Source organism: Oncorhynchus kisutch, linkage group LG7, assembly GCF_002021735.2.
Source record: "Oncorhynchus kisutch isolate 150728-3 linkage group LG7, Okis_V2, whole genome shotgun sequence".
Taxonomy (NCBI): domain Eukaryota; kingdom Metazoa; phylum Chordata; class Actinopteri; order Salmoniformes; family Salmonidae; genus Oncorhynchus; species Oncorhynchus kisutch.
Genome location: NC_034180.2, coordinates 27097769 through 27152247, shown reverse-complemented (window position 1 = coordinate 27152247; position 54479 = coordinate 27097769). Strand labels below are relative to the sequence as shown.

General features: G+C 41.5%; 1 protein-coding gene across 2 annotated transcripts; it reads left to right on the top strand.

Moving 5' to 3' along the window:
- The first annotated feature begins 8913 nt into the window (after positions 1–8913).
- On the top strand, positions 8914–41068 carry LOC109893694 (potassium channel subfamily K member 10-like). Of its 2 annotated transcripts, none has more exons than XM_031828775.1 (7): positions 8914–9108; positions 15829–16241; positions 36076–36193; positions 36781–36941; positions 37888–38080; positions 38526–38668; positions 39084–41068. In XM_031828775.1, coding segments are annotated over exons 1-7 (1623 nt in total). In that variant the 5' UTR covers positions 8914–9107; the 3' UTR covers positions 39678–41068. The 2 variants fall into 2 exon arrangements, with proteins under 2 accessions (XP_031684635.1, XP_031684634.1); XM_031828774.1 differs by lacking the exon at positions 8914–9108 and adding an exon at positions 9252–9726 and having other exon boundaries at positions 39084–41060.
- Positions 41069–54479: the final 13411 nt, after the last annotated feature.

Sequence of the window (54479 nt, the reverse complement as noted above, 5' to 3'; positions counted from 1 at the left end):
GTTGATTGTGATCCTCCTCAAGGGGGACAACGTCAGCTGTACATAGTCTATTGGTAAATAGCCCACCCTTTTTCACCTACCTCATCCCCATACAGTTTTTATTTATTTACTTTTCTGCTCTTTTGCACACCAATATCTCTACCTGTACATGACCATCTGATCATTCATCACTCCAGTGTTAATCTGCAAAATTGTAATTATTAGCCTACCTCATGCCTTTTGCACACATTGTATATAGACTCCCCCTTTGTTTTCTACTGTGTTATTGACTTGTTAATTGTTTACTCCATGTGTAACTCTTTGTTGTCTGCTCACACTGCTATGCTTTATCTTGGCCAGGTCGCAGTTGCAAATTAGAACTTGTTCTCAACTAGCCTACCTGGTTAAATAAAGGTGAAATAAAATAAAATAAAAAGGGGCAGAGGGGTATTTTCACCAAGTGAAAGACAACAACCTGTCATAATCCTGCTCATCAAGGCCCTCTGTACCTTCATCAGCATCAGGTGAACTAATAGACAGACACAGAGTCAGTTCTCTCAGGAGGAGGGCTACCATGTAATGGTGTGGATACTGACAATGGAACGACATTCTCCAGCCCACCACTGTCCTTGTTACTAAACAATGCCTAGGGAAAAAGGCAATTGTCCTCTTTGGTTTCTGATGGTGGTCCTCTTTGGTTTCTGATGGTGATCCTCTGTCTAGAGATTCCATACCATACAGATGACTATGAAGAAGGTCAATCTCTGTCTCTTCACCAGTCTCAGGCTCTGCACCACAGATAGGTGTGTTCGCTGGACTTTACAAGTCATTGCGCAAAGTTTCCAGAAGATGGCGCATTTTGTCCTTAAAAATAACAAAGCCAAATTTATTGAAAAAAATGTCACTGTGTGACACTGAGTAATTCTCTGACAGATCTCTAACTTGACGTACAGAATGTATCAGCTTGTTTGATTTCCTTTTTGCCATTTTGTATGTAGCATGAGTGTAAAAAAACAACACAATAAGGCTGCCAGTGCAGATGCCCATGTAGAGATGAGACACTCACCTCATCTAGTCAACGTTTGTTCTTGTCCACATGACGTTCAAACAACTGCTCTAAGACCCGTTGGAAGAAGAAGAAATTAGTATCAATACCTACACGTGGTAACAACACATTCATATTCACAAGGACACAGAGACCAGTTAATCAACATCATTAGTGCCCCTTTTTAAAGACCTATTACAGGTTTCATGAAGTGGGATTATTACGAGTAACATCACTTGTGATTTATAGCCCAGCATTAATACCATATGAGGTGCTGTCGACAAGGTCTCTCATGTCCTGAGAAAAGCAGTTAATATAAAAGTGGCATACACTATACAGTGCATTCGGAAAGTATTCAGACCCCTTCCCCTTTCCCACATTTTGTTACAGCCTTATTCTAAAATTGATTAAAGAAAAAAATTCCTCATCAATCTACACACAATATCCCATAATTACAAAGCGGAAACAGGTTTTTAGAAATGTTTAAAAAACAGAACTACCTTATTTACATAAGTATTCAGACCCTTTGCTATGAGACTCAGAATTTAGAATGGGTGCATCCTGTTTCCAGATGTTTCTACAACTTCATTTGAGTCCACCTGTGGTAGATTCTATTGATTGGACATGATTTGGAAAGGCACACAACTGTCTATAGTCAGGTCCCACAGTTGGCATGGGCATGTCATTGCACAGTGACAGGATGCCACCTTTCCAACAAGTCAGTTTGTAACATTTCTGCTCTGCTAGACTTGCCCCGGTCAACTGTAAGTGCTGTTATTGTGAAGTGGAAACATATAGGAGCAACAATGTCTCAGCCCCGAAGTGGTAGCCCACACTGTGAAGTGGTAGGCCACACAAGCTCACAGAACGGGCCGCAGAGTGCTGAATTGAGCAGTGCGTAAAAATGCAACAGTTCAAAACTGCTTCTGGAAGTAACGTCAGCACAAAAACTGTTCGTCGGGAGCTTCATGAAATGGGTTTTCATGGCCGAGCAGCCGCACACAAGCCTAAGATCACCATGTGCAATGCCAAGCGTCGGCTAGAGTGGTGTAAAGCTCGCCGCTGTTGGACTCTGGAGCAGCGGATGCCAGGAGAACGCTACCTGCCCCAATGCATAGTGCCAACTGTAAAATTTGGTGGAGGAGGAATAATGGTTTGGGGCTCTTTTACATGGTTTGGACTAAGCCCCATAGTTCCAGTGAAGGGAAATCTTAACGCTACAGCATATAATGACAGACTATTCTATGCTTCCAACTTTGTGGCAACAGTTTGGGGAAGGCCCTTTCCTGTTTCAGCATGACAATGCCCCCATGCACAAAGTAAAGTCCATAGAGAAAGGGTTTGTAGAGATCGGTGTGGAAGAACTTAACTGGCCTGCACAGAGACCTGAACTAAACCCCATCGAACACATTTGGGAAGAATTGGAAAGCTGACTGCATGCCAGGCCTAATCGCCCCACAACATCAGTGCCCAACCTCACTAAGGCTCTTGTGGCTGAATGGAAGCAAGTCACCGCAGCAATGTTCCAACATCTAGGGGAAAGCCCAGAAGAGAGGAGGCTGTTATAGCAGCAAAGGGGGGACCAACTCCATATTAATGCCCATGATTTTGGAATGTGATTTGACGAGCAGCTTGTCCACATACTTTTGGTGTAGTGTACCTTTCAGAGTACAGGCACCTGGACAATATTTCGTTTGTTACATTAGCAATACATTCAAGGTACATTAATTATTTCTCCCTGTAGAGAAAATAATGGTAAGCTGGAATGGTTACTTTACAGGGGAGACTGTAGGTGAGACTGCTAGGAGCTGCTAGGGCTCTGAAGTGATCTTGAATTTATTATATCTAGCAGCCTATTTCACACTTTACCATCTTCTCCTATATTTATAAAAGCTTTTAAAGCAGTAATTAAAAGTTTAGAAAAATCATTCTTACTCTGCAAAAAAGCCCTCTTCATGATAGGAGATTTCATTATTTCTGGTGAAACCCTAGAAGACAACAATCAAGACAAAATACATACTTTTTCACAGAAAGCACAGCATTAAAAACACAACAAATACAGTCTGAAACCAGTATAAACAGTACCTGTAATAGAAAATGTAATGATCGCTGCTTCTGCTCCTGTTTCTCTTTCTTCGTTGTCCAAATGCTGACAGATTCATTGTATGGGACTCATCGTCTGTGTCCGAGTGCTCACGCTCTGTACCATGTCCATATAATAACAGAGTGAACCATTAATTCTGCTTTAATTAGTCTCCATGTGTTTAATTAAGCTTTCTAAACATTTACAAGTATAATTTGCTCCAAACTTGTTCGTTGTTAATGAGTTTTGGTGTTTTTTTCCCCTTATTTAGACCAGAGTTGTTTACTCTGCGTCTGAAATATTTGTGACTTCAATAATATTGACCTTGCAGTACAGCTAGTGTAATTCACCTCTCTCAATTTGAAATATTATATTTTATTGGATTCTGTTTCTTGATACTCTCAGACAAACCAGGCTGTCAATATGATGGATGCTGCCTTAGTCATCTCCCTCTTTACTATTACCTTATGGCAAGACCTTGGCACTGCGTCCAGATCAATCACATTTGTCTCTATTCTAGCCAATCCTACTTCTTGTCTATCATATTCTTAGCATACCATACACCACTTCAACCTTCTAATTCTAATGGATGCTGATCTTGCATTGTCTTTCATTTGTGGTAGTTGCTCTTGACTTATTTATTTTTTGATTTCCTCTATTCATACTACTTCATACTCTATTTAACAGCAACAAAACTCTATGAATTCTACCACACTTTTTTCCGAACTATATTGTATAATACTGCAATATGTTCCTCCAGGATTGAAGGGTTTAATCCAACCTCTGTGAATGTGAGCGGGCTGACTGAGGACTTCTCTCAGAGCTGGCATCTTTCCTCAACTGTTACCGCCGTAACGAGTCATTGTCTGTGAATGTACACAACGATGATTAACTAAATCAGGTCATATCGCCTATGTGCGATTTTTTTCTTCTTGAATTTTGTGATCGATTTCAGGCCACTCTGGTAGGCCTACATTATGATCAAATAGCCACAGTAGCCTACTTGGCCACGGATAAAACTGTAACTTATAGCGGGTACAGCCTCAGCATTCACAGTAAACATGTGCTGGAAGTTGCACAGAATTTTCACAACTTTCAAGTTTGCGCTCAGCAGACCTGAAATTTTTCAGTGCCAAACAAAATTAGAGGGAACATTGGCCAGTACATCTCTGGAGCCGAGCTCCATGCCATCCAGGACCTCTATACCAGGCGGTGTCAGAGGAAGGCCCTAAAAATTGTTAAAGACTCCAGACACGCAAGTCATAGACTGTTCTCTCTGCTACCGCACGGCAAGCAGTACCGACGCACCAAGTCTGGAACCAACAGGACACTAAACAGCTTCTACACCCAACCCATAAGACAGCCAAATAGTTAGTTAAATAGTTAACCAAATATAATTAATTGTGGTTGAATTAATTGTTTGTGTGCTCTGATTGGTTGCAGCAGTTATGACTCTGGAGAATGCACCTCCAACGGTTTCCTACAAGATGGTGGTGCTTTACTACGTTTCCTGCCACAGGACAGAGAGGGAAAGACATGGCAGCGCTGCAATTGTCTCCAGACAGCTAGCAAGGTAATTCGTGAGAAGTGAAAATTGCACGTAAGTGGTAATCACTGAATTATTGTAGAAGCCCTGTTGTACTGAGTATTTTGAGACTAAACCTTTAACCTTTAAACAACCTGCCTGCTGTGGCAGTCCAAGCCCACCAGCATACATCCCTGATTTTAAAGGGTAGGTAGTATAAACGTAACCACTTGTAACATATGGATTTGCATTAGTATACGCATCAAAAGTCCCAATACAAAGTTACACCTCACTTTTTGATTTTGGGGGTTATTACATAAAACAGATCTGAATTCTGAAGAATGCCGAAGTCATGTCTGAAAATGTTTTTCCAGGTGTGATGTAATATGGAGGACCCTGCAAGCCAGCTTATTCACTACAATATAAACAGGTTGAGTTAGCTACCAAAGCAAGGGGGAGGCAAGCGCTTCACCGGGCTGAGGGAGAGTCAGGGAAATCCAATAGCTACAGTGCATTGGGAAAGTATTCAGACCCCTTGACTTTTTCCACATTTTGTTACGTTACAGCCTTATTTTAAAATTGATTAAATATTTTAAAAATCCTCATCAAACTACACACAATATGCCATAATGACAAGGCAAAAACAGGTTTAGGAATTTTAGAAAATGTATTAAAAATAAAAAACAGATACCTTATTTCAAAAAAGTATTCAAACCCTTTGCTATGAGGCTCGTAATTGAGCTCAGGTGCATCCTGTTTCCATTGATCATCATGCTCAGGTATTTCAACATGAGGCCAATGGTGACATTAAACCAGTTACAGAGTTTAATGGCTGTGTAGTTACTCCACAATACAAACCCAATTGACAGAGGGAAAAGAAGGAAGCCTGTACATAATAAAAAAAATATTCCAAAACATGCATCCTGTTTGCAACAAGGCACTAAAGTAATACTGCAAAAAAGTTGGCAAAGCAATTCACTTTTTGTTCTGAATACCAAAGTGTTATGTTTGGGGTAAGTCCAACACAACACATTACTGAGTACCATTCTCCATATTTTCAAGCATAGTGGTGCCTGCATCATGTTATGGGTATTCTATAATCGTTACGGACTGGGGACTTTTTCAGGATAAAAAATAAACAGAATGGAGCTAATGTAACAGCTGTCCAGTGAAGACAAGTACGCTGGTCTCGGCACCAGTGTAACAGATGTAATCGTACTTCGTAACTTATTGCGTTGTGTTTTTAAAAAAAGGACTGTCAATCAAGCGATCCCAGTTGATTGGTGTTTTTTCTGACAATAGACACAAGGAAGCACATTAGATGTGCAGGACAACAGTATGTGGATGGCTGTAGATTCGTGATAAATCTGGAAATAACTGTGAATTAGCAGGGAGCTAATGTGTCCATTACAATTAGAGCATGTTAGCTAACTCATCTCTTCCAGCAATAATTGTACAAAGCACATCCCAGAATGCCTCCAATATCTAACAGGTACTGTACACATATATAGACACATCAGGACATGTACATAGTGAACTCGTACACATTGTAAATATGAAAATAGAATACAGTATTTCAGAATGTGACCAACGGCTTGCATGTCAAAATCAGACTGGGAAAAATGTACGCTTGCGATTTCCCCCTATCTGCAAGCATGACCAATGACATAACACCTTATTGACATCTGACTTGAACCAACCAATTAGAATACATAAACATAAAATACATATTTATGCAGTGTCAAGTGGAAAGATAACCAACCCTGTTACACTAAGCACAGTCAAAATCCAAGAGGAAAACCTGGTTCAGTCTGCTCTTCACCAGACACTGGGAGAGTAATTCACCTTTCAGCAGGCTTACCAAGCAGGCTTACCAAGAAGACAGTGAATGTTCTTGAGTGGCTGAGTTACAGTTGACTTAAGTCTACTTGAAAATCGATGGCAAGACCTGAAAATGGTTGTCTAGCAATGATCAACAACCAATTTGACAGAGCTTGAAGAATTTAGAAAACATTTATGGGCAAATGTTGCACAATCCATGTGTGGAAAGCTCTTAGAGACTTACCTAGAAAGACTCACAGCTGTAATCGCTGCCAGAGGTGCTTCCACAAAGTATTGACTCAGGGGTGTGAATACTTATGTAAATGAGATATTTCTGTATTTAATTTTCAATAAATAAGAAAACATTTCTAAAAGGATGTTTTTATTTTGAATTCAGGCTGTAACACAACAAAATGTGGAATAAGTCAAGGGGTATGAATACTTTCTGAATGCACTGTAAGTACATGTTGGTTTCAGAAAGCAATTATCCCATACCATTAACAGTATAGGCCTATACCAGTAGTCAATAGATGGGGTCATGCCAGACATGACATCACACACTTACAGTAAATGGTCTCGCTCAACAGCAACGGCCAATCAAAGATAAGGTGATAAATACCCCTTCTCCAAACACAAAGAAAAAAAGAAAATCTGATGAACACTATTTTGAGTACTCTTTGGTCAAAGGAACATGCTGTCAACAGCATATTGCTATTGCTGCCATGTTCCTTGTTTTGTTTAAGGGACCTTTTGACCCAGTACCGCCCATTATGAGCAAAGTATTATGATTTATTGTACAGCTGTGTGGTGAAGTACACAAGTGGGACAGATAACTCTCCCTCAAGGCTGGAGTGTTGGCAGTGTTGGGCAGCCCACTTACATCATAAACCAATGTTCTCTACTTTTACCAATTTGCTTGATATTTCCTCTCAGATTCCTGAGTAGTGATCATTTATGAGCCTCAAGCTTGAAATATCTCTCTTGAAGTGTTTAAAGGCAACAACTCTTAATTTGTGCAACTCAATATTAGGAAGGTGATCTTAATGTTTTGTACTCTGTGTAGCTACTTGTGTAAAACATACATATTTAAATGTTAAGTACATGAACCATAGGGACAAGGGTCATGTCAGCCATACATTTGTATTAATGACAACTTTGTGTACAACAATCTATCCTCAATGTGTACATGTCATTGACAAACGGTAGGCTATATGCAGGCAGAAACCCTCTTGTTAACCTCTTAAATGCAGATGCGTTAATTCTGAATAATGTCCTCTGACATGCCCTAGTAGTTGTTCACCTCTAATTTTGCAATGGGGTGTTGTACTGTGTATTTGAATATTGTTTTCTTACACATATTGTATTTCTACTACTGTACATTGCTTTTTAGTTAGGCTCAGGCCTACACTGTTTATACACACCACATTGTATGTAATATACTGGATTCTTGACATAGCTCACTGTAATATATCTACTGCTGTACATGTCACTCTTCCTTTATCTTGTGTAAATTCATCCTGTCTGTATACGTGTAGATTGCATTTGGGTTACTGTTAGTGCTATTTGGGTTGTTGTTGTTATTGTTGTTAATTCGTTATGACATTTCTTGATTTATTTTTATGTTTAAAAAAATATATATTTGTGCACTTGTTTGACGTTTTAATGCTTTGTTTGTAACATGTTTGTAACATACGCTTTTCGCTGCACACGGTACAACATCTGCTAAACTGTGTGAGCGACCAACAAACTTTGATTTGATTTATTCACAAATCTATGCCCACAATAGGATGACTACGATAGTATATCACCAACCAATGGCTTGCTTTCCTTGCAGACAGTTTTACACTTGGTATGCCAATTCTATTTCAGTTTAAAGTCAGACAGCTGTCTATCATAATAACTGGTTGAAGGTTCTTGGGGAAGCATTGTCTATAGCAACTACAGCCGCTCAGTGTTTCTGGGGGTGCACTTTTCTCATTGTGGAATACCATTGTAATAGTTTCTCTGGATAATTATACATTTGTTAAACAACAGTGAGATGTTCAATGAACTGTATCAAAATGAAATTAAATGATGATTTATCCATTTTTTATTTTGTTTTAAGTGTCCACTAGTTGTTGAATGATATGCAATTATACTACTCAAATGCATAATTCAACACATAATATGCAAATCATAGGACATTTTGATGTTATTAACATCACGGCAAGGTGCTTCGTTCAGCAAGGCCGATCCACTGCAAAAATAACAATAATTTGATTTAATTTCAGTTTTTTAAAAACAAAATGTAGCCTACTGACTGAAAGCGCGTGTTGTATCTTAAATGCATTTCAAGCATCCCTATAAAACAAGTGCTGTTTATCTAGAACCTCAAAATAACAGCGCAAGATTTAATGGCATATTTTTAAGGGGCACAGTGACAGTATTGCAGAGATTACTGGTCTCGATGTAGGCTATTGATTTTGATACATTATGTATGATTTCTCCAACATCGGATGATGTAATGTTTTTTTTTGTTGTCTATGCTTGAATACATCATTTATGGCTTTTACTCCCGCGCCATGTGCCTACACGCCGGTACCCAGTCGTGATTGGAGTGGAGTGGGAATTAACTGAAAAAGGAGGATAGACGCTATCCCTCCCTGTCACAAAATAGTAAGTAAACCATTTAGACATTTATTAATTAGCATGTATATAATGAGCCTACAGTATTAGTGGTAATATCATTAGTACTTTTAGAAAATCGTCCATTGATGGAGAGATGGACTACTATCCAAGAAACGTCGTTCTTCCTTTGTTGGGGTTACATCCACATCCTTGTGTGAAGTTCGTTGTTCTAAATGCGTTCGTTGTCCACTTCTGTTCGGAGCCTTCTTCAAGTGGTCTGGCTTGCGAAATGTCTTGTAGCCCATAGGGTGGTCCTGAGTGGTGCGACAGACAGTACACATACATATACCTCATTACTATCAACCGCTGGGGTGCACCCACCCATGTCAAGCTGAGAAGGATAGGCAACATCTATGGCTTCAGACCCTGTCAGTGCTCCAGACACATTTTCGCCTTACTTTTCGGGTATATTTTATCATGCCATTCGAAGCAACAATAATACATATTTGTGACAAGGGCGCTGGCACATTTGTTTTATTTTTCTACATTTTCTCAAGCGCTATTGAGCAGATCTATGGTCTTTGTGTTTATTGAGAAGAACAATAGCTATGAAATTTCCACTGGAAAACCCTAGAAAACAAGTAAATTTGGACCCGGAACAACAAGGTTAGTAAATGTACATTTTACTCTAAAAGTGGAGTTTGTGTAATGATAGCTTTGTGCAATGTTCTATGTTGACTGAAGAACCTGGGTATACAGTTGTCTCAGCATCTTTACTGTGTGACTTGGACAAAATTAGTTACAATGTGAATATGTGCTATAGGTTTTCTTTAAAATAATTTATTTTGTGTTTATTTAATCTCAAATAGGAGCTTTAATGCCATTTACAATCATGCAATGTGCTTTTTATGACGCCAGGGGGTTGGGAGTGGATCTCTTTCTTCTCCATCCCTTATGTGCTCAGCTGTGTGGTAGGCTACAGTGTGCTCTTCGTTAGGGATAGATAGAGGCGGGGATAGGACAGCTGCTGGGGAGATGTCGTTCAGGCCAATTGGGAATTACTGGGCAGAGACAGAGCCTTTCTACTTACATTCCGCATGCTATTATCTGATTCAGTATTTGAATGTGGTCCTCCACTCTTAATCTCCATACTGAACCCACACAGACAGACTCCTTTCATGTGATGTTTCCCCATCTACAGCTGCTAGGCTGGATAAATCAATATTCTGGCCTCCCACTGTGCCACTTGCCTGGCTTCCCAGACTCCTTGTTCCAGCCAAACGCTACGCCACGCCCACGGATGTTAGCTTCTTCTCCACAATGAGTCTGGATCATAGATTAATGATAGACATCGCATCATTGTATCTGTCCAAGTATGGCGTATATGAGAGCATGGGCAGCGCCATTGAGGCCATCTCCATTTTGAAGTAGTACATTTTCTTCTTCTACTACTTCAATGACTTTGCAACGAAACTAGAAGGGTGCACACTGCCACCTGTATATTGTGTTGTTTGAACAGGTATAAAGCCATGGTTGGTGATTTACTGCCACCTGCAGTTCTGGAATGTTTGCTCACGAGTATAATTAATTGGCCGATCCAAAGACAGTACAGTATGAAGATAGGCATAAACTTCTTCTCCAATAGAACTGCCCAATCATGCTTGTAGGCGATGCCATGGCAACGCTGGCTAGCTAAGCTCATGCGCAGAAACACAAATTGGGTCTAACAGTCGTCTCGTGCTGAACTGCACATGTACAGGCTATCAAATCAAAGGGAATTCTTCAATATAAAGTTGGTTTTGACAAAAATGAAAACTTGTCCATTTTTCACTTTTCCAAAGGTTGGAGTAATAACACATTCAACTACCATTATCCCAGAAAACCTAGACCCACTCCAATTTGGATACCGCCTCTACAGATCCACAGATGATTTCATCTCTAATGCATTCCACACTGCCCTTTCCCACCTGGACAAAAGGAACACCTATGTGAGAATGCTATTCATTGACTACAGCTGAGCGATCAACACCATAGTGCCCTCAAAGCTCATCACTAAACTAAGGACCCTGGGACTAAACACCTCCCTCTGCAACTGGATCCTGGATATCCTGATGGGCCGCCCCCAGGTGGTAAGGGTAGGTAACACATCTGCCACGCTGATTCTCAACACAGGGGCCCCTCAGAGGTACGTGCGCAGTCCCCTCCTATACTCCCTGTTCACCCATGACTGCATGGCCACGCACAACTCCAACACCATCATTACGTTTGCCGACGACACAAAGGTGGTAGGCCTGATCACTGACAATGATGAGACAGCCTACAGGGAGTAGGGAGGTCAGAGACCTGGTAGTGTGGTGCCAGGATAACAACCTCTCCCTCAAAGTGATCAAGACAAAGGAGATGATTGTGGACTACAGAAAAAGGAGGACCGAGCACACCTCCATTCTCATCGATGGGGCTGTAGTGGAACAGGTTGAGTTCCTTAGTGTCCACATCACTAACAAACTATCATGGTTCAAACACACCAAGACAGTCGTGAAGAGGGCACGACAACCCCTATTCCCCCTCAGGAGACGGAAAAGATTTGGCATGGGTCCTCAGATCCTCAAAAAGTTATACAGCTGCACCATCAAGAGCATCCTAAGTGGTTGCATCACTGCCTGGTATGGCAACTGCTCGGCCTCAGACCGCAAGGCACTACAGAGGGTAGTGCATACGGCCCAGTACATCACTGGGGCCAAGCTTCCTGCCATCCAGGACCTCTATACCAGGCGGTGTCAGAGGAAGGCCACAAAAATTGCCAAGGACTCCAGCCACCCTAGTCATAGACTGTTCTCTCTGCTACCACACGGCAAGCGGTACCGTAGCGCCAAGTCTAGGTCAAAAAGGCTTCATAACAGCTTCTATCCCCAAGCCATAAGACTCTTGAAAAGTTAATCAAATGGCTACCCGGACTATTTGGATTGTCCCCACCCCACCCCCCAATTTTACACTGCTGATACTCTCTGTTTATTATCCATGCATAGTCACTTTACCTCTACCTTATTTGTTATATATACATATATTTTTTTTAACTGCATTGTTGGTTATTAAGGGCGTGTAAGTAATCATTTCACTGTAACATTTCACTGTTGTATTCAGTGCATGTGATGAATACAATTTTATTTTAAAGGGATACTTCAGGATTTTGGCAATGAGGCCTTTTATCTCCTCCCCCAAAATCAGATGAACTCATTGATACCATTTTTATGTCTCCGTATCCACTATTTAGGAAGTTAGAGGTAGGTGTCGTGATCCAATGCTAACTAATGATTGGAAGTCTGTGGGTATCTGCTAGCATGCAATCAGATACCCATAGACTCCCAGTTATTACGCTAATGCAAATTAGCAATTGCGCTGGTGCAACTTCCTTCAAACAGCATGCAGAGACATAAAAATGGTATCCACGAGTTCATCTGACTCTGGGTAGGTAGATAAAAGGTATCATTGCCAAAATCCCGAAGTATCCCTTTAAGACATTGACTCGAACATATGTTGAGCAACTGGATGCATCCGGTTTTCAGGGGAAATGGAAGGAGAACCTGTGACACGACTTCCACTTTTGGGCATTAATAAAGCTACACTCTGTCATAATTCCTCCTCCACATTTACTGGATCGGTTCGTCAAGATCAGAAGTAATTAAATGCCGCTCAGGCGTTTCTTTTACACTTGCTATATTAGGTTACGGAACGAATGTGTACACATTCGTGGATATCTGATTGGTCCAGAAACCGATGGGTTGGGCCAGAGCAAGAACACGTGGGTAAAGCACTGGTTTGAAAATTCGTCATTGGCTTTGATTTTCTGATGGTTTAGAGATAATCCAATTGCTGATGACTTTGTTTTGTATAATGCCTCTCGTCACGACAAACGACTTCAATGATGGCAGTCTCAGACTAAAGTATGTAACGCATAGAGAATGATAGAGGCCTCTAGTGGCCAAAGGCCGATTTAGCATGGGCAACGCCATTGAGGGCTTCCACCATTTTAATGTAGTTAACTGGGTGCAACTTCCAACTTTATTGGCTGATCCCTCTTAATGACCCCGTTGGAGTCATGTCCAACTGGCTCATCAGGAGGGATCAGCCAATCGTGAAGAAAAAAATTGACTACTTCAAAATGGAGTTTGTCTCAATGGAGATGCCCCCTGTACTCACAGACGTCATAATGGGAACTATATAGGGATGCTCTACTATTCTTTGAGCTAACGACAGAGCGGGGGAATAATTGAGTTTGAGTAGTCAGGCTACTGTGCCCCAACAGTATACAAAAAGTTTAGGTGTCAGATTTAACACTTGCACTTTGTGTGGCTTGGCATAAGATATGTCTGTTGTAAACATGGACAGGAGGTATGAAATGATCATATCATGATCTCCAATCATCATCATAATGGCCTGTGGATGGCATCATCATATCCAGGATTTACCAGCCAATACCAGCCAATCAATCAAGAAAAAAATCATCTTTATCATCCATGCAGTTTAATTTTGCTTTTCTTTAAAGATCCTCCAGTGCATCACATCACACTTATTTTTGTCCTGTCAGTTTTGTATTCCTCTGGTAACGTCTGGATGAGAGACAGAGAGAGCGGTGGAAGATGGGGAGGATAAAAGCATTAGCCTACTCTCCTGCATAATCAAATCTTGTGAAACTATGGAACTCAACAGGAGGTGGGTTCAGTGCTTTGAATACTATTATATATTTTGTGAAAGCTGAACTTGGAGCATAATATTCATTTCAAAGCCACAGTAGGTTTCAAATCTAGATCGCCATTACAACCATGAGTTATGCTAATAATGATGGAACCATTTGTGATTGGAATTGAATGGCTATTTTTAGACGGATGCAGATTTAGTGGTAGAGAAATAGCCCAACCTCTTTCATAAAGTACTCGTCCAAGTATGATAAACTGTAGTGCCCATTTATTCCATTCCACTCATTTATCCCAAACGATGCAAACCAATTCATGGTTTTGTCAGAGGAGTCAAGACACTTGAATGGGTGGGCTGTAGAGTTGGATGTTCTATAATATCTATCAGCAGGCCCCTTTCTGTAGCTTGCAGGTCTGAAAATATTACACAAAATGTCTTCCTAAAAATAATCCCACCCACCCTAAAAAGTTAATTGTGAATTCCTTAATTGTGAAGTTACTCTTTTTGGGCCAGTTTCCCAAACTCCTAGTCTTGGACTAAAAAGCAAGCTCAATGGGGAATCTTCATCGAAAGTAGTTTTAAGTCCAGGACCATGCTTCATCTGTGTCTGGCAAACTGCCCTTATTGTCCTAAAAATAGCTTGAAAATGTTTTCCTAGGCACCGGTAATGTGGTAACTCAATGTGGCCAAGTTGGTGTTGATGTTGGTGAATCTCCGGCTGTGTGTTCCCATCCTGATGACAGTTTGTTTTGATCAATTTAAACTGTGATCCATGCCAAAGGATGGACTAACATGATTTCGATCCCTGTAAGTGAGTGAAACTTCCTTGATGTCCTTGAGTCTTCATGACAGGTTGTGTTGGTGTTCATACTAAAGGATGCTAGACAGTTGTTCCAGGAACATAGTATGTGGTAGTGTAGTAAATGTATAATACAATAAAATACACAAAAAGTAGTTTAAATAGAAAAATACAATTCTTCACAAATTCCGCATATTCTCCCAGATATGTATTAAATGAATACATTACATATAGTATGCAAAGTATGACATATCCTGCAAACAAGGCTTCTTGTTGCAATTACACAAACACATCTTTAGTACAATAAGATATTTGCTTCTAGAATACTGACAGGGGCATTTTAGATTGTGTCACTTTAAAAATAAATAAAAAATGGGCTAGCACATTACATAGCCATATGGCCAGTCAATCTCTCAAATTAAACAAAGAAGCACCTCCCTATGAACAATGAGCTCTTTTTTTAAAACAGAGTGTTAGGTATTGCATCATGGTGAAACCCTGCCAGGCCCCTCCCACCCTCCCTGGGGCTCAGTCAGAACAATCTCCCATAGGAGGAGATCTAAATATGGATGCCTCCTTGACAAAGTCCCCCACCTTGGGTGACCCCACCCCCCTCCCCATTCACATGCATTTATTGCACACCCCATTCGCAAAGCAATGACCCAGTGGCAGTTATCCCCCTCTCTTACTGGCCACGCTTGTCTATTAGAGAGATTGAATCCTGCTTTTAGAGAGGAAAGCGTATACATTTTTTAAGCACACTCTTGTCAATGTTCTTAGTGTCTCTGTGTGTCAACAACAACTTGTCCTTCCCTTGATATCAAAACATCCACCGCATAATGCCATTTAGATACGGCTGTGGAAATTAGAATCGAGGGTTGAATACAAAACAATTGTCACTGTGGTAACATTATTACATATTGCAATGGCCTGCTGGGATCTCAGAGAGAGAGAGAGATGAAACGCTATTCTACCCTAGGGTGGAATGGGGCATCAGTCCAGGGCTGCAGGCTGAGTACTACACTAATGGCTTCTATCATTAGTCTGCTCCGATAGATGAATACAGTTATCCCATCTGCCTCTCCGTTTATGTCTAGAACTGCAGAGGACAATGCACCATACTTGAACTTTGACTGTTTTGGGGTATTATTCAGGGCAGGTAAGGTCAATGTCAACATTGTCAAAATGCCCTGTAATAACAAACTAAAATGCTATATTCCTAGAGCTTAATTAAAACAATAGTTTGCTAACACTATAACTCTCTCTCCTCCTGTTAGTGGCAGTCCAAACCAACTTGGTCCCTCCCAAGAAGGTCCAGTCAGGGATGGTCCAATCCAGCCCTGTCCAGGCCAGTGTGGCAGCCATGCAGAACCCGATGGGCTGTGATCCCAAGGGGGCCAACGGCCACTGCCCCTTACCCCGGCTCTCCGTCTCCTCCCGTTCCGCCAGCGTGGTGGCCAGCATGGACACCACCGGTGACCTCTTGGCCCTCCACTCTGTGATGAAGTGGAAGACTGTGGTGGCGGTGTTTGTGGTGGTGGTGGCCTACTTGGTGGGTGGCGGCTTGGCCTTCCGGGCCCTGGAGCAGCCTTTCGAGAGCAACCAGAAGGACAGCATCACCCTGGAGAAAGCTTTGTTCCTGCAGAGGCACCGCTGTGTAATGCCTGCTGAACTGGAGGCACTCATCAAGGTGAGTGTTGGTGGTGGTGATGGTTCACTACATGTGGACACCTTCTTGTCAAACATCTCATTCCAAAGTCATGGGCATAAATATGGTTTTGGTCCCCCCTTTGCTGCTAGGAAGGCTTTCCACTAGATGTTGGTACATTGCTGCGGGGACTTAAATACATTCAGCTACAAGAGCATTATTGAGGTTGGACACTGATGTTGCACGATTAGACCTAGCTTGCAGTTTGCGTTCCGATTAAACCAAAGGTGTTTGATGGGTTTCAGGTCAGGGCTCTGTGCAGGCCAGTCAAGGTCTTCCCCACCGATCTCGACAAACCATTTCTGTATGGACCTCGCTTTGTGCACGGGGGCATTGCCATGCTGAAACAGGAAAGGGCCTTCCCCAAACTGTTGCCACAAAGTTAGAAGCACAGAAGCGTCTAGATTGTCATTGTATGCTGTAGGGTTAAGATTCCGCTTCACTGGAACTAAGGGGCCTAACCCGAACCATGAAAAACAGCCCCAGACCATTATTCCTTCTCCACCCAACTTTACACTTGGCATTATGCATTCGGGCAGGTAGCGTTCCCCTGGCATCTGCCAAACCCAGATTTGTCCGTCAGACTGCTAGATGGTGAAGTGTGATTCATCCCTCCAGAGAACGCATTTCCACTGCTCCAGAGTCCAATGATGGCGAGCTTTACACCACTCCAGCCAACGCTTGGCATTGTGCATGATCTTAGGCTTGCGTGCGGCTACTCGTCCATGGAAACCCATTTCATGAAGCTACCGACGAACAGTTATTGTGCGGATGTTGCTTCCAGAGGCAGTTTGGAACTCTGTAGTGGGGTGTTGCAACCAAGGACAGACCATTTTTACGCCCCACGCTCTTCAGCACTCGGCAGTCCCATTCTTTGAGCTTTTGTGGCCTAACACTTCGCGGTTGAGCCGTTGTTGCTCCTAGACGTTTCCACTATAATAGCACTTTCATTTGACCGGGGCAGCTCTAGCAGGGCAGAAATTTGACAAGGAATTGTTGGAAAGGTGGCATCCTATGACGGTGCCACTTTGAATGTCCCTGAGCTCCTCAGTATGGGCCATTCTTCTGACAATGTCTGTCTATGGAGATTGCATGGCCGTGTGTGAGGTTGAAATAGCCAAATCCACATACTTTTGGCCATGTAGTGTATGTGCGTGCGTGTGTGCCTGACCTTCATAAGGGATCATTGGGACATTGAATAGTGATGGTTATAGTGAATTAATAGTTTATGTGATCTGGCAGATAATGGGATCTGTTTATGATAGATGATCATGGGATCCTCATAGAATTCTTAGGGTCAACATGTGCTTACAATAAGTATTGGTCTGTTCATATGAACACTAATCTTTTCAAATTATATTCTATGTTCTGGAGCAATTATGTTATAGTGAATGGACTTCGGTATTGTCATATCTACAAAGTTCTGGGTGGGCAGCTTTAGTGCAAAGGTACATATATGTATGATGAGTTACGTAGATGCCCAGCTAGAGAAATGTAAAATAGGGTTGTTTGTATCCATATTACATTTGCAATCCTGCTTTAGTAGCTCATTATAATTCCTCCAGCTGTCCATGAGTCATGAGATATGAGTTAGGAACTAGCTAGCTAGTCAGGATTGTTATCGGTAGCTAGCTTAGCCAGCTAACTTTCTTAGCTAACTAGCTTGGAAATTAAACAACTCCCTGATGAACAATAACGTTTGACACCTGGCTAGCTAACATTAGCTAGCAACAACTCTTACCCCTAAACTCCTGCTTGCTTCACACAAAGTAGCTAGCTAGCTTGATAAAATATGTTTATTAATATCTGGTACTTCATTCAGCTGACTAACATTAGCTAGCTAGTAAATAATTGAAAGGACAGCAAACATTTGATGTTCTGACACTACACTAATGTTAGACCTACTGTGTAAATTGTTCCCTTACCTCAGTTCTTTTGAAGTCTTTAATAATAAACAACGTTAAGTCTTGTTGTTGAAATCACAGCTATAATATTGCGGAGAGGCTTGAATTTTTTTTTTAAAGACTGTGCTAAAATAATAATGTTAGGACAGTGAGAGGATCTCTCTAGCTAACTGACACTCAAATTCATATATTCCTGCCCCAACGTAATTAGTACTAGCCAGTTGGTCGAGTGTGTACTGACGTGACGCTATGACGTCTCCTCTTTCCAAGGTTTATCACTAGTTACCACAGCCACAAATGGATAAACCCTGCCTTTTTCTACAAGTTTTCTTAAAATATGACTTTAAACAACCTTAATCACACAGCTAACCTTATGTCTAAATCTAACCTTAAATTGAGACTAAAAAGCAGAACATGTTCAAGAAATGTTTACAATATAGTTAATTTGGACTTTGTGGCTGTGGTAACTAGTGACAACCCTTTGCAAGCGCGAGTGTCATGCAGTTTACACACCCAAAAATGTCATTATGTTAATGCCCAATAATGAGTATATAATCCCAGAAATCCTTGTTAATGTGTAATCGAGAATGTACGATCCCGGAAATACTTATTTTCATGCAGTGCATGGAAACACACCCTGCTGACTACCCCCTGGTCGGCTGTGTGTTCTGTCACGAACCGGCTCGTAGCCCTTAACAAAAAGGGAGACAACGCAGAGATCAAGGGATTACAAAAATATATTTTATACCTATATACAATTAATGATGATGTGTGTAGTCAGTAATGTAAGTGAATGGTTTTGTGTATAGATTATGATAATGAGGGGTGCTTAGAGGTGCCAAAACAAAGGTATTTATCCCCGGGGACACACCCGAGCCCAGTTGTGTCCCGTTTAGCTGACGACCCGGCCGGCGCTGCCCACCGACATCCTATTAAGGAAAACAAGATCACAGAGAAAGAATTCGGCAGACTGAGTGCATCCACCCACAAGTTGAATGACAAATCCACGAGAGCAGCAGCCAGCACCGGAGTTGAGGTAAGCAACCTCTTTGCATCCCCAAAAACCTGTTGACACAGGAGACCAGACGAGACCACCTTAGCTTTCAGCAAGTCTGTTATCAGAGTGATTACGGTAGAGAAGTTCCTACAGAAACTACAGTAATAACCAATCATTCCCAAGAAACCCATCAGTTCCTTTTTAGTAGTTGGCGGTGGGAAAGCATCAATAGCTACCACTTTAGCCCGAACAGGATGCGCTTCACCCTGCCCAACCACCTTACCAAGGTACGTAACAGTCGCCTGAGCCAACAAACATGAATCCAGATTGATAGTGAGTCAACCAGCAGCCAGGCGGTTGAACAAGGCTTGAATAAGAGACAGATGCTCCTCCCAGGTATCTGCATAAACCACTACATCATCCAGATAAACAGCACAACCGACCAGACTGGAGACAACCCTGTTCACAAGGCGCTGAAAAGTGGCAGGTTCATTACGCAGGCCGAAACTCATAACCAAATAAAAGTACAGACCGGAGGGTGTAATAAAGGCAGAGATATCACATGCCCTACTAGTCAGTGGCACCTGGCAATAGCCCTTTAACAGGTCAAACTTGCTCACAAACTTAGATGCTCCGACCTGATCAATGCAGTCCTCCATCCGAGGAAGAGGAAATTAATCTGGCTTAGTGACACGGTTTACCTTACAATAGTCCGTACAAAATCTGTTTGCCCAGAAGCCCAGCTGAAGAAAGAAGACTGCAATATCAATCTCAGCATCCAGACAATGGTGTTTAGCTCAAGAAACTACAGAACCGCTGACGGATGGGGTCAGCATCCCCAATGTCAATATCGTGTTCTATTAAGTTTGTACTTGTAGGTGTATCAGAAAACAACTGGAAAACTCAATCAGACCGACCAACTCGTCCCGCCTATCAGCAGGTAGATGAGCGAGAAGGCTATCCAAAACATCCAGTGACTGAATTTTTCAATCTACCCTGCAGTACGCAATCGTCAGGACCAGGAACATCCTCCTCACCATGCACGGATCTAGCATGACAAAAAGAAGAACCCAGCAATCCAACAGTACCGGCCAAAATAACAGGTTTACTGTCCTCTGTGGACTCCCAGTTCGGCCCCAGAGGAATGAGCATCATAGGGCTTTAGCAGATTTACAGTTGGCACAGTTGGTGCACAGATGGCACAGTTGGTGCGTTTTCCTCCATTCCGGAAAACTAGATAGTTTTGCTCAGTGCACTGGTGCACAACCGTATATGGACCTTGAAACATGACTTGAAAAGGAGAACCAACAATTGGCAGCAGAGCAAGAACCTGGTCACCTGGACTAAAGTGACGAGGCTTAGCTCGCTGATCAAATATACCTTTCATCCTCCCCTGTAAAGATGATAGCTTCTCTTTAGCCATCTCACCAGCGGTGTACAGGCGTCGCCAGAAATCACACACAAGATAACAAGGACTGAGATGGCTCAGGAGACTTCCAGTCATCCTGGAGGACCGCTCCTCCATCTCCGTACAATAAGCTCTCAACAAAGTGTTTGATGGAAACATTCCAGTAGTCCTTGACTCTGTGCCAAATTGTGTTTAATATGGAGCTGTTGGAGAACCTGACCAAACAGATTAGAGGTGAAATTAGAACCTTGATCACTCGGAATGACCTTAGGGATTCCAAACAGCGAGAAACTGAGTCAAAGCTTTTAGCACAGACTTAGTCGTGATAGACCAGAGAGGATAGGCAGCAGGAAACCCAGTGGTCTGACACATCACAGTGAACAAGTAACTACTACCATTCTTAGAGTGAGGTAGAGCTCCAACACAGTCAATAATCAGATACTCAAAAGGCTGGCTGAGTACGGGAATAGGAAACAGCAGTACCTGCTTAATAGCTTGATTAGGTTTACCCGTTACTTGACTGGTGTTACAGGTTGATGAAGGCAGAAACATCCCTCTTTAACCTAAGCATGTCTCAGTATGTAATTATAGGTTTTCCTCACACCCAGATGTACAACAACATCGTCGTGGGAAGTTAACGCCACCTCAGGAAGCTTAGCTGGAAAAACAACCAGACTAATAACCTTCACCAAAACTACTATAAGGCACCCACGTTCTCATCAGAACATTGTCCTGGAGAAAATAGCCATGCGACATCTCCCAACTGTTCCACAGCCACAGTTTGGTAATGAACTCTTCTCATGTAGAGTCAGCCTGTTGCTCCGTGTTTAGATCAGAGCTGGGCACAGATAACGGAATAACAGGGAAAGTAGTGACAGATTTCTTTGTGAGGTCATCATTAGCCGACGCAGTGACCAGGTCGCCACGGCTCATGGAACCCGTCACGCGCACGCAGAGAACACCTCTGCGTGGCTTAGTGGAAACCATCGGAAATTAAGACACGACAGGCCACACATGCTCACTAGCCAAGTTATTCCCATGGATAACGTTGATTCCCTCAACAGGCAACGAAGGACGCATCCCTAAAACAACCTCACCTTTCACCAGTTAAGAATCCAACATCAGTTTATGCAAGGGAATTGACAGAGTGTTCAAACCGATTCCCACAATTAAAACACTATTCCCCGAATTAAAACACTATTCCCCGAATCAGTCTCAGCAGATTGTACTAACCTCCTCGGACCAATGTCCCAACAGCAAGTACTAGATAGTGCCTTTTTGGATCATACAGCTGTAACACAGAAAATGTAACAGAAACATAATGGGGATATCGTATGTCAGATCATGTCAGGTTATTCGTCTTAGACAGCTCTTTTTCACTTTCAACTGATGAAACTGCAAATGTCACACTGTTTTGATGAGTGTCTGCTGAGATCTTTGTTATTATCCTGGAAACAGATGGTCGTTACGGTAATTTGAGACAAGGGTCTATGTGTGTTGACCCTACTCTCAACACAAGCTATGGCTGCGTGTTTATGTGAATCCAACCAAACCCCAACATACAGTTGAAGTCTGAAGTTTACATACACTTAGGTTGGAGTCATTAAAACTCATTTTCAAGCACTCTACAAATATATTGTTAACAAACTATAGTTTTGACAAGTCGGTTAGGACATCTACTTTGTGCATGACACAGGTAGTTTTCCAACAGTTGTTATTTCACTTATCACAATTCCACTATCACAATTCCAGCAGGTCAGAAGTTTACATACACTAAGTTGACTGTGCCTTTAAACAGCTTGGAAAATTCCAGAAAATGTCATGGCTTTAGAAGCATCTGATAGGCTAATTTACACCATTTGAGTCAATTTGGAAGTGTACCTGTGGATGTATTTCAAGGCCTAACTTCAAACTCAGTGTCTCTTTGCTTGACATTATGGGGAAATCAAAAGAAATCAGCCAAGACCTCAGATTTTTTTTGTAGATATCCACAAGTCTGGTTCATCCTTGGGAACAATTTCCAAATGCCTGACGTTACCACGTTCATCTGTACAAACAATAGTACGCAAGTATAAACACCATGGGACCACGCAGCCGTCATACCACTCAGGAAGGAGACGCGTTCTGTTTCCTAGAGATGAACGTACTTTGGTGCGAGAAGTGCAAATCAATCCCAGAACAACAGCAAAGGACCTTGTGAAGATTCTGGTGTAAACAGGTACAAAAGTATCTATATCCACAGTATAACGACATAACCTGAAAGGCCTCTCAGCAAGGAAGAAGCCACTGCTCCAAAACCTCTGTAAAAAAAGCCAGACTACGGTTTGTAACTTTTTTTTTTTGAGAAATGTCCTCCGGTCTGATGAAACAAAAATAGAACTGTTTGGCCATAATGACCATCATTATGTTTGGAGGAAAAAGGTTGGAGGCTTGCAAGCCGAAGAACACCATCCCAACCATGAAGCACAGGGGTGGCAGCATCATGTTGTGGGGGTGCTTTGCTGCAGGAGGGACTGGTGCACTTCACAAAATAGATGGCATCATGAGGTAGGAAAATTATGTAAATATATTGAAGCAACATCTCAAGACATCAGTCAGGAAGTTAAAGCTTGGTCGCAAATGAGTCTTCCAAATGGACAATGACCCCAAGCATACTTCCAAAGTTGTGGCAAAATGGCTTAAGGACAACAAACTCAAGGTATTGGAGTGGCCATCACAAAGTCAATCCTATAGAAAATTTGTGGGCAGAACTGAAAAGGCGTGTGCGAGCAAGGAGGCCTAGAAACCTGACTCAGTTACACCAGCTCTGTCAGGAGGAATGGGCCAAAATTCACCCAACTTGTTGTGGGAATGTTGTGGAAAGCTACCCGAAATGTTCGACCCAAGTTAAACAATTGAAAGGCAATGCTACCAAATAATAATTGAATGTATGAAAACTTCTGACCCACTGGGAATGTAATGAAAGAAATCAAAGCTGAAATAAATAATTCTCTCTACTATTATTCTGACATTTCACATTCTTACAATAAAGTGGTGATCCTAAATGACCTCAGACAGGGAATTATTACTTGGATTAAATGTGAGGAATTGTGAAAAACTGAGTTTAAATGTAAGGTGTATATAAACTTCCAACTTCAACTGTACATATGACATACCCACCAAGCAAGCCCAGGAGCCATGCTCTGTAATTCAGGTGATGAATGAGAATAGCAGAGGCAAGCTTCACTTTTCTCTTCCTGAATAGGTTCTTCATTAGTCTCAGTTTTTAGGTAGTAAATGACCCCAAAGACAGAATCAACGCTGCTCCAGTGAGTATCGAGGTGCCCGTCTTTCTTTTGCCCGCTTTATGTATATTATTTCCACACCCAGTTACATTCAGATTAGTGGAGTATCATCTTTTTCATTATCTCTGCAGTGGCTGATTTGAAAACAGGCGAACTAACCAACTGCTGTGTTTGTAGAAATCAATGGCAGTATTTCCTGAAGGAGGTGTTGACATAAAAAACATTTAGCATGGTGTGCCTAGAGGCTCCATTGGGAATCTATTATTCATTGCATGGGCCACCAGTCACAGACCTTCCCCATAAGAGGCAGCAGCAGCATCAGCCAGCTGCATCCACATCTGACCCAGCGGAGAGCATTGGGAATCTATTATTCATTGCATGGTCTGCCAATCACAGACCTTCCCAATAAGCAGCAGCAGCATCAGCCAGCAGCATCCACAGCTGACCCAGCAGAGAGCATTTCTTCAGCATTACCTGTGGTTTATAATGGTATTGAGCAACTATAGAGATTATTTGTGAATGCCATAGTATCCAAATGATATCAAGGATTTGGAAGAAGTGCTATTTTGCTTTTTTTGCTTCAGTATAAAGGAATACATTGGAAATATGAGGTTGAGTCAGGGCTGTTGCGGTGACCGTATTTTTTAAACATTTTTATTTCACCTTTATTTAACCAGGTAGGCCAGTTGAGAACAAGTTCTCATTTACAACTGCGACCTGGCCAAGATAAAGCAAAGCAGTGCAACAAAAACAACAAAGAGTTGCATATGGGATAAACAAACGTACAGTCAATAACACAATTGAAAATCTGTATACAATGTGTGCAAATTAAGCAAGGCAATAAATAGGCCATAGTGGCGAAGGAAATACAGTTTAGCAATTAACACTGGAGTGATAGATGTGCAGATGAGGATGTGCAAGTAGAAATACTGGTGTGCAAAAGAGCAGAAAAAACTAAAAACAAATATGTGGATGAGGTAGGTAGTAGGTTGGATGGGCTAATTTACAGATGGGCTGTGTACAGCTGCAGCGATCGGTAAGCTGCTCTGACAGCCGATGCTTGAAGTTAATGAGGGAGATATAAGTCTCCAACTTCAGTGATTTTTGCAATTAATTCCAGTCATTTGCAGCAGAGAACTGGAAAGAAAGGCGGCCAAAGGGGTGTTGGCTTTGGGGATGGCCAGTGAAATATACCTGCTGGAGCGCCTGCTGCTGGTGGGTGTTGCTATGGTGACCAGTGAGCTGAGATAAGACAGAGCTTTACCTAGCAAATACTTATAGATGACCTGGAGCCAGTGGGTTTGGTGGTGAATATGTAGTGAGGACCAGCCAATGAGAGCATACAGGTCGCAATGGTGGGTAGTATATGGGGCTTTGGTGACAAAACGGATGGCACTGTGATAGACTGTATCCAATTTGCTGAGTAGAGTGTTGGAGGCTATTTTGTATTACCACCACACCAGCAGTCAGGAGTCATGACCGCAGTCTAATTCCAAGTGACCGTTGGCGTCATGGTAATCTCCTCCTCCTATGCGATTTGTACATTAATGGGGCTGATGCATTTGTAGTACCCAACTCGCTAACGATCGGCAGGACTCTAATGGCCTGGTACTCAGCGCTCTATTGTCCCTCTAATCCCTCTGACGTCAATGCAAATGATATGTGGATCTTGTATCAAAGTTAAACACAACATAATGGCCAATTATTTCTAAGGTGATGATTAATTCAAAGCATTTAAGACCTCGCATGTAGAACACGCATACACATTTTGGAACTTATGCATACTATATGCATAGGCCAATGAGCCCAAGCCTGAAAAAAAGCCTGAATTAAAATAATGATTGTGCCGTTATACAACACATAGCCTAATAGCCTACCACTTAATACGCACGGCAGAAAGACACTTTGGTACATAATTGGTCTAGCCTATACTCCAAAATGTATCAAACTGTAGTGATCGCTTTTGTGTGGACTGTATTATTATGTATACTGGATGGACTGGTTACCTTATGCTACGCTCCAAACGTTCTATCCATATGGCTGGGATAGAATGTATGCCTACAGGCCTTGGTGATGCTGTTGGTTCATTGATTGTGCAGGCCGGCATACTGAATTAGCCTACAACTATAGTGAATTTGTATTTGATTTGAAATTGACTAGTACTATTTTCTAAATTAATAGGCTGACATTTAGCTACAGAATATCTCACCGCCGTGCGGTTCCATCTCCTCCTCTCTCTCCTTCATTCCTTTATCGAGTGCACAGTTAGAGGGGCTGTAAAGAGTTTAATGAAAAATGTTTTGTTGTAAAACAGTTTTTTATACTATCGATGTTCCTGAACTGATTACACTTAGTTTACCAAATGAAGCGCTGGGTAGGTTGGCGAGCCCATGGCATACAGAGTTTGGGTGAAATATCACCTGTCACGTAGCAAAGGCTACTACTCAAACAGTGGTTGATGCGTGGTGTGAAATAAAGGTTCTTATAAGCCCAGACATTTCTATATGCAATCTGGTGTGAACGTTTTAATGGTAGCCACTAAAAAGAGGAGGATCCCAGCTGCTACTATATTTATTTCTCAGCTGCTAATATTAAGCACATTGCCTACCCGGCATGAGTGAAAAAGGAAGCATGGGAAAGTGCAGCCTCCATTCGCTATTCGAGTGCATACTGATGACATGTCTTTTTCCCCTTCCCATTGCCCTGTCCATTTGATAATGGCCCATTCTAAATCCAAACTAATTTCACATATTAGTAAAGACAAGATTAAATTCAGAATAGTCTCATGGGTGAGAGTATTATTACTTGATGAGAGAACAGCGTGTGCAGCCTGACTGACAAAGGAACAGAGCGCAAGCTTTTTTTGTGACTTTTTAAATGAATCAATATAGGCACATCATGCAACCCATGTGTTTTGATTTTTAAGACATTCTAAGGTTTGTCATTCACACCTAAAGTTGCCAAATAGACTAATTGTAAATCTAGCGTATAGGACCTCACTAAGGAATGTGAAGAATATCCTTTCTGTTTTAGTCATCAAAGTTGAATTATATTCTTCTCACTATAAAATTATATAATATAAAATAATGGCTTGGGATTTATAAGCATATCTTGTCTGATAAATAAACTAGCCTACAGCCTAGGCTGCCAATGGCATGGCAAATAGCCAGATAACATACATGCAATCACTGACTCAAAAGATGCTATTTTGTTCTTCTGAAATACATTTTCTTCATATCATAATGTTTCTTTATACCTGGCTAAAATAAATAATGGATTTATTGTGATGGTGTATAAAAAATACCTTTAAAAAAAAATCTAAATGCGCACATCAGTGGCTTGTATGTGTGGAGGCCTGGAGATGCTAAACGTGTTTATGTGAATTAACGGTCAATTTATGTGGGACCGGCAGTCATTTGCATGACAGTTACCGGCTGACAAAATTTCAAGACCGCCACAGCCCTAGGTTGAGTCACTCCTTAATTGATGACGGAGCAAACAAAATGCATTGATTTCCAGTACATGTTGTCATGACGTGCCCCTTTTGGGTGAGGATCCTAGGCCCCCCCCCCCCCCTCTCTCCCACCACAGGTTTATGATGGTTGTAAATACCGAAACTCCTTTCCCCACTCTGCCGAAATGAAAGTTGAGAATCCCTTTGTTAACAAAGAGAGACACTTGGACATCAAAAGGATAAATAATTGAACAGAATTTCTGTAGTCCAAGCAGTTGGAGTGGTCCGTGGACACTTAAGGAACAGTTATGTTGAGTTTGTTTCATTTGGTGACCTCATGAAGGACAGGAAACACACATTACTGTTTCTTTTTTTGTATACACTTCTCAATTATCGAGTTTGCATCTGAATGTTGTATAAAATAAATGATTGTGGATAGGAATACATTTGGAAAGATGTAATGTGATGTTAGTCTTCTAAATGAGAATTGTTTTTCATAGTAACTTATGATCAGTCAGTGGCCACAACCCCGTGAGCACAGACATTTACATCGGTGTCATGGAACACCCCCTTTTCTACTCCAGTATAAAAAACACTTATGACAAAATTTACATTAGACAAGAAAACATGGAGCTGTCGCTACATGTTGAAATGGTTGGCAACTCTACCAAAGGACAAGACCAGAGAACGTGGAGATCATTCCCACTTTGAAATGGCTAAGAAATCGACAAACTACAGAACAATTATTCAGGCTGCAGCTGTTTAAGTACTTTAGTCTGGTAAATGCAACCAGTCGAACTGCTTAATGGTATTTGACGTATCCATTATAACAAGCTACAACTCCGAAAGACTTTGATCTCTGGTGGACAAACCAGAGATTTCTGTCAACATTTTATCCAGCAGACGGACCGGCAATGGCAGAGAGGGATTACAAAGGCATACACTCGTAAATATGTCAATTGCAATTTATTTTCGAATGAGCGGTTGTTCATGTTCAAAGTATAAGCATTTCCATGACTGCAGTGTATGTACGGGGTTCCACTCTGAGTTTTCCGCTCCTGAGCTGGCCCCAACCCTTTCCTTTGTCTACCAAGCTTTCATAATGGCTTAGCCCACTAGGGACTTTTCAGTGTATTATGTCAGTAACCAATGTATAAGTATTGTGTGTATGTTTATGTAATTCTGTGATTGATTAGTTAGTTAGTAAATAAATAATTAAGCCAATTTGTATATCGCTGATTCATGATTTGATGCTAGGGTTCGTGCAGATATCCAATGGTTTACAACATTCAGGAATGAGATTGATGAGGTAATAATACATTGATAGAAGACTGTAATTGATAAGATATGAAAATATCCGAAGAGTTAATTCAGGAAATAGAGACTCTATAAACATTTTCCTGTGGTGCCCCAACATCCTAGTTAATTAAAGTTACATGATTAGTTTAATCACACAAGGAATAATTACACATAGAGAATTGATTTGATAATATAACAGTCTTGACATTTAATGATAGTCAACGCTACGACAATGTCCATCTTCTATAACAAGTCACATCTAGACATTAGCCTTCATTTGACAGATACATCCAAGTCTGAAGCTCAGCAAAAGGAGGCTACAGTAAAAGCCGTAACTCTGCCCACTTGAGAGATGTCCTGTGGGGCGTGGACTCTTAAAACAAGCACTCCATCAATATGACTGGGATTTATCTGTTCCCCTAACAGGTTCTATAGCCCGGCCATTAGTGCTGTGTCAAGCATGTCATTCAGCCATCATTCATCCTGATGGCCATGGGCAGTAGCCCAGCTTTCGGTGTCTCACTGTTGTCATGCTGTTTGACAGGGGCGTCGGTTGCGAGATGGCAATTTCGAGAAGAGTGTGTGTGCATGCGTGCATGCATCAAATCAAATTGTATTTATCACATACACGTGATTTGGAGATGTTATTGTGGGTGTAGCGAAATGCTTGTGCTTCTAGCTCCGACAGTGCAGTAATATCTAACAAGTAATATCTAAGAAATTACACAACATATACCCAATACACACAAATCTAGGTAAGAATGAATTAAGACTATATACATATGGACGAGCGATCTCAGAGCGGAATGGACTAAGTTACAGTAGAATAGTATAGAAAACAGTATATACATATGAGGTGAGTAATGCCAGATATGTTAACAAGAAGGGACTAAGATACCGTAGAATAGTATTGAATACAGTATATCCATATGAGATGAGTAATGCAAGATATGTAAACATTATTAAGTGAATGAGATACTGTAGAATAGTATAGAAAACAGTATATACATATGAGGTGAGTAATGCCAGATATGTAAACATTAAGTGACTAAGATACCGTAGAATAGTATTGAATACAGTATATCCATATGAGATGAGTAATGCAAGATATGTAAACATTATTAAGTGAATGAGATACTGTAGAATAGTATAGAAAACAGTATATACATGAGGTGAGTAATGCCAGATATGTAAACATTAAGTGACTAAGATACTGTAGAATAGTATAGAATAAAGTACATACATATGAGATGAGTAATGCAAGATATGTAAACATTAAGTGACTAAGATATCGTAGAACAGTATAGAATATGTGTGTGCGTGTGTTTGTATGTGTGTCTCTGAAGTGTGTCTGCTGCCCACCCACTGTGCGCCCACCGTGACGTTGGGCCTAATTGGCAGTTCCTGGCAGGGTTGGTATGACTCAGTGTGTGTGGCACAATGGGACTTCATGGTGTCATCCACTCCAGTCAAGACTTGTTGTTTTTCTTATCTAAGAGCTTTAGCTCTGAAATAGAGCTTTTGAATGTTATACTGTCCACAGGCAGTTGTTTTTTATAGTAAATATATTATTTGCCCTAAACTGTCTTTCCCGGGTTGAAAAGCTATAATTTACAGCACTGCTATAATGGTTTGTATTACCATATAATATAATGGGTTGTATTATATAATGGGTTGTTATAATGGGTTGTATTACCATATAATGGGTTGTATTATATAATGGGTTGTTATAATGGGTTGTATTACCATATAATGGGTTGTATTATATAATGGGTTGTTATAATGGGTTGTATTACCAGTTACTCAAGCGTTTCCTCCTGCAGGCATGCACAAACACACTCCTGCAACATTACAATGCCCTTGGTAAAGTTGCAGTCACTACCTGTTTGTGGCACTAGTCACTGATTAATTTGATTAGCAAAATAAGCAATTGATTAAACCCATGTTCAAGGTTAAATCCAGGTGGAATGATTGGTTACCTTATCTCTAATGATATGTAGGTGTAACGGTTTTCTAGGTGTGAAGGAGAGTCGGACCAAAATGCAGCGTGTAGATTGCGATCCATAATTTAATAAACAAACGTAACACGAATCTAAATACAAACACTACAAAAACAATAAACGTAACGAAAACCAAAACAGCCTAAACAGCCTATACTTGTGTAAACTAACACATAGACAGGAACAAGGACACTAAGGACAATCACCCACGACAAACTCAAAGAATATGGCTACCTAAATATGGTTCCCAATCAGAGACAACGATAAACACCTGCCTCTGATTGAGAACCACTCCAGACAGCCATAGACTTTGCTAGATACCCCACTAAGCTACAATCCCAATACCAACACCAAAAAATGAAGATAAACACAAAATACTTCGACCAGAGCGTGACAGTAGGGTTAAAACCAGTGCTAACTAAGCAGGCAGAGAATCACATGTCTTAACAGTAAGGATATTATTTTGTCACACTAATGTATTCCTTTCATCATACAAACATCAAACCATACAGCTTGAATGATGTAGCTAGCGGGTTGATTAATCCAGGTGAGGTTTTGTGAGAACTAAAATTAATCAGGAAGACAGAGAGGAAAAGTGAATAATTTATATACTGATTGTATGTATCACTGTGTTAACTAACCTCCAGACGAGCTTCATTGCCATACAACTCTCCTTCCGTGGCCTCCAACTGCTCTTAAATGCAAGTAAAACTAAATGCATTCTCTTCAACCGATCACTGCCCACACCTGCCCGCACGTCCAGCATCACTACTCTGGACGGTTCTGACTTAGAATATGTGGACAACTACAAATACCTAGGTGTCTGGTTAGACTGTAAACTCTCCTTCCAGATTCACATTAAGCTTCTCCAATCCAAAATTAAATCTAGAACCTGTGTCCTATTTCACAACAAAGCATCCTTCACTCATGCTGCCAAACATACCCTCGTAAAACGGACTATCCTACCGATCCTAGACTTCAGTGATGTAATTTACAAAATAGCCTCCAACACCCTACTCAGCAAATTGGATGCAGTCTATCACAGTGCCATCCGTTTTGTCACCAAAGCACCATATACTACACACCACTGCGACCTGTATGCTCTCGTTGACTGGCCCTTGCTTCATATGTTGACAAAACCACTGGCTCCAGGTCATCTATAAGTCTTTGCTAGGTAAAGCCCCGCCGTATCTCAGCTCACTGGTCACCATAGCAGCACCCACCCGTAGCACGTGCTTCAGCAGATATATCTCACTGGTCACCCCCAAAGCCAATTCCTCATTTGGCCGCCTTTCCTTCCAGTTCTCTGCTGCCAATGACTGGAACGAACTGCAAAAATCACTGAAAAAATCAATCTCCCTCACTAACTTTAAGCACCATCTGTCAGAGCAGCTCACAGATCACTGCACCTGCACATAGCCCATCTGTAAATAGCCCATCCAACTACGTCATCCCCATACTGTTATTTATTTATCTCCTTTGCACCCCAGTATCTCTACTTGCACACTCATCTATCACTCCAGTGTTTAATTGCTATATTGTAATTATTTTGCCACCAAGGCCTATTTATTGCCTTACCTCCCTTATCCTACCTCATTTGCACACACTGTATATAGACTTTTTCTATTGTATTATTGACTATGTTTGTTTATTCCATGTGTAACTCTGTGTTGTTTGTGTCGCACTGCTTTGCTTTATCTTGGCCAGGTTGCAGTTGTAAATGAGAACTTGTTCTCAACTATCCTACCTGGTTAGATAAAGGTGAAATTATTTTATTTATTTAAAAATAAATACAAATGAGTCCTGAGGTACTCAGGCTGTGCTGACAGAGCTAAAACCAGACATTTCATGTCTAACCTTTTGAGCCTCTATAATATAGAGTGCCTCTCACTGATGCACTACCCTAAATTTTATGATGTGGAGATTGTAATGCACATTTAAGGAGAGAGGGAACTCATCCTTTCAATATGTGGTTCCACCTATAACAATAATATATGTTAGTAAAACCTGGACAGAGATTATATTCCAGACTGTGCCGCTAACAACAAGAGATATGCTCTCAAGGAATCTATTTCCTCTATTCTTCCTCTGTGTCACGGCTGTTGGAAGGAGCGGACCAAGGTGCAGCGTGGTGAGTGTACATTTCCTTTATTAAGCCAAATGACGCCAAACAAAACAATAAGCACTACAAAAACAAACCGTGAAGCTCACAAGCAAAGTGCTCTAAACAAAGTCAACCTTCCACAAACACAGGTGGGAAAAAGGGCACCTAAGTATGGTTCCCAATCAGAGACAACAATAGACAGCTGGCCCTGATTGAGAACCATACCCGGCCAACCACAAAGAAATAGAAAACATAGAACACAAAACATAGAATGCCCACCCCAACTCACGCCCTGACCAAACCAAAATAGAGACATTAAAAGGATCTCTAAGGTCAGGGCGTGACACTCTGTCTATTATCAGTTCTTTTGTTGCTCATATTTTAGATGTTTTTCTTCATACCTCTATTTATTGATGATAGCTGATTGAGAATACATTCTCCTTTACAATAACCTTGTGTATATATTCAACTGCTCAAGTGTGAAGTTGATCTTGGCTTAGTCAAGAGAAGTAGGGAAATAGACAACTAAACTTACCTGGGCAGTGGAGCCTACTGCTGTTTTAGCCTGGACAGCACCGGTATCATTGGTCACACTGAGAGTCTAAAACTCAGCGTCAGCGTTGCCTTATGCTTTATCCCTAATAAGGCTGCATTGCGTAAATCTGAACATGACATATTCAGACATACTGGGAGAAAATGTAGTTGTCGCGTTTGGTCTTGAAACATATGCATTTCTATCCTATATTGTGATGTATGGGTGATGTCCAGATTCATTGGAGTACAGTACAAGTTATCTTAAAAACTGCATGTTCAATCATATGCTATCAAGGGAGGTTTTTCAGTCCCAGGGTCCCGAGCTTGGTGAAGAGCTTGAAGGGCACTTTGGTGTTGAACGCTGAGTTGTAGTCGATGAACAGCATTCTCACATAGGTATTCCTCTTGTCCAGGTGGGAGAAGGCAGTGTGGAGTGCAATTGAGATTGCGTTGTCTGTAGATCTGTTTGGGCGGTATGTCAGTTGGAGAGGGTTTAGGGTATCTGGCATGATGGAGGTGATGTGTGCCATGACCAGCCTTTTAAGGCACTTCATGATTACAGATGTTAGTGCTAAGTGGCAGTAGTAGCAATCCAGGTAATCAGGTTTATAGAATACACTGGGTATTTATGTTTTCAATACTGAAAGCAGCCCAATTAGATACACACCATACCTAATGTTCTGCGTCTTACTTCCAACACATGCATATATATTAGAGGGCATGTGCAATGATGTGTATAAAGTAGTGCTTCTCTGCTGAAGATGTGCTGTTGACTCCGTCTCTCTCTGTATATGTGACAGCAGGGTAGATAGATCCATATTCACGAGGGAGTCCTCATCACTACCACCTGACAGCATGGAGGAGAAGTGAGGAGGTGTTTACTAGGCAGGCATGGGTTGGTCTTTTATTTGTATATTCCCATCAAGAAGGCTACAAGTGCTGAGGCAATTTCATTCTAATCTATGATTCCCTCTTCTGAAATAGCTCTACTTCAGCAGAAGTGGAGAATTTAAAGGTTCTTTGGGGCGGCAGGGTAGCCTCGTGGTTAGAGTGTTGGACTAGTAACCGGAAGGTTGCAAGTTCAAACCCCCGAGCTGACATTCTGCCCCTGAACAGGCAGTTAACCCACTGTTCCTTGTCCGTCATTGAAAATAAGAATTTGTTCTTAACTGACTTGCCTTGTTAAATAAAGGTAAAATTCAAATTTATTACGGCTCTCGTTGGTGGTAGAAAGAGTAGACCAAGGCGCATGGAAAGTGTACATCTTCTTTATTTTAGATGAAAACCCCAAAAACAACAAAAGATCAATGAATGTACAGTTCTGCAGGGCTAGACAGCTACTGTGCAAAAAACAAGATCCCACAAACTCAGGTGGAAAACAGGCTGCCTAAGTATGATTCCCAATCAGAGACAACGATAGACAGCTGCCTCTGATTGGGAACCATACCCGGCCAACAAAGAAGTAGAAAACTAGAATGCCCACCCAAATCACACCCTGACCTAACCAAATAGAGAAATAAACAGGCTCTCTAAGGTCAGGGCGTGACATCCTTAGGGAAATATACAAATATTTCTACATTTCTACCTTATTGTATAACGCACATAAACATTGTGATTATATAATGGAGAAAATGGAGATAATATACTACTTTGTTTGGATACTTGCTACAGTACAGAATAAGGAGACAATGAGAGGTAGCAGGAGACTGTAGTTCTCTAACGTTAATGCTCTGCCTCTGACAGAGCAGGAGAAATAAGTCAGGAACTTAATAAGACCTGAGATCGGAGAGAAAACAAAACATAAAAGTCTTCCTGTAGGTGACTGTCTCCGCGGACGTTCGCTGAGTGTAGGAGGAAATGCCAAAACACTAGTATTTTAAGCTTGGCCACACACACACAACAAACCACCAGACACTTTGAACAGTCTTTGTAGTACAGGAAGTTATGCATTCCTGTAACAATGTGCTAAGTATGGGGTTGTATGGTGTGAGCATTGACTGTGATACATTAATGTTGTTGATATTATGGGCTAATCCAACATTTGCTATGCAGCCATCTTTCATCCACCACTCAGTAAATAAAAAAACATGCCCTGATAGTAATTATTACAAAGTAAGTGTTCCTTATGGATGTGCCCTGTGCCCGGACAGTGGGTACCCAACCCTTCAGATATACTGACTCTGACTCTCACACACCTGGCCAGTTCAGCAGTGCAGAAGTGCTGGGGCGGACCACGACTGCTGCCTGCCTTGCACGCCACAAGCACACAGCTAGCCATCTGGACAGTGGAAAACCCTGAACCCCCCCCCCCACCCTGTCCTGCCTATCTCCTCAGTGCCCCCCCCCCCCCCCTCCATCCGTCTATCCGGCCCTCCCTCCCTCCCCACCACACATCCTCCTGCCACTGGTGACCTTTAAGTTTCATCTGAAGAGGTCGGCACAATCATCAGTCATTCGCTCTCAAGTACATTGCATAACCCATGCTGTGTATGGCACACACAGGGGGCGGCCGTTTATAGTGTCAATTAAATGCAGTCAAGACACATGTTACCACATGCTATGGTTTTGTCTTTCCACCAGCTGAGGGCTTAGTGTGGCATGGTACTGTCCTCTTTACTGTATGTAGCATGTGTTGAAAGACCAAAGACAACACAGGTTATTCCATTGGTGCCAAGATGTCAAAGGGCTTGACTGTGGTTGGTTCTGGGTTCATTTTGTTCACCATTTGTCTGTTTAAGCAGATGAACTGCACATTGAACTGTGTGGAATCGCTATGTAGCCTACCAGTTCAAATAAACAACCCTATACCCTGCCTGTTTCTCTCTTTGTTAGCATTCCATCGACGCTGTCAGTGCAGGAGTCAGTCCGATCGGAGACACGTCTTACAACTCCAGTCACTGGGATCTGGGCAGTGCTTTCTTCTTTGCTGGAACCGTGATCACAACGATAGGTACTCTCCATCACCAACCTACCAACTCATTACTTGCTCCTCTTAACTGAGTAGAATAAAGCAATGTCACTTTAACGTGAAAGTTTATGAGGTAACCTACGGGTGCCGTGATTCGCTATTTCAAGTGCAGTTCTGTCAGCATTACACTACTGTAATGTAATGTGTGCTATTTATCATGAGCTTGCTGGGAAATGGATAAAACAAACGTCATTCACAGGATGTACTTTATGCTAATGTCTGTGTGTGTGTGTGTCTTCACAGTACATGATTTACTGATGATAATAGCATCCTATCGGGAGGTGGGAATGAACAGTGCACCAGGGTGTCTTTTTAGCATAACATATGAATACCATTTCATCTGTTTACACAATTTGGAGAGGGACACACATCCCACCGTGCTGGTTTAGATGAAGCCGTGCCTTAGTCATCCCTGCCCTGTTTTGTCTCTCCATTCACTGCAAGTTGTAATTCATGTCATGTTCTCTGAGCCCAACCTGATTATTTCCTCTCTTAGTTCTTATTTACCTCCGACCTCCAACTGCAGGAATATAACACAGGCTTTACATAACAAAACACCACTGTGACAGGTTACGGGAACATAGCACCCAGCACGGAGGGAGGGAAGATCTTCTGCATCCTGTACGCCATATTTGGCATCCCGCTGTTTGGGTTCCTCCTGGCTGGCATCGGAGACCAGCTAGGAACCATATTTGTCAAGAGCGTCTTGAGGGTGGAGAAGATATACAGGGTAAATTGGATTACTTGAGAACTTTGGGTTTTGTTATGTGCAGGGGATTTACTGGAACTGCATAAGCACATGATGCTTTCAGAGATAAGTTGGTTATAGTTAACTTTCAATACATTAATTCAAATTAATTTAGACACACCATGTTTGATTACTAATTTTGTGAAGAAAGGGGTCTTTGAAAATGAGTATTTGGGGCATGTTATATACAGATGTAGGATCTTAATTTGAAGATCAGTTTGCTACAACAGGAAAATAATCCTGGAGCAACAGGACATTTGAAAATATTATATTATAATAGACAGTTTTGTAGCGCTTGATACATTTTTCATACACCAATATGCTACCCACAGTGAAAACCAGGCATATTACTGCCAACCTATAAATCACCCCATTCACTGTGAACAGCACAGCAAACAGGGTGATTACAGCGTGATACAGTCATCCCTGTAAAAGCTATGTCTGTTATCTAGGTATTATACCAGGCTCAGTGAATGGTTTTGGACTCTTGTAGTGAGGGCAGAGGTGTTTGATGTAGTGTGGGAGCAGTGGAGGTAGAGGGCCAGGACCTGATTGAGATTCTGTGAGCAGTCTGTATGTATCAAGCATCTCAGAGTAGGAGTGCTGAACCCTGTCCATGTAATCTTGTTTATTGGGATCTAAAAGCCAAAATGTAGAGCTAAGCACCTCTTCAGACTACTGAAAGCCCCAGGGGACTTGAGTTTGAATGAATGGAAGGGTGGTTTTGTATGGTTTTCTTTCTTGGTGCCTGGGGTGCTCTGGAGTGTTTTGGCTAATGGGTATTGATACATTAAGTAATTGATGAAACTGCATCTCTTCAAACTGGAAATGTACTGTGTATAGCAAACTTTTTTTCAATAATTTTTTTGACAACTTTGTTTTTGTTGACTTACTGTCATCCTCTGACCATGTCTTGTTTGTACTGCAGCAAAAACACAAACAGATCAGCCAGACCAAAATCAGAGTCACCTCCACCATACTCTTCATCATAGCTGGGTGCATAGTCTTCGTTGGCATCCCGGCAGTCATTTTCAAACACATCGAGGGATGGACGACTCTGGATGCCATCTACTTTGTCATCATCACGCTATCAACGATTGGCATAGGGGACTATGTGGCAGGTATGATAGTGTTACGGTATAACAGGTTTATGTACTGTGACTCTAGTTATCTGAAATTATCCATTGGATTCTCCATCAACTCAAGGTTTTATTTGCGTGTGTTTTGTTGTGTCTGCATTACATTGATAATCCCTTGAATAATGATGCTAAAAGTGACTGCCGGTAATTATATCTCAGGAGGATTTATCTAGGGGAATATTATGGCAAGAATAATCCAAAATAATGCTGATATAACATAAAGTCTCTTCAAAACCCAATTACAAATCTTTCCACCTCCCTTGTCATACTAATCTGTCTGTAATGAAAATAGTTTTTGGGTGGTAAATGTTTTATTGTTGACAATAACTTGGTGGTAACAGGCACATACATACATACATACACACACGCACGCACACATGCATGCATACATACATGAAATGTAACAACTCTTCCTCTGTTGTTCCAGGTGGGGATCGGAAGATCGAGTACATGAAGTGGTACAAGCCTCTGGTCTGGTTCTGGATCCTGGTGGGCCTGGCCTACTTCGCTGCTGTCCTGAGCATGATTGGAGACTGGCTCAGAGTGCTATCCAAAAAGACCAAAGAGGAGGTGGGTGCTGCTCATTAAATTACACTGCCTGTCATTACATTATCTAAAGCAGTGGAAACTAATAGGTTAGTCCTTACTAGACTCATCTCTTACCCTACCCACCTTTCTTCTGTGTCTGTTTTGCTATTATGCCTTGTTGATGCCCCTGTCTGGAGCCCTTGAGACACTCCCGACAGACAGCTGTGTGTGAGAAGTGGTTAGAGATGCAGTCATTAGTGTTCAGGCTGACGTGTTAATAGTGAGCTTACTAAGCTATTTATCTGTACATACAGTATGGATGGATACTGTGGTATTGGCTTTCCATGGAAGGAGCTAGGCTTTTGTCTGAAGGGGAATTTGTAGAAGATCCTTTTGATGTAATGCACCCCTTCCACCCTCCTGTCTCTAATGACTCTCCATCTTTGTGTAATTGCAGGTGGGGGAGTTCAAGGTCCATGCGGCTGAGTGGAAGGCCAACGTGCGGGCCGAGTTCCGAGAGACGCGGAGGCGGCTGAGTGTGGAGATCCACGACAAGTTGCAGCGGGCCGCCACCATCCGCAGCATGGAGCGCAGGCAGCTGGGCCTGGAGCAGAGGGCCCACTCCCTGGACATGCTCTCCCTAGAGAGGAGGGCTGTGTTTGCCAGCCTGGACCAGGGCCGCTTCAAAACCTCCTCCCAGGAGAGCATCGACACCAAGCTGAATAACTTGAGGTCGAAAGGGGCAGGGGATCTTTGTTATGACCAGCGGAGAGGCAGCGAGCAGACACAGCAGGCCTCGTCAGAGGATAATCTCTTCAACCTCCGCTTCCGCTCCCTCACCAAGCTGGCCAAGAGACACAAGAACCGCGACCTGAAGAGGAACATTCCTGATGACGTGCGGAGGGCCTGTGAGGAGATGGAGAGGAGGAAGGAGGAGGAGGGAGTGGAGAAGGAGGAAGAGGTGGAGGAGATGGAGGTGGAGGAGGAAGGGGGAGAGAGGAAAGAGGGCAATACCAGCTCAACACATTTAGAGTATGCAGACGAATGCTGAGGCCAAAGAAAGAGAGAACGATAGAATGTTGAAAGAAAGAGAGCTTGAGCTGCAGAAAAGTCCCTATTTTGATGTCTCAAATTGTGCCTGGTTGTTTTTTCTTTTCAGAGCACCCTACTTCCTATCCAACCCCACCCCACCCCCAACCGACAAAAAAGCAGATGCAATGTGGGATAGCTTCTCTTTTTTACCCAAGGCTTATGTGAGCAAGTAACCCAGTGAACTAGTGCAGAGCTTCCTAAACCCGGTCCTGGACCAAATCTACTTTTACTGATGAGGTTTTGATGTTCATTGGACCCAGTTCATTCTGCACATCATAGGAACGATTTATTAGTGTGACATTTTGTTACTTTATTCTGTCATTTAAGATTGATTATGAATTTAATGTATTTTATTAATTGTATTTTACACAGCATGTCTGTGTACAGTATCTATGTTATGTCAATTTCTGCAATTCATTTTTTTTCACAGTAAAAGAGAATACAATTATATTTGTCCACCATACGCTACATGTATGTGTTAGTGTTTTTCCCTCACACAATCCGATCAGGTGTTGCATTTACCTATACTGAGGGAGGAACTTTACCACATGGGTTGTAGCCACTTTACAGTTGACTAATGTTTTTGGTCCTTTGCTATGTTTTTGTCATTGATGTGCTTCCTAAAGCTTTACCTACTGGGCAAAAACGAGTTGAATTAATGATGTTTCCATGTAATTTCAACCCAAGAAAATCTACGTGATGTCATTGAATGAACGTGAAAAACTTGTTGGATTTGCAAAAGTCATCAACGAAAGGGAATTACATATTTTTTCACTCAACTTTGATCCTAAATCCAATGAAATGGTGACACTTGTTGTTGATTTCGAAACTAAACGCTGAACTGACGTCTGTGCCCAGTGGGTACTCAGTAATCAAAAACACTAATTATGTGAATGGTGGTAACAACCTTTACTCTATCAAATACAATTACATAATGGTTTTTGGTGTGAATGTGCTAGCCTCTCCATTATTTAATTATTTAATCATTACATGATTATTATATTTTTGGTAGTCTAGTTATGTTCCTCTACGGTGGAACATGGAATTCTGTCTTTGGTCCCTCTGGTCTTCTGCATAGTCAAAGAAGGAACAGATGCTGTCGGGACTTAGGCTCACTCATCATATCAACAACAACAATTCATATTAGATAGACTGAAAAGCTTGTAGTCCTGATAATGAATAGTGTAAGTACTGGTTGTAACCTCTATTTCTTGAAATCTATCATAAAAATGATAATGACCTTTCTAAGAACCAGAATGGATTTTCCTTGCTCAGTCTTTTTTGTGCAAACATTATATCAAATGAAGTGAGTGGCTTTCTGGGAATAAATATCACTAAGGAAAATTAAGCTGATGTTGTGAAATGGCTTCTTATCACTTGTGTCATGTGAGACTCCCAGAAGTATCTTAAAGTCCCCAACCGCCATTATTTCCAAACTTGTAATTAACAGACTTAAAGAGACCATAATTCGATTTTCTGCTGAAGGAAATGATCAGATTTGACCATAGCCTATGCCTGATGTAAGTATACTGCTGTGTGTGAGGACTTTTTAAAAGACACACAGACATTCTGTGTTTAGGGGGTGTTCCTGAAACACATTATTAATTGCAGTCTATAATCACTCGCATGCTGTACTGCATGTGAAAGATGCTGCAGAACAACATCTGCAAACCGAAAGGAGGGTCAAGTGAGGAACCAGAGAGAAAAAGTAGAGAAGATGGTTTGAAATTAATTCGCTTAGTAGCTTACGTTATACAAGTTCAGCCTTTACAAAACACATGATAAGTGATCTACAAGATACCAGTTATAAGAAACAGCTTAATGCTAAAGAAATGACAACATAATAATGTATAATATGTTACATAGGTAACGACAGAAAGAATATCTCCTGATATTGTGCAGAACATCGCTAACTGCTGATAATACCCTGGACCCCAGGGCTCTGACGGTGTCTCTTACAAGCAGCTTGGGTCACGTGTGGCGTCTCATGCTGGATCCAGTCAAATCGGTTGACTGCAACAGAAAGGGAATAGAATCGGGAGAGAAAGCCATACCTGGGGCAGCAGGTAGCATAGTGGTTTGCGCGTTGGATTAGTAACCGAAAGGTTGCAAGATTGAATCCCCGAGCTGACAAGGTAAAAATCTGTCGTTCTGCCCCTGAACAAGGCAGTTAACCCACCGTTCCTAGGCCATCATTGAAAATAAGAATTTGTTCTTAACTGACTTGCCTAGTTAAATAAAAAACATTCTATCTAATAGAAGGGGTTGGGTTGTCAGAGAGGTGGGGGCTGCTGCTGCCTTCAAGGTTGAAGCGTCCTCCACTTGCCTGCCTTCCCTTGTCTCTGTCCCTCCATTGATAAACCAAGATGAATTGGCTGGTGCTCTTACAACATTTATTTTGTGTATTTATTTACGTCTTGAAACCGGTAATCAATGGTAACAATGAAGCAGTAGCAGGTGCCCCGACTACCTTGTGGAGATTGGGGAGGCACCTTGGGGAGGCATTTGCTGATGTTATTGGCTGGATAAATAATCTATGGGTGTTAGATCCATTGTAATTATCTGATCATTACTGGTAGTAGTTGGCATATAGATCAATTTGATTATCAATGTCTGTCTGTTTTTTTGTCTGCCAATCTAACATTATCTTCTGGTCAGTTCACTTTCCCTATCAGTTCCTTTGCTTTATCTAGACTGTAGGCTTATCTGCTGAGCATAAAGAAACCCCAGTGGTTCATGGTAGTATATTTAAGCAATAAGGCCCCAAGGGGTGTGGTATATGGCCAATATACCACGGCTAAGGGCTGTTCTTAAGCATGACAACATGGAGTGCCTGGATACAGCCCTTAGTCATGGTATATTGGCTATATACAACAAACCCCTGGATGTGCCTTATTGGTATTATAAACTGGTTACCAATGCAATTAAAGCAGTAAAAATACATGTTTTTAAAATAAAAAGCCAAAGCCTCTGCATGTGATAAGCATACTGTGGCAGACTGGAAACAATGACAAATTAATTCAACTATTTCTTGAGACACAGAAAGTGCTTCAGACACAAAAAGCATAGCAACAAAGTCTTGGGGGTGGAATTATGATTTTACAGTCCTCTTAGATATTGGTTCAGTCTGATGGGACCACATTTGAAAACATGCCCCCTAGCTGAATATGAAGCTATGATCTCTTTATGCATTCCACTGCTTATTGTAAAGAAATGACTCAATTTTAAAAAGGGTCCTTGATTAAAGTCAAACAGAAGTCACTGCAGTGCGTGCGGGTGGCTCACGGTTGCTCCTCCATTAAAGGGATGTAAATGACACTGAGGGGATGGGACCATGCATCGGACAGGGGCTGCAGAGAGAGAGAGAGAGAGAGAGAGAGAGAGAGACAGTCCTTGGGCGTCTCGGACACATTACCAGCAAATATGGTGGTGTGTGGCTTTGTCCAGTGGTGTTTCCATGCAAGCCCTCATGAGCACATCCCACCCAGTATTCACCCTATCCTGTTGACTATGTGTTCAGGTTTACTAGTGGAGTGACGGACTGAAAATCCATTCCAACTTTCTGATGGAAATATCCAGTAGAAATTTAGAAAGAGGGAAGAGCTAAAGATGCACGACAAATTGTGATAATATAGGTATCTTTACTTTTACTCAAGTATGACAATTGGGTACTTTTTCCACCACTGAAAACTTCATCACATGTGCTACAGAAACTCTGCCAACCAAACAATTTATTTGATTTTCTTCCAGACCTAAAAAGTGGTCTCCTGATGTGGTTTAAACATTGTTATGGGTTTAGAACATCCAATTTGATAGTTTTTCTATTACAAAAGTGTCACTTTGAGAGCGAAATCCTGAAAGAAATTAGAAGAATCAGAAACCTGTGAATTTCTGACTCAGTTGACAGCCTCATTCATCTGTTTCAATAGTAGGCCTACTATTAGCCTATTTGCACAGTGCAGCTTAGGTTGGGCTGACTGAATTATCAACATGGGCATTATAATTTTAGGTAATTCAGAGTTGCATATCACTGTTCCTCATATATCATATCCTTCGCCAGGCAGGCCATTTGGGAGATTTTAGACACCCAAAATGTAAAAGTCACACTTTTGTTGGGTTACCCACTTCCAGAGGCACCATTACAACACAGCATTAAGGTGTCTATAATAAAATGAATGTGCAAAAACAAATGTAAACATCAATAAATGCATCTCTATAGCTTCTAAAATATTTTTTTTGCCACAGTAGGGAAGTGCCAAGGAGCCAATGGCTTCAAAACAGTAGCCCCTTACTCATCTAGTGTACAGTGAATTCGGAAAGTATTCAGAACCCATGATATTTTCCACATTTTGTTATGTTACAGCCTTGTTCTAAAATTTATTAAATATATTTCTTTCCCCCTCATCAATCTACACACAATGCCCCATAACGACACTGCAAAAACAGGTTTGTAGAAATGTTTTCAAATTTACTTAAAAAAACCAGAAATATCATATTTACATAAGTATTCAGACCCTTTACTCAGTACTTTGTTGAAGCACCTTTGGCAGAGATTACAGCCTCGAGTCTTCTTGGGTATGACGCTACAAGTTACACACACCTGTATTTGGGGAATTTCTTCTATTTTTCTCTGCAGATCCTCTCAAGCTCTGTCAGGTTGGATGAGGAGCATCGCTGCACAGCTATTTTCAGGTCTCTCCAGCGATGTTTGATCCTGTTCATGTCTGGGCGCTGGCTGGGCCACTCAAGGACAATTAGAGAGACTTGTCCCAGAGCCACTCCTGCGTTGTCTTGGCTGTGTGCTTAGGGTCTGCCACCACCATGCTTCACCATAGGGATGGTGCCAGGTTTCCTCCAGATGTGAGGCTTGGCATTCAGGCCAAAGAGTTCAATCTTGGTTTCATCAGACCAGAAAATCTTGTTTCTCATGGTCTGAGTCTTTTAGGTGCCTTTTGGCCAACACCAAGCGGGCAGTCATGTGCCTTTTATTGAGGAGTGGCTTCTCTCTGGCCGCTCTACCATAAAGGCCTGATTGGTGGAGTGCTGCAGAGTTGGGGGTCCTTCTGGAAGGTTCTGTCATCTCCACAGAGGATATCTGGAGCTGTCAGTGACCATCGGGATTTTGGTCACCTCCCTGACCAAAGCCCTTCTCCCCCGATTCATCAGTTTGGCCAGCTCAAGGAAGAGTCTTGGTGGTTCCAAACTTCATCCATTGATGAAGTCCACTGTGTTCTATGGGACCTTCAATGCAGCAGAAATGTTCTGGTACCCTTCCCCAGATCTGTGCCTCGACACAATCCCATCTCAGAGCTCTATGGACAATTCCTTCGACCTCATGGATTGTTTTTTGCTCTGACATGCACTGTCGACTGTGGGACCTATACAGTACCAGTAAAGGTTAGGACACACCTACTCATTCAAGTTTTTAGTGTTTTTTTCTTCTTCATTGCATAATAATAGCGAAGACATCAAAACTTTGAAATAACACATGTGGAATCATGTAGTAACCACCTCCACATTCTCTCAACCAGCTTCATGAGGAATGCATCTCAATTAACAGGTGTGCCTTGTTAAAAGTGCATTTTTGGAATTAATTTTCTTGTTAATCCGTTTGAGCCAATCAGTTGTGTTGTGACAAGGTAGGCGTGGTATACAGAAGATAGCCCTATTTGGTAAAAGACAAAGTCCATATTATGGCAAGAACAGCTCAAAAAAGCAAAGGGAAACGACAGTCCATCATTACTTAAAGACATGAAGGTCAGTCAATGCGGAACATTTCAAGAATTGGAGCGTTTCTTCAAGTGCAGTCGCAAAAACCGTCAAGCGCTACAGTGAAACTGGCTCTCATGAGGACCGCCACAGGAACGGAAGACCCAGAGTTACCTCTGCTGCAGAGGATAACTTCATTAGAGATACCAGCCTGAGAAATTGCAGCCCAAATAAATGCTTCACAGAGTTCAAGTGACAGACACATCTCAACATCAACTGTTAAGAAGAGACTGCCTGATTCACGCATTCATAGTCGAATTTCTGCAAAGAGACCACTACTAAAGGACACCAATATGAATAAGAGACTTGCTTGGGCAAAGAAACACAAGCAATGGACACTAGACCGGTGGAAAGCTGTCCTTTGGTCTGATGAGTCAAAATTAGATTTTTGGTTCCAACCGCCATGTTTTTGTGAGACGCAGAGTAGGTGAATGAATGATCTCTGCATGTATGGTTCCCACCGTGAAACATGTAAGAGGAGGTGTGATGGTGCTTTGCTGGTGACACTGTCAGTGATCTATTTAGAATTCAAGGCACACTTAACCAGCATGGCTACCACAGCATTCTGCAGCGATACGCCATCCCATCTGGATTGCGCTTAGTGGGAATTTATTTTGTTTTTCAACAGGACAATGACCCAACACACCTCCAGGCTGTGTAAGGGCTATTTGACCAGAAAGAAGAGTGATTGAGTGCTGCATCCGATGACCTGGCCTACAAAATCACCCGACCTCAACCCAATTGAGATGGTTTGGGATGAGTTGGACCGCAGCGTCAAGGAAAAGCAGCCACCAAGTGCTCAGCATATGTGGGAACTCCTTCAAGACTGTTGGAAAAGCATTCAAGGTGAAGCTGGTTGAGAGAATGCCAAGACTGTGCAAAGCTGTCAAGGCAAAGGGTGGCTACTTTGAAGAATCTCGAATATAAAATATATTTTAACGGTATTTTTAGTTTTTTAATAATAAAAGTTGTACATTTGCTTTATGAGTAGTGAGTGATCCTAGGGTGGCAACACATACATTCTAAGTGATTTCAATTAGGCTTTCTCAATTCTGATTGTTTTATACTGTTCAATTCAACTTCAACCGTAACAAATTTCAGCACTTTATAATTTCTGCATTTCCTGCACTCAACTGCAGTGGTGGAAAAAGTACTCAATTGTCAAGGCACACATACTTGTGAAAAAGTTAAGATACCTTAAAAGAAAATTACTCAAGTAAAAGTGAAAGTCACCCAGTAAAATACTACTTGAGTAAAAGTATTGTTTTAAATATACTTAAGTATCAAAGGTAAATGTAATTGATAAAATGTACTTAAGTATCAAAAGTAAATGTCATTTCAAATTCCTTATATTAGGCAAACCAGATGGCCCAATTTTTTAAAGTTTTTTTATTACATTTATTTCCGGATATCCAGGTGCACACTCCAACACTCAGACATGATTTACAAACAAAGCATTTGTGTTTAGTGAGTTCTCCAGATCAGAGGCAGTAGATGACCAGGGATGTTCTCTGGATAAGTGCGTGAATTGGGCCATTTTCCTGTCCTGCTAAGCATTCAAAATGTAATGAGTACTTTTAGGTGTCAGGGAAAATGTATGGAGTAAAAAGTACAGTATTTTCTTTAGAAATGTATTGAAGTAAAATGTGTAAAAATCTAAATAGTAATGTACAGATACCCCAAAAAATGATTTAAGTAGTACTTTAAAGTATTTTTACTTAAGTAATTTACACCACTGCTCAATTGAGATAATTTCCACACTGCCACGTAGAGCTGCACGATATGGGCAAATAATCTAGGACTTATTTTGAACTAAATGTCGGGGTAGCCTAGTGGTTAGAGCATTGGACTAATAACCAAAAGGCTGCAAGTATCGAATCCCTGATATGACATGGTAAAAATCTGTCATTCTGCCCCTGAACAAGGCAGTTAACCCACTGTTCCTAGGATGTCATTGAAGATAAGAATTTGCTCTGAACTGACTAGCCAAGGTAAATATATTTTTTGCAATTTGACTTGTGAATTAGAACAAAAATGTTGGAATCATGGAAATAGAATGACTATTCTAATTCTATAGTTAGAATATAATAGTGGGCACTTTTGTATAAGTGTTTGAGATGACAATAAATTAAAATGCCAGGGAGGAGTAATTGTGACAGGGTAGGAACTAAAGCGCTGATAAGTGTTTCCTAGGGGTCCCTATAAGCTTTGGCTTCATTGAATCCTTAAGCTGACTAGATGAAAAACCTGTAGATGTGTCCTTGAGCAAAGCACTTAACCCTAATTGCTCCTGTAACTTGCTCTGGATAAGAGCGTCTGATAAATGACAAAAATGTAAATGAGGAAAATAGGAGTTGGCCTACTGTATGTTGTTATCTGGCTATGCTTCATGCCATAGGCTTGTTAATTTAGCTGACGTAATATGCTTATAAGTCCCGTGCCATTATTTTACTGTGCCTTCGGAAAGTATTCAGACCGCTTGACTTTTTTCACAATTTGTTACGTTATAGCCTTATTCTAAAATGGATAAAAAATAATTCTTAGCAATCTACACACAATACCCCCTAATGACAACGCGAAAACAGGTTTTTAGATTATTATTTTTTTTTTTACAAATGTATTAGATATAAAAACAGAAATAACTTATTTACCTAAGTAATCAGACCCTTTGCTATGAGACTAGAAATTGAGCTCAGGTCCATCCTGTTTCCATTGATCATCCTTGAGATGTTTCTACAACTCGATTGGAGTCCACCTGTGATATATTTAATTGATTGGACATGATTTGAAAAGTCACACACTTATCTATATAAGGTCTCATAGTTGACAGTGCATGTCAGAAAAAACCAAGCCATGAGGTCGAAGGAATTGTCCATAGAGCTCCGAGACAGAATTGTGTCGAGGCACAGATCTGGGGAAGTGTACCAAAAACTGTCTGCAGCATTGAAGGTCCCCAAGAACACAGTGGCGTCCACCATTCCTAAATGGAAAAGTTTAGAACCACCAAGACTCTTCCTAGAGCTGGCCACCGGGCAAAACTAAGCAATCGGGGGAGAAGGGCCTTGGTCAGGGAGGTGACCAAGAACCCGATGGTCACTCTGACAGAGCTCCAGAGTTCCTCTGAGGAGATGGTAGAACTTCCCAAAGGACAACCATCTCTGCAGCACTCCACCAATCAGGCCTTTATGGTAGAGTGACCAGACAGAAGCCACTCTTCATTAAAAGGCACACAGCCTGCTTGGAGTTTGCCAAAAGGCACCTGAAGGACTCTCAGACCATGAGAAACAAGATTCTCTGGTCTAATGAAACCAAGATTAAATTATTTGGTCTGAATGCCAAGTGTCACATCTGAAGGAAACCTGGCACCATCCATCCCTAGGGTGAAGCACGGTGGTGGCAGCATCATGCTGTGGGGATGTTTTTCTTCGGCAGGGACTGGGAGACTGGTCAGGATCGAGGCAAAGATGAACGGAGCAAAGTACAGAGATCCTTGATGAAAACCTGTTCCAGACTACTCAGCACCTCAGACTGGGGCAAAGGTTCACCTTCCAACAGGACGCTGACCCTAAGCACAAAGCCAAGACAACACAGGAGTGGTTTCGGGACACTTCTCTGAATGTCCTTGAGTGGCCCAGCCAGAGCCCAGACTTGAACCTGATCGAACATCTCTGGAGAGACCTGAAATTAGCTGTGCAACACCACGCCCCATCCAACCTGACAGAGTTTGAGAGGATCTGCAGAGGAATGAGATAAACTCCCCAAATGCAGGTGTGCCAAGCTTGTGGCATCATACCCAAGAAGACTTAAGGATGTAATCGCTGCCAAAGGTGCTTCAACAAAGTACTGAGTAAAGGGTCTGAATACTTATGGAAATGTTATATTTGCTAACATTTCTAAATGCCTGTTTTGATTTGTCATTATGGGGTATTGTGTGCAGATTGACACAATTTAAGCAATTTTAGAACAAGGTTGTAACGTAACAAAATGTGGAAAACGTCAAGGAGTCTGAATACTTTCTAAATGCACTGTATATTATATGATTTTATAGTAAGAAGAATATAATTGAACTTAGCTGAATAAAATAGAAAGTAAGTGTGCATATGAAGTGGCTATGTTGAGCATAAAAAGTGATCATTTCAAACAGGTCCTATAGACTAGATTTAGAGTTATTTGGCAACTTTAGTTGTGAATCATACAAACCTTACAATGTCTTAAATCTAAAAATATATGGGATGCATGGTGCAACTATAGGCTATTGATGATTTGAGAAAGTTAAAAAAAGAAGAAGCTTACACTCGGTTCCTTGTCTCAGGCATCACAGCTGTTCTCTCATCAAGTGATCACATCTTCACCTATCAGACTATTCTCAATTTAATTTTGTCGTTACTAAAATGTAATATTAGTTTTGATTTAGAATGGCCCATTATCAAACGGGCAGGAAAAGGGTCAGGGGAAAAATATACGTCATCCCTATGCACGCGAATAGCGAGTGATGGCTACACGCTTTCCAGCAGGTCCGCTTCTCAATGATGCTGGATAGGCTACTTTGGTTTTATCGAGGAGTATGAGCAGCTGAGAAATAAACATAAGAACACATCTCAGTCCACGCGTGAATCACTATTTGAGGAGCATGCTTTCGCTGCGCAACAGGTGATATTCCGCCCAAGCTCTGTACACCATGGGCTCTCCAACCCTGTTGCTGCAGCTACCCAGTGCTTAATTTGGGAAACCAATTGAAATCTGTTCAGGAATATCGACAGTAACAGGTTTTTGCAACGAAACATATTTCACTAAACTGTTGACAGCCCCTCTGCACGCCCGAGAACGGAATAAATGAGAGAGAGAGGCGATGGAAATGCATGGTGGTGAGATATTCTGTACTTTCCGGCCTTAAAATCACTGACGCCATGATTTGAAACAGATGAAGAATAAACAACATGTAAAGTAGGCTGCATGAGCAGGTCAAATGTTTCAATCATAAAAAGCATATTCAAATCTGTAGCACTCCTTAGAAGTGAATTGTGATCGGTTTCAATGTACCACACAGCCAGGTATAGGCACTCTGTTCCTCTTCCCCAAGTGTCCTCTTGCCCACATGGTGAATTGCCTATAGGCATTCACAATCTGTAAAGACTGAAATATGCATAATGATTATTAAGTGCGCCCTTATTGTGAGAAATTCACGAGGTCCTTACAATCGAATGCTTGATTGTAACAGTAATCAAAAGTATGGCAATAAGATAATAGCTAATTATAGATTATCAGACTGTGCGCGATCTTGGAATGGATAGTCTACAAAAAAATAGGCAGTGAAAGTGGATTGTGTCACGATCTGTAAAATGTCAAACTCTCCTGTCATTACAGTCGCCAGCAAAACACTTTAGAGTGGTTGTAAACAACTATCTAACTAACAGTCTTGGCAACTTGTGGAGTCGACAATTTACCAGACTTCACTTAGTTATTTCGCTAGCTTTCCTAGCAAACAAACTCACTGCCTCAGATTAGGTTTTGTTTACATTCATTGCCGGTTATGACATCTCCACTTTCACTCAATCAATACACATCAATACGATCAAACAGGGCTGTGCCAATGCAGGATAATCTATATTTTGCTAGCTAACTCCTTACTAGCGCTTCGAAAATGTAAACAATGCCTAGTACGTTATGGTACCTGCTGTTTATTGGGCGCTCCAAACTTTCTGCCCGTACCGTCCTTCAGAGATAGCATGGCCACCTCCAAAAGGACTCCCTCTTCACAGAGCATGGTGAAGAACCTGTGGTTAACAATATACAAGGTAGTTGTCCTGGCTCACCACCTACACCCAGGTCATGTAGGGCTGCTTATTTGCAACATATCGACACTGTGACCGTGGGCATCGCAGTGCAGTTGACACAAGTGTACCACTCGCAATTGTTCAGCCTGCAGTGTAAACTGTCTACAACTACATTATTTTGCGCAAAATGACCTGTCAGTAATACTAGGGGGTAACGACGAACAGGTTGAAAGGAATATGCCAGGGCATGAAAATGGACAGCTTGGATGTGTCGGTCTTGGACTACAACCCCAAAAGGTGTATTGCCGCCACCAACTGGACAGGTTGAAACCTAAACAAGGTACAAAGAAAATCCATACGTAATTGGGAAACTAACTTAACCACCCAAATAAACATAGTACATTGACAAAACAAAACAAAACTCAAACTTCTTCCTTTCAAATCTCCATATCTTACTTCTCAGGATGTAGGGCTCGAGAGGGTGGTACTGCTTGGGAATATATTCCATGTAGCTCCTTCACCGAAAATCTTTCAGCTCCAGGAATCGCTCCGCAACATCCACAATAATTTATATCTTCCTGGACCTGCTCTCCACCTTGGCAGTGGCATTTATCACCATAGCTATAAAGGCCACCTTCTTAACCTTTAAAATGTCTGGCTCCTGCTGGTGAAAGTCAACCCCTGCAGCTTGCAGTGAAGGCTTATCCACCACCATGGACTCTCTTCTGGTGCACCTTTCAAACCCTCAGCCCTTTTAACAGCTGCTGCATATGAAATGCTCTGTACAGCCCTGACTTTGGCCACCTCATTCTCTTTCACTCTTGCGGGGCATTCGAAAGACGTGGCTTCATGGTTCCCACCACAATTGCAACATATCTCTGTAGTTTATATACCCCAACTGCATTTGAGTAGGGGAGACTCCAAAAAACTAAAAGATCAGATAGACCCTTCAATTTTTCACCATTCACCACACGATTCATCCGAAGTGCTTCAATCACTCCAGGAATACTCTTCATCTCTTCAAAACGGACTTCCCACGAGATGCCAGATATAACCCCCGTGAGGGATGCCCTATTCCGAAGAGACACAAACAACACTTCAAACTTATCAAATTGGTTAATACACAACGCACATTCCTTCTGATCCGCAAAAAAATCTAAACCAGCCCGCCTCTCGTGATCCTCACATTCTTCACTTTACCAAGCACTCTCTCCACCAGTTTAGATAACTCAAATGGTTTCTTCAAGATTGTACTCTGCTCAGCTGCTCCTCATTAACAAACCGTACTCCTAGATACAAAAGGTCATTCTCATCACTTATCATAATTGTTGCGAACGCCATTATACCAAAGAAGGGATGTGAGAGAGCTGGTGAAACGAAAGATGGTGGAAGCGGATGATGAAGTGGATTCTGAATACAATGGCAGTAGAATCAAGGAGAATTGGAGTGTTTCCCAAAAGCAATACTCCAATTCTCCTCGATTCTAATGCCATTGTATTCAGAATCCACTTCATCATCCGCTTCCACCATCTTTCGTTTCACCAGCTCTCTCACATCCCTTCTTTGGTATAATGGCGTTCGCAACAATTATAGGTGCATTCTGCCACCTACTGTACAGATGGATAAAGATCCAAAAAGGAAAAATTGCAGGGTAAAAATGAGTGTATCCAGATCACTTGATTGACATACAACATTTGCAACTGGTTGAGGTGCATCCACCACCGTATCTTCTTCAGAACTGTGGCCCTTTGCCCCTATAACGCTCTTCACCACCTCCACATAGGATATTTGCTGTAGAGCCCTGATACTGGAGCCCTCAACCTCTTTCACCTAAACAGGCCACTCAGGGAATTTCGAAATATGATCCCCACCACAGTTGTAACATTTTACATTCACAGACTCTTCAATAACATATTCCTTCAGTCTGCAAACACTTGATACATGGCCACACTTTTTACACTTGTTGCATTGCATCGGGTTGTGCGAGAAAACTCTTACAGCGTATCTTGTATATCCCAACTTTACATAGGGTGGTAAATACTCATCAAACATCAATAATTCCGTAACATCTGCTTCCAACTCACATCCTCAAACACGTAGATCCCCTGAACGCAGCACACTTTCCAGCTCACACTCTCAAACACCTTGATCCACTGAATGCAGCTCACTCTCGTCTTGGTAAGCAACTGGAGTTGCTTACCAAGACAACATTAAATGTTCCTGAGTGGCCCAGTTACAGTTTCGACTTAAATCAGCTTGAATATCTATGGAAAGAGTTGAAAACGGCTGTCTAGCAAGAATTTTGAATAGAATAATGTGCAAATATTGTACAATCCAGGTGTGCAAGCTCTTAAGAGAAAGACTCATAGCTGTAATCGCCGTATTGACTCAGGGGTGTGAATACTTAAGCAAATGAAATATTTCTGTATTTCATTTTCAACACATTAGACAATCTCTAAAATCATGTTTTCACTTTGTCATTATAAGCCGCGGCCCTTGCAGAGCAAGGGGAACTACTACTTCAAGGTCTCAGAGCAAGTGACGTCACCGATTGAAACGCTATTTAGCGCGTACCGCTAACTAGGCTAGCCGTTTCACATCCGTTACAGATGGATGAGAAATGGTTTAATCTGTCAGTAATGTGTGTACCTTTAATTGGTTCTAATTGTTCTTATTTGAAATGTGTGTAGCTCAGTCCTTGAGCTGCTCTTGTCTTTTGATGTTCTGTATTATGGCATGTTTTATGTTCTGTGTGGACCACTGGAAGAGTAGCTGCTGCTTCAGCAACAGCTAATGGGGATCCGAATAAAATACAAAATACTAGGATATTTATCATATTATTTCTTGTAACAACATGACTCCAGGGTTCTGATATTGGCTTGCTAATGTGGCCAAAAATGAGACTGGAAGTTGATAATGGAAGCATGGGGTGTTATTATTCCCCATATGGAATGCCCATCAGCTCCAACTGTTGTGATCAAACGTGGATCGTGGAGAAACTGAGTCATCCACCTCTGATAGAAGTGATGCAACGTTGAAATCCAAATCATTAAAAGTGGCACCATGGTGAATGAGTAAATACATATTTTCCCGGTTCTCCTTTTAGCCTTGACATTTATGCCAGTCAATAAATCTAATTGCACATCTGAGATAATCTGAATAGGACCATGACACAAGGCATCAATGGCCAGACTCGTTCACTTTAAATTGTGGTGAAT

Bases quoted from the DNA above. Each gene is read 5' to 3' on its own strand.
- LOC109893694 (XM_031828774.1), top strand. From the start codon at position 9,669: ATGAAATTTCCACTGGAAAACCCTAGAAAACAAGTAAATTTGGACCCG. The intron at 9,727-15,828 runs GTTAGTAAATGT...TCCTCCTGTTAG, and splicing joins TTTGGACCCGGAACAACAAG to TGGCAGTCCAAACCAACTTG. The intron at 16,242-36,075 runs GTGAGTGTTGGT...TCTCTTTGTTAG, and splicing joins AACTGGAGGCACTCATCAAG to CATTCCATCGACGCTGTCAG.